Consider the following 71,522-nt stretch of genomic DNA (forward strand, 5'->3'; position numbering starts at 1 on the left):
TGCCCCGGTCCGGATCCTGCCAAGTTCTCGGCAGCCATCCTCCTGCGGGCCTCAGCTCTCGTCACGCGTGCGCTCATATTGACTCTCCTTTTCGAATTGGCCCCTCTTGCTGGCGGCTCTCCTGACGATGACTCGGTTCTTGGTCATTCCTTTTGACCCTCCCGTTATTTCCCTCGGGCATCCCTTCTTTGGCTGTTCTCTTGCTCTTGCTTGCGATCCCGTTGCTTCTCTCATGTCGCCCTTCCTCGTGTGAGTTCGTCGCCGCTTGGGTTTTACGGTTCAGCTTTGCTGTGCCGTCTCTCCCTCTACTTCGGTCGACGCTGCCTTTAGTCTTGTTTCTGCCGTATAGACTCTAACGACGCTACGGTATGAGCTCCTGTGCACCCGTACTAATCGTGCTGTTTCCCTCCCTCGATCAGTAGTAGTTTCAGTTTGTGTGCCGTATAGACTCTAACGACGCTACGGTCACCAACATGTGCATCACCTTATTCCATGCGGCGTCCTACTGATGACTCTGGCTTTATGCCCGACGCAGAATCAGTTTGCCTCGTGGTCTGGGTCACTGTACCTCCTTGTTTCCTGCGTTCTATATAGACTCTGGCCCATGCCCGACGCTATAGTCCGCACCTTTTGTTGTTGTTGGCTTCTTGTGAGTCATGCGTTCTATACAGACTCTGGTATTGCCCGACGCTATAGTCCGCATCCTTTTGTCCTCGTATGCTCGTGTTATCCCGCGTTCTATATAGACTCTGGCCTATGCCCGACGCTATAGTCCGCATCCTTTTGTCCTCGTATGCTCGTGTTATCCCGCGTTCTATATAGACTCTGGCCTATGCCCGACGCTATAGTCCGCGCTACTTGTTGCTGTTTGTGTTGCCACGCGTTCTATATAGACTCTGGCTTATGCCCGACGATATAGTCTGTACATTTGTCGTTGCATGCTCGTGTTATCCTGCGGTCTATATAGACTCTGGCTTATGTCCGACGCTATAGTCCGCACCACCTGATGTTGTTGCCTGCTTGTGTTGTCCTTGCTTGTCTTTACCGAGTTCTTGTGTTTGTTGTTTAAGCTCACTGACGTGGACTGTTCGTTCTTTTTGCGTATCCTTGTGGCGGAGTTTACAAATGACTGGTGAGACGAAGTCTATTACCGTGTACGGTCCGTCGTATCTCGGCGCTAGCTTCGCCGCGAAACCCTCGGCTGCCTTTGACAGATGGTGCTCCTTCGCCCAGACTGTGTCCCCTATCGTTGGATTCCATTGCCTCCTTCGTAGATTGTAATGCCTGGCTTGGTCCTGAGCAGCCTTCTCCATGTTCCGGCGCACAATTTCGAAGATCTCCTTCATCTTATTGGCCTTATCATCAGGCGTTTCCGTCTGCTTTCCCGTGCCGATGGTTTCCCTGTCGTATAGGGCGTTGGGCAGTCGAGGCTCTCGAGCCTGCGTGAGGAAACACGGGGAGTACCCTGTTGACTCCGACGTACTTGAATTTACCGCTAGCATAATCTCCGGCCACTTCTCGTCCCAACTCCTCTGGTTCTGTCCCGCAAACTGCGCTATCATGGTTTTAACTGTCCGGTTTGCTCTTTCCGTCGGATTCTCCTGCGGTGTGTATGGTGCCGTGAATTGTTGCTTGATGCCCATTTCGCTGAGGAATTTTTTGAATGCACGGCTGGCAAACTGAACTCCATTGTCCGTTATTACTACCTTGGGGATACCGAACCTAGCGATGACTCTTTCTCGGAACGCCTTTTGAAGTGATTCTGCCGTTGCTGCTCGCAGTGGCACCAATTCTGTCCACTTTGAGAACCTATCTATCAGAACTAGCAGCATCTGGTTGCCATGCTTCGACCTGGGCAATGGTCCGACAAAGTCTGCACATACCGTTGCCCATGGTTCTTCTGGTATTTGCGTCAGCATTTTCCCGGCTGCCTGCATCTGGTTGGGCTTGTACCTGAGGCATGTCTCGCATTTCCGCACGTGTGCTCGGGCGTCCCTATGCATTCCTGGCCAGTAATATCGAGCCGCCAGCCTTGCGATCGTTTTCCGACTTCCCACGTGTCCAGCAGCTGGTGAGTCGTGATTCTCCTTCAGGACTGTTTCCCTCAGCCCCCGTGGGACACAGAGCTTCCATGCTGCCACGTCTTCGCTTCCTGCTCTGTGCGGGATATGCCTGTACAATGCGCCTCCCTCCATGATGTAGTCCGGAAACTTCTGTGGCTGTTTGTTAATCTTCTCACACATATCCTTGATCCAACTGCATGTTCCCTGCGCGTCCTCCGGAGTTTCTTTAGTTAGCCTAAAGGCTTCTGGTAGAGGCTGTCTTGACAGTGCATCAGCGACCACGTTAAGCTGCCCCTTCCTGTATGATATTTCAAAATCATACTGCTGCAGCTCCAGGGCCCACCTCGCTATTCTTCCTGAGGGACTTTCGATGCTGTTTAACCATTTAAGCGCCATATGGTCCGTCACCACCTTGAAGTGGTATCCTTCCAAGTATGGTTTGAGCTTCCGGATTGCCCACACGATTGCCAGGCATTCCTTTTCGCTGGTTGAGTAGTTCTTTTCCGCGCCATTCAGGGTCCGGCTTGAATATGAAATGACCTTTTCGCCGCTTTCCGTTTCCTGCGTCAGGACTGCCCCTATACCATAATCGCTTGCGTCCGTCTGCAGTACGAATGGTTTATCGAAATCCGGGCATGCCAGCACAGGATCGGCCACTAGCCTTGCCTTCACCTCCTCGAATGCCTGCTGGTGCTCTGGAGTCCATGTCCACTTCGTGCCTTTCCGCAATAGATCGTTTAGTGGTTTTACTATTCGCGCAAAGTCGGGCACGAATCGCCTGTACCACGATGCTACGCCCAAGTATTGGCGCAACTCCCGGATGGTCGTGGGTGGTTCCAGCTCGGCTATGGCTGCTACTTTTTCGGGATCGGTGCCGATTCCTTGGTCCGTAACGCGGTGTCCCAGGTAAAGCAGTTCGCTTTTGAAGAAATTACATTTTTCGGGATTTATCCTCAGGTTGGCCTGTTTAAGGCGTCGGAACACTTCCCTCAGGTTCCTTCTGTGTTCTTCCAGTGTCCGTCCGATCACGATGATGTCGTCTTGGTATGCAAACGCGTGTGGTGACATCTCCGGTCCAATAACCTGATCCAGTGCTCTCTGGAAAGTCGCCGAGGCGGAGTGTAACCCAAATGGCATTACTTTCCACTGGAAAAGCCCCTTTCCTGGCACTGTGAACGCCGTGAATTGCCTGCTATTTTCTTCCAGAGGAATTTGCCAGTATCCGTCTTTCAAATCCAGACTGCTTATGTATCTTGCCTCCCTCAATTGGTCCAATATGTAATTTATCCTTGGCATCGGATAAGCATCTTTGATGGATTTGGCATTGATCTGTCTAAAGTCGACACAAAGCCTCCACTGACCTGTCTTTTTCTTCACCATGACTATCGGGGAGCTGTACGGGCTTCTCGAGTGTTCTATGCACCCCTTCTCCAGCAACTCGTCGACTTTCGCATTGATTTCCCCTTGAACCTTTGGATTTTTCGGGTAGTATCTTTGTTTGATTGGCTTGTCGTCCTTCATGGTGATTCGGTGTTCGGCTATGTTGGAAGTTCCACTCATTGTTCGAAACTCCGCGAGCTCCTGCTCTAGAAATTCTTCAACGTCGCATTCCTCCGAGTTGGTTTGCACCACTGCCACGGACAATTTTTCCTCTAACCACCCGTTGTGCCTTCTTCTTTCTGGGATCACCACTGTATGTCCGGCACACCTTATTTCGGCGCCGACTCCTGTGAGGAAATTCCATCCCAGCACCAGCGAGTCTACCACTCCTGGTAAGATCAACAGGCTCATGGGCAATCGCTTATTGCCGAATTCGATTTCCACCTCGAGCTGCGTGTTTATCCCGCTGCACCTGCCATCTGCCAACCTAACTTGCCTTCTCGTCCTTGTAATCTTTCCATAAGCAGCCAGTGTATCCGCCAGCTCCTCGCTTATAAAGCTCGCTGTTGCTCCGGTGTCGATTGTGGCTTTGTGTGAGGTTCTGCCAATCTGTACCGCTGCGGATAACTGCTGCTCTTCTTCGATTAAATCGCCAGTTAGTTTGGAGAGACAACACCTTGCGACCCCTGCTCGCCTCTCTGTGGCTGGGATCGCAGGCCATTTCCCGATCTTTGGCAGCACTCTACACTCCTCACCCCCACCTTGCCGCAAGTCCAACAGAAAAGCAGCCTCTGGTTTTGGCATCCTCTTGCCCAATGTCCGTGACCGCCACACCGTCTACAAGCTTCGTGTGGGTTCACGATGTGTGTCTGTGACCTGTGGGCTCTTGGAGCTGCGCTGGGTGGTCTCTGATTGGTATTGGGTGGCCTCCATAACGTGCTCTGGTGGTTGTAGGTGTTTGGCGTCCATTGTCTTGGACCGTCAATAGGTGCTTGGTGTCCGCCTTCTTCGTCGCACCTTCTACACGTGACCTGTGGTGTTGTTGTTTTGCTTCGCGAGAATTTGTTTTCTTGAATAAATGCTTCTCGCTCTTTCTCGAGTTCTTCATACTCGTCAGCCAGCACCATTAGAGACTCTAGATCGTCTATCTTATATGTCCTCAGGGAAATCCTCAGGTCAGGCGTGCAGTTTTCCTTTATCTGCTCGAGTGTTTCCTTTGGGGAGTAGCCAAGTGGTCTCATCATGGTTTGCATGTCAACCATATAGTCCTTGAACGACTCTCTAAAGCCCTGTTTCCTTTGTTTGACCTGATCTGCGAGCTTTGTGAAGAAACCCCTTGGCAGGAAATACGTTTGAAAACTGTCGCTGAACTCTCCCCATGTCCTCCAGTGTTTATTGTTTGATATGAACCATTTTAGGGCCTTGCCTTGCAGCAATTCAGGCATGGCTCGGGGAATGAGGTTCAGGTTCAAACCGTATGTGTTTGCTGACCATTCCACTTGTTCCAGAAACTCCAGTGGTTTCTCCGTGCCGTCAAACTTGAACGACCATTCCCTGACTTGCTTCGCGACTTTTGCATAGTCTGGTGCGCTGGGCCTTTGCTGTTCTGTTCTTCTTTCTTGGCTTGGGCCCCTGGATCTTCCTGCCTCCTTCATGCTCTCAACGCCCAGGCTGGCTATGAGCTGTTCGGCGTCTGGGACTTGTAACTTGCTGCTCGAGCTTGGCTTGTCGTATAACTCCTCCAGCTCAGCCCAAATTTCCGCCATTCCTGGGTCGTTTTGTGTCTTCGTAACATATTCTGAAAGGGCCTTTCGCATGTCGTCCGACTTGCCCTCCAGGATAATGCCAAGCTTGGCTGCTACCTTTGGGAAATCCTCTTTCTTGAGGAGATAGATCCAATTTTTCCCCATTTCTGTTTATTGCTGTATTTTCACTGTCAGGACAATCACGTTGGGCGCCAGATGTAACGAACTGATTTTCTTTATTATCTGCTCGCTACGAATGTCGTGCGGCTAGCTCAGAAGATGTAAGTGTTCGTCCCACCAAATTTATATATACGTGACCGCCCTTTGCGGTGAAAACACACAGAAAGATTGGGAGTATGCAGTGATCTTTTATTCGCCGACTTGACCCTCGACCGGGGTGGTGTACTGGTTATGTAGAATCACGTCCTGCCGTCGTCTCCTTCCCACGTTGAGCGCCTCTCTGGATCGTGCCGGCTGCGAAGTGGTGTCTTCCTCGCCGGTTTTGCTTGCGATGTCTTCTGCCACCCTTGGCTCGGCGGGTCTACAGGGACTAGGGATGCGTCACCGTTCCCAGACTAGGGTGAACAGGCACTGTGCTCTCAAGGCGTACGCCTTTCGCAGCCGCAGCCTCCTGTCCCTTGCTCTGTCCCGGCCGGTCGCACCGGACGTCGGCTCAGTTTCTACCTGACGGTTCAGGCGTACGCCGGAAGCCGCCAACGCAGTCCCTGGGTCAAACGCCAGGTTCTAGACGAACGCTTCCACCCTACCCTCTCTGCCGCAGGCTTAAGAATTCGACGTGTGGGCTGCTCGCTCGACGCTCGTTTTCGTCGTCCTGGGTCCTTGTTGTCCTTGTCCGCCTCCAGCTATCTCGACCAGCTCCGCTCCTTGTTGGCGACTCGGTAAGCTGCCGTTCTGGGACTCTAGCGGTGGACCGCTGTGCTCTCAACGCATACGCCTTTCGAGACACCAGCTGAACAAGCGCGCGTCCTTCCGGGCTAGTCGCACCAGGACCTTGTACAGTTCCTGCAGGACGATCAGGCATACGCCGGAGTTCGCCAATGCAGTCCTTGTAGGCAGGTAGCTAGTTCTGGACACTTTGCTTCTGAGCCCACGGTTCTTCGTCGAAGGACTCTATTTGTTCACTTTGTCGGACACGCCGGGTGGGATGCCAAGCTCAAATCGCGACAGAAGTTGTAACAAAGCGCCTGGACTTAGCCGTGTGATGCCGTAAGGACCTCAGCTACCTGTGTCTCAATTCGGAGACTTTAGCTCTAAGTCCCGAACGTCTCGACGTAGCGATCTTGTTCCCTTGATGACTCCGCACGGCTTTGTTTGCTCCTTCACAATGTTTCACTGGTTACTTGTTCACTTGGTGACTGTTACTTGTTGACTTGATAGAAATCGACTGATCCAGCTTCCTGTGCTCGGCCAGTTTATATAGGCCTCCATTTACCGCTAGTTATCGGCGTCTCCTTGCCTCCTGGTCCAAAGTCCACGGTTTTACCGTTCGACCTTTCGCCCTCTGCGCCCGGCACCCATATCAGGGTCCAAAGTCCGGTGCCGTCCCGTTACTTCCTTCTGCCCACGGCCCTTCGCCGCTCTTTCGTATTGCTGTCCCTCTCGGACTCTCCTTGGCTTTGTCTGGTGCTCAGTTCCCCACTCTCTCTCTCTCCGCACTACCGTTACTACGGGCGAATTCGCCGCGTAACTGGTAACTGGTAGGCCACTGCTTGCATGCGATTACTCTGCTTGCTTCTTAACTTGTGGGGAGTTATTCAACTCCTCACAATGAGTAACGTAAAGAAATGAATTGAATTTGAAACAAAATGAGATTACCATTAAAAATAATAAATTAAAATTAAAATAAGAATTAGATTGTGCCCTTTAAGTAGTTTATAAGTTCTTTTTTAAAGTGCGTTTCGTTTCTTATTGTTTGGGAGGTTATTCCAATAGCGAACAGCCTGTATGAAAAAGTGTTTTTCCGTTATCGCCAATTATTATCTTTTGCAAACAATTTTGTTTTCAATGTTAAATGTTTTGTTGCACATGTTCAATTAAGTACTGCGGGTTTTTTTTAGTCAGGAGTTTATGCAGAAATAAGAGGGTTTTTAACTTAATCCATGACTCAAAGCTTAGTTCAAAAATCTTATTTGAGTAGCATGTTATGTGCTCCCTTCGGTTTAAATTAAAAACATATCGCGCAATTGAGTTGAAGGAAACTTTTAGTCTTCACATGCTTATTGCGTCGCAGGATCCAAATACTTCAATACCGTAAAACAATGTTGGAATTATGCAGGTTTTCGTTACAAGCATCCTGATATTCTGTTTCTGGTTTCTGGATAAGGATAGCTGCCTGAGCATGCCATATGCTTTTCCTGTGGCTTTGTTCACATGCACATCCCAAGTTAAGTTGGACTTAAATTCTATTCCAAGATTTGTGGCTCGTTTAACAAATTCTATTTCAATTGGTTTTTTATGAATTAGTATGCATTTTGATTTGGATGGATTAAGTCTTAACCCGTTCGCATCAGCCCAATTATTTATTCGTTTAATTTCATTGTTGCTAATTTGACTCAGGGGACGGCTATCATATAACTGGACATCATCTGCATATAGGTGCACATAACATACAGAAATACATTTAGGGAGATCATTCACATATAACGAAAAAAGCAGTGGACCTAAAACTGGGCCTTGTGGGACTCCTTGTGTGAGAGGCAAAAATAATCTGTTTGTCAGATATGTTCGGGTAAGGTTTATTGCACTTAAAGAAAAATTGTACAGTGCGCGTATCTGTATTTCGTGGTTTACCGAGTCAAATGCTTTGCTAAATTCAAGAAGTGTTAGGAGGGTTACTTTGCTGTCATCGATTTTTTAGCGAATGTCTTCGGATATCTTTAAAATGACTGTTGTACAACTTCTGTGTTTTTTGAGACCTGATTGCTTGCAAATTAGAAGGTGAGTTTGGATATGCAGCGCAACTAATTGCTCAAAGGACTTTGTAAGGAAAGGCAAGATGGAAATTGACGGGAAATTCGGGACGGGGCAAAATTTTAATAATTTTCCAGCAATAAGGAAACATACCCTTGCAGCTATTGCAAAAACTAAATATTCTTGGAAAACTTAATATTCTTGAAAACATTAATATTATGATTTACTTGCATATATGGTTAAAAACATTGAAGCTTTGACGATTTGCAGCTTAATTATTCGATAGTTCCTGTGGCAGCTATATGATATCGTTTTCCAATTTTAATAGTAAAGTGTGATTCTGAACTGTCAAATTAATAATAAGACAAAAAGAATTAAAAAAGAAAAATTACAAAATAGAAAAGTTACATTTTAAAAAAAATGTTTATATATTTTTTTATTTTTTCCGTGGAAGCTATATGATATAGTCGTCCAATTTTAATGAAATTTAAACCGTAATTCTGAAATATTTAACCATTACTATTTGTCGAAGAACTAAAAAAAAAATTAAAAGACACCAAAGTTATTATTTTTTAAGCTATAGTCGTCCGATCCGTCTCGTTCCGACATATGTACTACCTGCAAGAGAAAGACAACTTTTGGAAAAGTTTCAGGCAGATAGCTTTAAAACTGAGAGACTAGCTTTCGTAGAAACGGACGGACAGACGGACAGACTGACATACTGACAGACTGACAGACTGACTTTACTAATCTACTAATTAGCGAATACAACAGAACAACACCTCCATATCGAATGATAATGGAATTACGTGAGACTAAATAAAAAAATAATTTAACGTAGATTTGTTGAAGAATTTGAAGAACAAACAAGTAGAATATGTTGGTTTATTTTCAAGAACTTTGAATGATACATTATCTGAAGTGATTTCCAAAAATTTGCCAGTACAAATATATATTACGTTGAGCAAATTTGATATATCAACTCCTCATAAATTAAATTAGCGGCCCAAGCTGTGGGATTGTTTGTAGATAAACCTTTAAATGCCCGCTCGTATACATGATGACGACGAATATCCATATTTTAGATCATCAAGAAACTTAAGCCCAAATAATCAGTCAGATAATAGTCAAGGAGAAAGAATCCAACATAATGACTACCAAAATCGATTTGCAAAAAAATTACAAAATTAAAAAGTTAAATTAAAAAAAAAAATATTTTTTATCTTATTATTGTTCCTATGGGAGCTATATGCTATAGTCCTCCGATTTTTATGAAATTTAAACCGTAATTCCGAAATATTTAACGCAAATTTATTTTTCCGATTTATATACTACCGACTTATAAGTTAACACCCAAAATAATACAATTTCTCAGACAGAGGAAATGAGTAAGCATTGATTGCACAACAAACAGCAAAGCAATACCCTCAATAATAGAATTAAGTTTGGCCAACGGCGACGGCGACCAAGAGCAGCAACCAATAATATGAAAGAACGTCAGCAGAAACATCAACAGCGGCAGAGACGGCGGCAGCGATGGAGCGACGCGTAGCTATAAAAACAATTTTCTAACCTAAGTAAGTTAGTTCTTAATCCAACTCAATAAAGAAAGATTTGATTTTTTTTATCAAAATCATAATCAATCTATTAACTGGCGCCCGAGCAGGGACCTGATTAAAACCGCGAAAGGATAACAAGTTCCGCGTCTCGCGAAGTTCAGAAAGTAAAAATTCTGACGTTTCGTTTCAAACCTCCGCCTAATCAGTGAGAAGTAAAAAAACAAAAATACCGAGATTCGGAAGTGCAAAAGTGCCGTTTAAAAAACGCCGCAAATTGTCACTCCTGAAAAAAAAAACAGGACTTGTACCCGGTGGAATAATCAGGCCAAATTTTATCGCCGTGATCCCTTTAGTATCCGTTTGAAGGGAACGTGAATTAAGGTACAGAGAAGGCCCCTTAGTAAACTCACACTCAGGAGAGATCGTTGCAGAGTGGAATAAAACGGAATCTGCCGAGCCTGTCATCACGAGAGCACGCCGAGATATGTTACTACTGTAAGAATAGTTTTAAGCAATTTATTAACAAAAACATAAAAAATATTTAATCGAAAAATATTCAAAGAAGAAAAAGTTTTACCCAAAATAAAGTGTAGAAGACATATTTTAGTAAGCTAAAAAGAAAAAAATCCAAAATATAAGGAAAATAAAAATTCCCACACAATAATTACAAAGGTAATAAAAAATCGCACACCCTAATTCTTAGAAGACAACTTCCGAACTCTGAATAACTAAAATTAAAAAATTAAATTAAACTTTTCGCTGCTCATATATCCATACCCAAAATGACCGAACAAGATTTGGCAGACAGACTCGCGAATCTTACCGGACCCTCATCAGCCAGTTCCACACAAATAAACACACGAATCATGACCGAGAGGAAAAAATAAAAACAATCTTAGAGACAAATCTCAGTAGCCTAGTAAAGGAAATACTTAATCCAAATAAAGATTTTTCCAAATATACAGACCAAACAATTAAAAGAGAATTAACGCACAATCTTAGTGAGTTAGATAAATTACCAGACATTGTTCGGACACTTAGAGACTTTTCAGGAAACAAAAGTGAATATTCATCATGGAGGAAAAGTGTCGAGAGGGTGTTAAAAATCTATGAAAACAGAATTGGTTCACCAAAATATTATGGAATTCTTTTAGCAATCCGTAACAAAATTACTGGTCAAGCGGACGCAGTATTAGAATCATATAATACCCCCTTAGATTGGACAGCTATTTCAAAATGCCTAACAGCGCATTTCGCCGACAAGCGCGACTTAAAGACCTTAGAATATCAACTATATGCTCTTAACCAAGGTAACAATACTATAGATGAATATTATCAGGCAGTTTATCAACAATTATCAATAATTCTGAACCAAATTGGCAGCTTAGATGCCTCACAAGAAACTATACAATCTCTGACAGCCATGTATAGGGAAAAAGCCTTAGACACTTTTGTCAGAGGACTTAATGGAAACCTGGCACAATTGCTGGCCATTAAAGAACCACATGACTTAGGACACGCTCTACATTTATGCAGTCTGCTAGAGAATCAAAATACTAGGAATAACCAGACACCAAAAGCTCCGTGTTTAGGGTGGGCACCCATGCTACCACCTAAGCCCCAACAACCATATCGGATGGTAGTCGTCAAACAAAATTTCCATCTGCATCTCTACCATAACCCAAACCAATCCGGAAAACCCCTAATTACTCAAACTAACCAATTCAAATCTTATAGTCAACCTTATACAAACCAATTCGGTGTAGTAGCGCCCTATAGCATACCAAAACCTCCGCCACGACCACAACCGAAACCGGTACCTATGGACGTAGATCAGTCAGTTCGATCACGTCATATAAATTATATGAACAAAACAGCAAATAATGATTATGCAGGGAAAAGACCTCTCAGCACCGCTAATGCCCCAAATAATAATAAGATGCCAAGACAGTTCCATATTCAACCAGAGACAGGAAGTAACGCGCAGCAAAATTCAGATGAAGCTTCATCAAGTTCAGAACAAGAGTATTATCAGTTGGCAGAAGAAAATAACGTTAACGAACTTCAGGAGGAATATGTATGGCAAAGCGATAACGAACAACAAGAATACATAGATATGTCAGAACTTTATTTTTTAGAATAAATCGTTCCTCACTACCTTACTTTAAAGTAACCACGGGGAACGGAAAAATTCTAAAATTCTTAATCGACACGGGCTCTAATCAAAATTATATTCGAAATCAATTAGTACCAAATCCAAAGCCAAATGAGAACACTTTTTCAGTTAGTTCAGTCGGTGGTAACAATAAAATAACACAACACGCCACACTTAAGCTCGCTAATATTTCGGATACACCCATGAAATTCTTTTTACTAGACACCCTGAAAACCTTTCATGGTATCTTGGGCAATGACACAATGAAAAGACTAGGAGCAATAATAGATGTAAAAAATGATATATTAATTCTCGGAAATAAACGCAAAATTAAAATTCATCAACTAGCGACACAAGCAGTAAATACAATTGGACCGCAAGTCAGCCATATGACCGAGTCACAAAAATCAATAATAGAACTCCTCGTACAAAGCCACAAAATGCTCTTCGCAGATCCCGATTCAAAGTTAGCATACACAACTAAAGTAGTAGGTGAGATCAAAACTTCATCAGATTCTCCAGTTTACGGAAAACATTACCCATTCCCAATATCACTCAAACAGGAGGTAGAAAAACAAATAACTGAGATGCTAAGAGATGGTATTATAAGACCTTCAAGATCACCATATAATGCACCAGTCTGGGTAGTTCCGAAAAAGTCCGGCCAGTCCGAAGAAAAAAGTACAGATTAGTAATTGATTATAGGAAACTTAATGAAGTTACTATCTTAGATCGGTATCCCATACCCGAAATTGGAGAAATTATTGCGCAACTCGGGGACAACAAATATTTTTCGGTATTAGATCTTAAGAGCGGTTTTCATCAAATACCACTGAAAGATACAGACATAGAAAAAACAGCATTCGCGGTAAATGGCGGAAAATATGAATTTACGAGACTCCCATTCGGTTTGAAAAATTCCCCTTCCATTTTTCAAAGAGCGTTAGACGACATATTGAGAGAATACATAGGGAAAATTTGCTATGTATACGTTGATGATATTATAGTCTTTAGCAAAAACGAAGTGGAGCACGGCAAAAACTTGGAAAGAGTATTTTCAACGCTACATAACGCAAATATGAGGGTTCAAATAGAGAAATGCCATTTTTTTAAAAACGAAGTAGACTTCTTGGGGTACACAATATCAGAAAATGGAGTAAAAACCAACATAGATAAAATAAAAGCGATTACAAAATTTCCAGTCCCAAAAACATTAAAAGATCTCCGTTCCTTTTTGGGCATAACAGGTTATTATAGGCGGTTCATAAAAGATTACGCCAAAATAGCAAAACCCCTAACCATTCTTCTAAGAGGCGAAGAAGGCCGGATATCTAAGACCAAGTCAAGCAGAACTGCTATCAACTTGAGCAAAGATGCGATTACAGCATTCGAGAAACTTAAAAATACTCTCGTCTCCAGGGAGGTTACCCTTGCCTATCCAGATTTCGGAAAAGAATTTCAATTGACTACTGACGCTTCAAGTTACGCAATAGGCGCAGTATTGGAACAAAATCATAGGCCAATAACGTTCATTTCACGCACCCTGTCAAAGACTGAAGAGAACTACGCAACTAACGAAAGAGAGATGCTCGCGATCGTTTGGGCGCTCCAAAGTTTAAGACATTATCTTTACGGGTATTCAAAAGTGGTAATATACACGGATCACCAACCCTTGAGTTTTTCGAATAGCGTAAATAACCATAACGCTAAGCTTAAACGCTGGAGAGACCTCATTGGCGAGTATAACCACGAGATCAGGTACAAGCCCGGAGTAGCTAATGTGGTAGCGGACGCGTTGTCCCGGGCCCCCGCAGAAATTAATTCAATCAGCTCCTCAGCATCAGCCAATAGCGACGAAAGCTCGTCACACAACCTCATATTTTCAGTAGAAGCTCCAATTAACGTATTTAAAAACCAATTATTATTACTGACTGCCGATACAGATTCCTATAGCTTCGAAATGCCATTCCCAACATACCACAGACACATAATTAAACAAAAATCTTACACGGAAGAAAAACTTATTGCAATTTTAACTAGTAAACTTGATCCTAAGCTTATAAACGCAATCATTACATCCGAAGAGGTAATGGGAAAAATTCAAAACATTTACCCTACCTATTTTAAATCATACAAGGTAAGGTTTACTCAAAACGAAATAGACGACGTAACTTCGGAGTCCCAACAAAACGAAATAATTACCCTCGAACATAAACGAGCCCATAGAGATGCAAAAGAGAACAAATTACAAATTTTGAAGAATTATTTCTTTCCACAACTTACCAAGAAAATCCAAAGAAATAGTTCAAGCCTGTCAAACTTGTAAAGAATCAAAATACGATAGACACCCCCCAAAAGGAGAAATCCAACCGACCCCTATTCCTAATTACCCAGGAGAAATAGTTCACATAGATATTTATATTACCGAAAAACATAGAGTCTTAACGGGAATTGACAAGTTTTCAAAATATGTTCAAGTAAAAATTTTAGAGTCAAGAGCATCTGAAGATATTAAAAATCCGTTGAGGGAAATGTTAATTGCTTTCGGTATGCCGAAATGGATAATAATGGACAACGAACGATCATTTGGCTCAGCAGCAATAAAGTTTATGTTAGAAGATGAACTCAAAATATCATTACACACCACCGCACCGTACGCATCGACAAGTAACGGACAAATAGAAAGGTTTCATTCAACCCTATCTGAAATCATGCGGTGTCTCAAAAAAGACAACGGGAGCATATCATTTGAAGATTTAATCTTTAAAGCAGTTCAAGAATATAATAAATCGATACATTCTGTAACAAAAGAAAGACCCATAGACATATTTTTCAGAAGCACAATCTCTAGTTCAACAGAAGACATAGAAAAGAAACGAGAAGAAATAAAAAAGAAAATTAAAAATAAACAAACAGCCGACCTCGAATACCACAATCAAGGAAAAATATTACCAAACCTTTTTAAGCCAGGCGAAACTGTACATGTAAAAATAGATAAAAGATTAGGAACTAAACTTACACCTAGATACAAAACCGAGAAAGTAGCGGAAAATAGAACGACCACCATTAAAACACAAACCGGAAAAATCATACATAAAAATAATATAAGAACATAATTTTTCAGATTATTTTTACCAACATGCTTGGGAATAACTACAGTCCTCGACTATTCCAATTCACAAATCATCTCACTCGAAACCGGATTAGCGGCTAAACAAGACGGAACATTAAAAATCATCCATATCTTTAACCTACAAAGCTATGAAGAAACTCTGGCGAAGTTAGAAGAATCATTTCATTCACTCACCCCATCTCATCCATTACACCCATATCTTTCCTATGAACTAAAACAGATCCAAACGGATTTACGCATACTCCAAACTCAAAAAAGACAAAAAAGGGCAATAGAAGCAATAGGTACTGCATGGAAATGGCTGGCGGGATCGCCAGATCACCACGACTATCAGATCTTAGAAGACAAGATAAATGAGCAGCTAGAAAACAACAATAGACAAGTAGTAATTAACAGATTAATTAATCAAAAAATAAACCAACTTACTAACGCTACTAATGCAATGTTGAAAATTACCCAGAGCTCGGAAGAAATCATAAATCAGAAAGCAAATATTTTAAAGTATAAAATTCAATTAATAAAAGAAGAAATAATTAACATAATATACGCAATTACATGGGCCAAATCTAACACAATAAATTCATTTGTACTTACAAACACAGAAACCAAAATAGTGGAAGAAATTTTTAAAAAGAAAATAACTTATTTTTTAACATAGAAGAATTATTGGAATTTGCTCGAATCAAGTTAGCCACAAATGGCAACGACCTTATTTACATTATTAGCCTACCAACCATTGAATCAGATAATTGTAGAACTTTAAAAATTATAGCAATAAAAAAAGCCCAAATAATCAATGATATTAAATATGAAAATTTTTTAGAATGTAAGAGACAATTATTGGCAATAATTAAACCTTGTGAATCCTATAATGATAAGACAATTTGTAATTCAGAAAATTTGTTAGATTTAAGCAATGATACTTGCGTAAACGCTCTATTAAACCTTCGAGAACCAGAATGTAAGATGATCAACAATCAACATATACCGGATTTCGAAGAAATACTACCAGGCACCATCCTGCTAAACAACTTCAATGGACCAGTCTCACTAGATGAAAAACTTCTACAACTGCAAGGCTCTTTCATAATACAATATCGTAATTCGACGGTAACAATTGGTGAAACCATCTTTAAGTCAAAGGAAATCAACGTAGTCGAACCAGAACCTCCGTTATTCCAACTATTGGGCGAAAAGACTAAGTTAGAGGAAGTTCTCTCACTACAAATGGTCAAGGAACTCAACATTAACAACACAAAAGCGCTGGAAAAATTAAGAAGCAAGGCAACCATAGAATCTTCCGTTAGCTACGGATCCGCCATCATCCTACTACTACTTATAATAGGATCACGGAACTCCTACGAAGACGTAGGTCAACGGAAAGTACACCAGTTTCCGTGCCAGAAACGCAAGAAAAGCCCACGCATTCCGGACCTGTACTCTACTACGTTGCGACCGAGGACAGTCGCGTTTAAGGAGGGAAGAGTTAACACCCAAAATAATACAATTTCTCAGACAGAGGAAATGAGTAAGCATTGATTGCACAACAAACAGCAAAGCAATACCCTTAATAATAGAATTTCCCAAACCGAAGAAGAGAGCATTAATTGCACAACTAAGAGCAAAGCAATGCTCTCAATAAAGTTCTAACGAACTTAGCTTGCACCTTTTGGTCAGCGATCGTGGGAATGCAGAACAGCCAATTTCCAAAGTTGATCGAACTCAACTTAGTGCATACAACAAAAACTATAATTAAAATGCACTGGCCAATTACAATTAAGTTTGGCCAACGGCGACGGCGACCAAGAGCAGCAACCAATAATATGAAAGAACGTCAGCAGAAACATCAACAGCGGCAGAGACGGCGGCAGCGATAGAGTGACGCGTAGCTATAAAAACAATTGTCTAACCTAAGTAAGTTAGTTCTTAATCCAACTCAATAAAGAAAGATTTGATTTTTTTATCAAAATCATAATCAATCTATTAACTTATATACTACCTGCAATAAAAAGATAACTTTTGGGAAAGTTTCATGCAGATAGCTTTAAAACTGAGGGACTAGTTTGCTTAGAAACGGACGGCCAGTCGGACGGACAAACGGACATGGCTAGATCGGCTCTCCTGTGATGCTGATCAAGAGTATATATACTTTATAGGGTCGGAAATGTCCCCTTCACTGCGTTGCAATCTACTGACTGAAATTGTAATACCCTCTGCAAGGGTATAATAAAACAAATTAGTTTTGGCACCAACATTTTTATAAATTTAGGGCTAAAATTATCTAGACCTTCTGCATTCGATTTTCCCTTAAGTATACATTCAAGGACATCACATAGACGTACATACATAAAGCTAAAAATAATATCACAGGATGTTGTTGAGTTCCGGTACAAATTATGTGTAGGAATGACGGAAGGAACCTCTGAAAATTTCTTATTAAGGGCGTCTTCATCAAGGTCCGATTTAGCCACTGCAATTCCTTCCAAACTTCAACAGGAGTCTCTGCATTGGCGAATTTATTAATTTAAAATTTAAGTTTGAAAGAAGAGATCAAGTTTGTGACTAAGTTTCTCAGTTGTTTAAAAATGATGTGCGCCTGCAGTTTTCAGTTTTATACCTTTTCCAGCGTTTGTAGGCATTATCCCGCAGGAAAATTTGTTTTTTAATTTCCAAACTAAACCATGGCTGTGCGGCAGGTTTTTGTGTTTTTGTTCTTAATGGAACACAGTGTTCAAATAACCGTCGAATGTTGGAGTTAAATAATAGAAGTTGTTCCTGTGGCGAAGTCAAGTCATAAATGTTTGTCCAGTCATAATTGTCAAATTCAGTTAGTAGGTGGTTGAAATTGATTGATTTATTGTCCCTATAGCTAAAAAATCGTGTTGAATTGTCAGAAATAAAATCATATGTCATAAATATCAAGTCATGTTTAGAGAACGCTGGCACATACAACTGGTCTCAGAGAAGGATTTTTGACGGTTCACTAACAAAGAAAACATCTAACAAAGAGCTACAGGTACTTGTGAAATGCGTAGGTAGTTGGCAGTTTACCAAGAAAGTTAAAGTCATTTTGTACAATTTGGTCTCTGATCATGTTGCTGTTAAGATCTCTAGCCAGGATTACGTTTTCGTACGCCACAGTTATGTCTGATACGGACTCTAAGAGATCAGTATATTCGGTCATTCGATGGGGTCTATAAATACAACAGATTAACAATTTTGACTCGATACTAGGATCTACGACTTCTACAAACAAATATTTAACTCTACCTTCGATCAGGTTTGATTTAATAAGCTTCGAAGTGTATTTGTTGCTTACAAAAATCGCTACACCAGCTGCGTGTTTTAATCTGTCGGACCTATGCAACACGTAGCCATCACATTCAAAAGGGACGTCACTGTAGCCACTTACAAATCATGTTTCTAAAACACACACTACATCAACATTTGATCCTGCAAATAGTTCCCTAAACTCATCCATTTTTCTGACCAAGCTTTAAGCATTTATGTGGACAACCTTCAGACCCACTTTCTGTTTACACAGAATTCTCAGCAGAGTGCTCGCTGTTGCATTATTTGTGTTGACCTGCATTAACAGTATGGTATAAGGTAAATTGGGAAACGCACATATGAATTGAGAAGGCACAAGCTAGATTTGAAAGAAAAGAGATTACCAATAGAAAACCTAAATTACTCTTAAAATCTATTAAAATAAAGAGGTCAGTTGCATAAGAGATGTTATTGACGAAAGCTATTTTGGGCTATATTCATTAACTTGTCATCAGCATCTGAGAGTGAATTTATGATTCCAAGTTTTTCGTTAATTGTTTTATGAACCCTTTCTATGACTAGTGATTTCAATATTGATTTTTTTTTTTGTAGCCAGTTTTGTAATGATTTAGATACTAGGCCAGGATTTTGATCCATTTTAATAGTTTTCGGTTTACCTATTATACTAAACATTTTGAGTATTAATTTTTACTTTCAATCCAGTCTGTGGTTTTTGTTTCAATAATAGAAATAAATTTTGAATGAATGTCAATACATGTCAAAAATTTACGTTGGTCAATAAAATAATAGTCAATAACATATTTATCACGAATATTTTGAGTTTCAGGAGTCTTTTTAAAAGGGAGTGCAACTTTTCTGTGCTTTGCTTTGCATTAATTACAAACCTCGCATTTATTTATAATGTTTTGAATTAGTTTTTGTGCGTCTGGGAAATAATAATATATAAATAATCGTCATACGTCTTTTTAATATGATGTCTTTTCATGTATTTCTAATATTTGTACGTGGAAGTCTGCATATGTGGGCAAGTTGGGAAGTATTACTGAAGTTTTCATTAATTTTGTACCAGTGCACTATGGGGCAAACGACTACTTTTTGTGACATTAATTAATAACTTAAAAACGAAGAAATTTTCTCGGGTTTTGTTTTTTAAATTAGGTCGATGATACAAAAAGCAAGGTTTTATTAAAAAAATGGGCACTTTTTTTTAGTTTTTTTTTTTGTTTTGCTAAATACTAAACAAAGAATTTTTTTTTTATTCAGAAGATTATGTTGAAAAAATACACCTTTTTATTAGGATTTAATGGAAGAAGTTATTTTCAGAGTAAACGCAGTAGTTGTATTGAAAAAAGTTTAAAAAACTTTGTAATAAAGAAATCTAGAATTTCGTTTTAATAAATAATTAAAATTTAAAAAATATAGGCAAGGTCGGGCTGAGCGCGCTTTCGAGCAGCTGCACTTGCAGCTTGAATAAGTTATTTAACATTGCCCGCCGCAGGGATGCTAGTTCTGTCGCTTTGCTTCCTTACGATATATTTTTATTCGATAGAAAGAACAGTAAAGACCGTCCAACCGCTCTTAATGTTTTATTAATTTTAACATTTGAATGCGAGCTTAGCCAAGACGAATGCCTTTGGCTGAAAAGATTTGAGTATCTTTTGCACTTTGCCCTCTTCTGTGTTACATTGTAGCAGAGGCATTGACTTTTTTTAAACAAATTTGTCTCATTTTGCTTGGAACAAGGACAACGTATTAACGTTTTCAAAAATTCGAAGATGGCAATCTCCTTTGCACTCTTTGCCGCCTCTGCTTTCCATATGTTAAAAAACTCGCAGTTTGCAAATTTAAGGTTAGAACCTTAAAAGTTTAATTTCAGAAAAAGTGCGCAAAAGTGCATTTTTATACCAACAGAATAGAAAAGTAATTGAATAATCTAAAACATGTAACAAGTTTTAGAGTTTGAAAGTGCATGAATCAGATTGTAGCTCTATTTAAAAATAACAAATCACTACAAGCTTTTATTTTTTTGGGGTTATTGTTTACACAAAATTACAGTAACAGCACAATCGATAACTACAGTTCACGTTTACAAATCTTATTACAAACCACTATTGTTTGACTGCATGCCAAAAAATTGCACTTTAATTGGTTTTTCTGCTTCTTTTCAGTGTATCTGCTTCAACTATATAATGCACTCATCAAAACATGCAACAAACTGGACTACATTTCACCAGGCAGTCCTACATACTGGCCAACAGATCCTAGAAAACTACCTGATTTAATTGATTTTGCTGTGACAAAAAATATTTCTCGCAATCTAATATCTGCAAAATCGCTTTTGGATCTATCATCGGACCACTCACCAGTGCTAATAACTCTTCTTCAAAGCTCGGAATTAATCGAGCACCCTTGCAAGCTGACGTCGCATCGAACCAACTGGCTGAAGTTCAAAAAGTACGCAATATCCGACGATTACACGATAGAGGCTGGAGTTCCTCAAGGTAGCGCCCTTGGTCCAACTCTATTTCTCCTTTACACCGCAGATATTCCCACGAACGAGCGGATAACTACTTCTACATTCGCAGACGATACCGCGATCTTAAGTCGGTCCAAATGCCCAATTCAGGCAACAGCACAACTAGCTGATCATCTCGTGGTAGTGGAGAGGTGGTTATCAGACTGGCGTATAAAAATAAATGCGCAAAAGTGTAAACACATAACGTTTACTCTTAACAGACAAACGTGTCCCCCGCTAACTCTGAATAACACGCCACTTCCACAAGCTGACGATGTAACGTACCTTGGCGTCCACCTTGACAGAAGACTTACATGGCGGAGACATATCGAAGCTAAGAAAATTCATCTAAAACTAAAACCCAATAACGTCCATTGGCTCATAAACGCTCGCTCCCCCCTCTGCCTGGACTTCAAGGTTCTGCTCTACAATTCAACGCTTAAGCCAGTCTGGACTTACGGCTCCCAATTGTGGGGAAACGCGAGCAGCAGTAAAATCGACATTATCCAGCGAGCACAATCAAAAATCCTGAGAACTATCACTGGGGCACCTTGGTATGTTCGGAACGACAACATCCACAGAGATCTTGGCATTCTACCCGTAAAAGATGAAATTTCAAAACAAAAGGCGTCCTACCACACCAAGCTAACTTCTCATCCAAACCAGCTCGCCAGGGGCCTAGCCAGGGTTTCCAGCCGGACCCGATTGCAACGAAATGACCTTCCAGCTCAGCAATAGTTATTAGAGCCCTTACATCCCGCGTCAGTCAACTTGACTGTCAGATATAGCTTTTTAATTTAAGATTTTATATACTTATTGTTAGTCTCAATTCAGAGAAGATTCAATAAATAAAATGCATATGTAGAAAAAAAAAAAAAAAAATTTGAAAGAAACATTTACGACTCAAATGCGCTCCCTTCAGTTGCACAACCAGCTGACTTTAACAGCTGATAGCTTAACAGTAATGCGCTCTGTTAAAATGTTGTGCTTGCAACATTTAAGATTAGGATTATTTAACGACTTTTAAAAAATGGGTTTTGGCCAAAAAATGTGGTCGTTGGCCCCATAGTGCAGTGTTTGGTTTAATTAAGTCCATATAAGCTCGTTGAAAGATAGCTAAGTCTTCGTCATTATTAATGAACATAACAAAATTGTGTCCACAAATGAATTTTATAATTATGTCTTTTGCTAAACGGTCAGTCATGTCACTGTAAATTATTTTGTTAATAGTTTTTTTAAAGTAGTGAGTAAGTTCGTTAGTTTCTTTAATTCCTTTTTCAAATATTAGTTGGTAACTAAAAACGTTAATAGGTCGTTCAGTGATCTGTATGCACTTGCCATAATCTTCTTGTTTCTAAATTATCATCATTTTGAAAAACTTCTTCAATTTTTTTTATTTTTAGTTTCCTCTTTTGTTATTCTTGATAATGTATTCCTTTAATGTATTTTATTTCATAATCAAATTCTCTATGTTTTATTTTCCAACGTTGTAACTTCATATTGTAGTAGGCACATACACACACTAACACACATATATTATTTTACCGATACTTACACAATACAAATAATTATACAACACCAATATACGATACTTATGTTAAAAGTTATGTTAAACCTATGTAAAATAACATGAACTGTAAGAGGATCTCTCGAGAGGTCATTCTAAAACTTGGAGTGTGAGCGAGTGGTAGCATCAAGACGTGTGAGAATAAAGGGTTGATAAACGCCTACCACAATATTAGGTTCTTTTATGTTATGTAACCAAACAAGTGGTTTATGGTCTGAGCATATTTTAAAACTTCTTCCAAAAAGATAAGGACGGAAATATTTGGTTGCTCATATTAGTAATTCTTTTTCAATAGCTGCATAATTTAACACATGTTCAATTAAAGTTCTACTGGCGACCTTCTTGTGATAAAAAAGCACCTAATGCATAATTGCTTGCATCTGCAGTTAAATCAAACTTTTTTTCGAAATCCGGATATGTGAGAATTGGGTCTTTACTTTCAAACGCATCGTTAACATTTATTTTTTAAACAAAGAGTCATTGGTTTTGCGATTTTTGCGAAGTCTTTAATAAATTTGCGATTAAATCGCCAAAGACCTAAAACGATTTAATTTGTTTCGGAGAGTTCGGAATTTTAGAATCTTGAATAGCTTGAATCTTATTTGGATTTGCGTTGATTCCTTCAGTAGTTATTTGTCCTAAAAATTCAGTTTCTCGTTTCATAAAGTCACATTTATCTAATTGCAGTTTAAGATTTGATCTGCGAAGACGTTCGAATACTTTTCTAAGAGATTGGATATGCTCTTGCAGGTTGAAAATATGACAATATCGTCCAAATACACAAGACAATAGGTACCTATTATGTTGTATAAAATATTATTCATGCAACGCTGAAATGTTGCGGGAGCATTTTTCAGACCAAATAGCATACTAGTATACTCATAGTGACCTTTCTTGGTGGAAAATTCAGTTTTTTGTATAGATCCTGGGTCCATTTCAATTTGATGGAATTCTTTAGCCAGGTCTAATGTTGTAAAGTATTGACATTTACCAAATTTATCTAATATTTCATCCATGTTTGGAATAGGAAATTTATCATATATAGTTATTTCATTGAGTCCTCTGTAATCAATGGCCATACGAAATTTGGGAATGCCCGATGCATCCTTTTTCTTTGGTACCATTACAATAGGACTACAATAAGGAGATTTTGATTTTCTGATAAATCTGTGTCATAAATGTAGGGATAACTATATGGTCTCCTATAAATTGGTTCTTCGTGTTTTGTTTTTATTACGTGTTTGATTTCGTTCGCGAAAGTCAAATTGACACCTTCGCATTACTGAATATCAAAATACTTGGACATTAAATAATGAAGATCAGTTTTTTCTTCATTATTAAGTGATCGTCTCTTAAATAATTATTCGTTAAGTCAGTTTTCATGGCATAAATATATTCGTCAACATTTATTATACTTGAAAAGGTTTGATTACTTTCCTCTGTTATATTTACCATTTGGGATTCGTAATTATTTAAAATAATAGTGTTTCTCATAATATCAATTGTGGCTGAGGTTTCATAATGATTTGAAAAGTTTTTTAAGATAAATGTTTATTTAGATGAAAATAATTTTGGAATACTAAATTCGATATATTTATCTAATGTTACTGATTCTCCTATCGCTTGGACTTTTGTCAAAATATTATTATCTGGATATTTTAAAAAGTTTTCGTTCATTAAATTTATGCTTGAGCCTGTAATAATAAGACAGAGGCATTGTTTGTTATCAATTTTAATTTTTATTGCGATGGTGTTTCTTCCGAGGCTGTTGTCTGAAAATTTTCAATTGTGTCCTTTGGCTCAGTTCTACGTTGTTGACCTGAATCTGAGGTTCGGGCACTTTTTGGGTTATATAAGTACTCTGAGTAGTCTGGGTATTTTGTACTTTATTATTTTGAAAGGATCTAGGATAATATTGATTACCAGAAAAATTATTTTTATAACTGCTATTATTACCCCAGTTCCTATTAGAGTCAAACTTGTTTTGTCTCTGTTAATTGTTGTTATACCGATTTTGGTAGTTATTGTTTGGATTCTTTCTCCTTGACTATTATCTGACTGATTATTTGGGCTTAAGTTTCTTGATGATCTAAAATATGTATATTCGTCGTCATCATGTATACGAGCGGGTATTTAAACGTATTTATATACAAACAATCACACAGCTTGGGCAGCTTGCTTTAATTTAACAGGAGTTGATATATCAAATTTGCTCAACGTAATATATGTTTGTACTGGCAATTTTTCGCTAATCACTTCAGCTAATGTATCTGTTTAGAGCAGACCGCCAGCACCTAGTCAAATGCTCATAGGTGTGCGCTGCAAACGCAGGGCTGTTATGCAGCTTTGTTCTTCGTTTTTCTTATCTCGCTACGTTTGTCGCGATATCTATTCAGCTGAGCTACAGCGAAAACATCCACACAAATTTGAAGTCAAGCTTTTGGTCAGTTATAAAACATCGCTGCAACTCCGAGCACAGCTAATAAAATCAAGAAATAATTTCAATTGAACCTATCATACGATTAATTTATATTTCTAAACTAAAGGGTGGCATTTTGGTTGTTTTCCCCATAAACAGTATCATTCAAAGTTCTTGAAACTAAAACCGTGTTTGATGGATTGTTATCTAAGTTGAGTTTACAACATATTCTACTTGTTTGTTCTTCTAATTCTTCCATAATCATTCGATGTGGAGGTGTTGCTCTGTTGTATTCGCTGATAATTAAAGTTCTTAATTCGTTCCAGTCCTGTGGTACATTTCTCATCAACAATGTTCTGGCTCGTCCTACTAGAAGGTTTCGGATGGCTGGTTGTATAATTTGGTGTTGGCTTCTGATGTTGTCGGATAATGGTAAACTAATTCGTCAACTTCCTTTATGATGAGAGCCAAGTAGAGTGGGTCTCCATTAAATTTGTTTATCTGTTTAAGTTGCAGAAGAAAATGGTTCATGGCCACGTCTGGAAGATTTTGTGTTGCTTTTGCGGCTGTGGCTCCGGCTGATGTTGATGGCAGTTCCATTTTTACACATTAACTTCTTTTTTATTTAAAAAAAATTTAAATATTTGCTTACACAAAATATATCAGTTATTAGATTATTATCGCTGAATTAGACACTAGAAGTCCTCGATTCGTGATTTGACTAATGTTGTTGTTTTTTTCACATTAATTTTGAGTAAGTTTGTTTTGCGGATACAAATGAATTTATTTTCACGAAGTGATTTTTTGAAGTCCTTTTTAGGTAGTCACTCGCGAGGATATTACTTGTATCCTTCCGGTTGCGCCAATTAGATTTTTCGCTTCAAGATATATTAAAAAAAAAGCGATTTTTATTTTAATATACAGTGGAGTTTTATTGGTTAAGGGTTTATAGTTAGATTCCCAAAATTGAACTGTCTTTACAATTGCATTATTCTTATAACTATGGTTTTTTTATCTAAAGTTTATTATTATTATTAGCTGGATATTTTAAAAAGTTTTCGTTTATTAAATTTATATTTGAGCCTGTATCAATAAGACAGAAGCATTGTTTGTTATCAATTTTAATTTTTATTGCGATAGTGTTTCTTCCGAGGCTGTTGTCTGAAAATTTTCAATTGTTTCCATTGGCTCAGTTCTACGTTGTTGACCTGAATCTGAGGTTCGGGCACGTTTTTGGGTTATATAAGTACTCTGAGTAGTCTGGGTATTTTGTACTTTATTATTTTGAAAGGATCTAGGATAATATTGATTACCAGAAAAATTATTATTATAACTGCTATTATTACCCCAGTTCCTATTAGAGTCAAACTTGTTTTGTCTCTGTTAATTGTTGTTATACCGATTTTGGTAGTTATTGTTTGGATTCTTTCTCCTTGACTATTATCTGACTGATTATTTGGGCTTAAGTTTCTTGATGATCTAAAATATGTATATTCGTCGTCATCATGTATACGAGCGGGTATTAAAACGTATTTATATACAAACAATCCCACAGCTTGGGCAGCTTGCTTTAATTTAACAGGAGTTGATATATCAAATTTGCTCAACGTAATATATGTTTGTACTGTAAATAGCATACTAGTATACTCATAGTGACCTTTCTTGGTGGAAAATTCAGTTTTTTGTATAGATCCTGGGTCCATTTCAATTTGATGGAATTCTTTAGCCAGGTCTAATGTTGTAAAGTATTGACATTTACCAAATTTATCTAATATTTCATCCATGTTTGGAATAGGAAATTTATCATATATAGTTATTTCATTGAGTCCTCTGTAATCAATGGCCATACGAAATTTGGGAATGCCCGATGCATCCTTTTTCTTTGGTACCATTACAATAGGACTACAATAAGGAGATTTTGATTTTCTGATAAATCTGTGTCATAAATGTAGGGATAACTATATGGTCTCCTATAAATTGGTTCTTCGTGTTTTGTTTTTATTACGTGTTTGATTTCGTTCGCGAAAGTCAAATTGACACCTTCGCATTACTGAATATCAAAATACTTGGACATTAAATAATGAAGTTCAGTTTTTTCTTCATTATTAAGTGATCGTCTCTTAAATAATTATTCGTTAAGTCAGTTTTCATGGCATAAATATATTCGTCAACATTTATTATACTTGAAAAGGTTTGATTACTTTCCTCTGTTATATTTACCATTTGGGATTCGTAATTATTTAAAATAATAGTGTTTCTCATAATATCAATTGTGGCTGAGGTTTCATAATGATTTGAAAAGTTTTTTAAGATAAATGTTTATTTAGATGAAAATAATTTTGGAATACTAAATTCGATATATTTATCTAAAGTTACTGATTCTCCTATCGCTTGGACTTTTGTCAAAATATTATTATCTGGATATTTTAAAAAGTTTTCGTTCATTAAATTTATGCTTGAGCCTGTAATAATAAGACAGAGGCATTGTTTGTTATCAATTTTAATTTTTATTGCGATGGTGTTTCTTCCGAGGCTGTTGTCTGAAAATTTTCAATTGTGTCCTTTGGCTCAGTTCTACGTTGTTGACCTGAATCTGAGGTTCGGGCACTTTTTGGGTTATATAAGTACTCTGAGTAGTCTGGGTATTTTGTACTTTATTATTTTGAAAGGATCTAGGATAATATTGATTACCAGAAAAATTATTTTATAACTGCTATTATTACCCCAGTTCCTATTAGAGTCAAACTTGTTTTGTCTCTGTTAATTGTTGTTATACCGATTTTGGTAGTTATTGTTTGGATTCTTTCTCCTTGACTATTATCTGACTGATTATTTGGGCTTAAGTTTCTTGATGATCTAAAATATGTATATTCGTCGTCATCATGTATACGAGCGGGTATTTAAACGTATTTATATACAAACAATCACACAGCTTGGGCAGCTTGCTTTAATTTAACAGGAGTTGATATATCAAATTTGCTCAACGTAATATATGTTTGTACTGGCAATTTTTCGCTAATCACTTCAGCTAATGTATCTGTTTAGAGCAGACCGCCAGCACCTAGTCAAATGCTCATAGGTGTGCGCTGCAAACGCAGGGCTGTTATGCAGCTTTGTTCTTCGTTTTTCTTATCTCGCTACGTTTGTCGCGATATCTATTCAGCTGAGCTACAGCGAAAACATCCACACAAATTTGAAGTCAAGCTTTTGGTCAGTTATAAAACATCGCTGCAACTCCGAGCACAGCTAATAAAATCAAGAAATAATTTCAATTGAACCTATCATACGATTAATTTATATTTCTAAACTAAAGGGTGGCATTTTGGTTGTTTTCCCCATAAACAGTATCATTCAAAGTTCTTGAAACTAAAACCGTGTTTGATGGATTGTTATCTAAGTTGAGTTTACAACATATTCTACTTGTTTGTTCTTCTAATTCTTCCATAATCATTCGATGTGGAGGTGTTGCTCTGTTGTATTCGCTGATAATTAAAGTTCTTAATTCGTTCCAGTCCTGTGGTACATTTCTCATCAACAATGTTCTGGCTCGTCCTACTAGAAGGTTTCGGATGGCTGGTTGTATAATTTGGTGTTGGCTTCTGATGTTGTCGGATAATGGTAAACTAATTCGTCAACTTCCTTTATGATGAGAGCCAAGTAGAGTGGGTCTCCATTAAATTTGTTTATCTGTTTAAGTTGCAGAAGAAAATGGTTCATGGCCACGTCTGGAAGATTTTGTGTTGCTTTTGCGGCTGTGGCTCCGGCTGATGTTGATGGCAGTTCCATTTTTACACATTAACTTCTTTTTTATTTAAAAAAAATTTAAATATTTGCTTACACAAAATATATCAGTTATTAGATTATTATCGCTGAATTAGACACTAGAAGTCCTCATTCGTGATTTGACTAATGTTGTTGTTTTTTTCACAATAATTTTGAGTAAGTTTTTTTTGCGGATACAAATGAATTTATTTTCACGAAGTGATTTTTTGAAGTCCTTTTTAGGTAGTCACTCGCGAGGATATTACTTGTATCCTTCCGGTTGCGCCAATTAGATTTTTCGCTTCAAGATATATTAAAAAAAAAGCGATTTTTATTTTAATATACAGTGGAGTTTTATTGGTTAAGGGTTTATAGTTAGATTCCCAAAATTGAACTGTCTTTACAATTGCATTATTCTTATAACTATGGTTTTTTTATCTAAAGTTTATTATTATTATTAGCTGGATATTTTAAAAAGTTTTCGTTTATTAAATTTATATTTGAGCCTGTATCAATAAGACAGAAGCATTGTTTGTTATCAATTTTAATTTTTATTGCGATAGTGTTTCTTCCGAGGCTGTTGTCTGAAAATTTTCAATTGTTTCCATTGGCTCAGTTCTACGTTGTTGACCTGAATCTGAGGTTCGGGCACGTTTTTGGGTAATATAAGTACTCTGAGTAGTCTGGGTATTTTGTACTTTATTATTTTGAAAGGATCTAGGATAATATTGATTACCAGAAAAATTATTATTATAACTGCTATTATTACCCCAGTTCCTATTAGAGTCAAACTTGTTTTGTCTCTGTTAATTGTTGTTATACCGATTTTGGTAGTTATTGTTTGGATTCTTTCTCCTTGACTATTATCTGACTGATTATTTGGGCTTAAGTTTCTTGATGATCTAAAATATGTATATTCGTCGTCATCATGTATACGAGCGGGTATTTAAACGTATTTATATACAAACAATCCCACAGCTTGGGCAGCTTGCTTTAATTTAACAGGAGTTGATATATCATATTTGCTCAACGTAATATATGTTTGTACTGTAAATTTTTCGCTAATCACTTCAGCTAATGTATCTGTTTAGAGCAGACCACCAGCACCTAGTCAAATGCTCATAGGTGCGCGCTGCAAACGCAGGGCTGTTATGCAGCTTCGTTCTTCGTTTTTCTTATCTCGCTACGTTTGTCGCGATATCTATTCAGCTGAGCTACAGCGAAAACATCCACACAAATTTGAAGTCAAGCTTTTGGTCAGTTATAAAACATCGCTGCAACTCCGAGCACAGCTAATAAAATCAAGAAATAATTTCAATTGAACCTATCATACGATTAATTTATATTTCTAAACTAAAGGGTGGCATTTTGGTTGTTTTCCCCATAAACAGTATCATTCAAAGTTCTTGAAACTAAAACCGTGTTTGATGGATTGTTATCTAAGTTGAGTTTACAACATATTCTACTTGTTTGTTCTTCTAATTCTTCCATAATCATTCGATGTGGAGGTGTTGCTCTGTTGTATTCGCTGATAATTAAAGTTCTTAATTCGTTCCAGTCCTGTGGTACATTTCTCATCAACAATGTTCTGGCTCGTCCTACTAGAAGGTTTCGGATGGCTGGTTGTATAATTTGGTGTTGGCTTCTGATGTTGTCGGATAATGGTAAACTAATTCGTCAACTTCCTTTATGATGAGAGCCAAGTAGAGTGGGTCTCCATTAAATTTGTTTATCTGTTTAAGTTGCAGAAGAAAATGGTTCATGGCCACGTCTGGAAGATTTTGTGTTGCTTTTGCGGCTGTGGCTCCGGCTGATGTTGATGGCAGTTCCATTTTTACACATTAACTTCTTTTTTATTTAAAAAAAATTTAAATATTTGCTTACACAAAATATATCAGTTATTAGATTATTATCGCTGAATTAGACACTAGAAGTCCTCATTCGTGATTTGACTAATGTTGTTGTTTTTTTCACAATAATTTTGAGTAAGTTTTTTTTGCGGATACAAATGAATTTATTTTCACGAAGTGATTTTTTGAAGTCCTTTTTAGGTAGTCACTCGCGAGGATATTACTTGTATCCTTCCGGTTGCGCCAATTAGATTTTTCGCTTCAAGATATATTAAAAAAAAAGCGATTTTTATTTTAATATACAGTGGAGTTTTATTGGTTAAGGGTTTATAGTTAGATTCCCAAAATTGAACTGTCTTTACAATTGCATTATTCTTATAACTATGGTTTTTTTATCTAAAGTTTATTATTATTATTAGCTGGATATTTTAAAAAGTTTTCGTTTATTAAATTTATATTTGAGCCTGTATCAATAAGACAGAAGCATTGTTTGTTATCAATTTTAATTTTTATTGCGATAGTGTTTCTTCCGAGGCTGTTGTCTGAAAATTTTCAATTGTTTCCATTGGCTCAGTTCTACGTTGTTGACCTGAATCTGAGGTTCGGGCACGTTTTTGGGTAATATAAGTACTCTGAGTAGTCTGGGTATTTTGTACTTTATTATTTTGAAAGGATCTAGGATAATATTGATTACCAGAAAAATTATTATTATAACTGCTATTATTACCCCAGTTCCTATTAGAGTCAAACTTGTTTTGTCTCTGTTAATTGTTGTTATACCGATTTTGGTAGTTATTGTTTGGATTCTTTCTCCTTGACTATTATCTGACTGATTATTTGGGCTTAAGTTTCTTGATGATCTAAAATATGTATATTCGTCGTCATCATGTATACGAGCGGGTATTTAAACGTATTTATATACAAACAATCCCACAGCTTGGGCAGCTTGCTTTAATTTAACAGGAGTTGATATATCATATTTGCTCAACGTAATATATGTTTGTACTGTAAATTTTTCGCTAATCACTTCAGCTAATGTATCTGTTTAGAGCAGACCACCAGCACCTAGTCAAATGCTCATAGGTGCGCGCTGCAAACGCAGGGCTGTTATGCAGCTTCGTTCTTCGGTTTTCTTATCTCGCCACATTTGTCGCGTTATCTATTCAGCTGAGCTACAGCGAAAACATGTACACAAATTTGAAGTCAAGCTTTTGGCAAGTCAGTTATACAAAATCGCTGCAACTCCGAGCACAACTAATAAAATCAAGAAATAATTTTAATTAAACCGTGCGTTTAATTTATGTATATATCTAAACTAAAGGGTGGCATTTTGGTTGTTTTCCCCATAAACATTTTGGTTACCCCGACGTGATATTCGTTTAATCGGAGTCTGCATGTCGGTTTTTAACATTGTTTAATATCGTGTAAGCAATAACTTATTTTCGCTGTCGTTTGCTGCTTCTCAGTCACAAACACACGAACACTTTATGTGCGCGCTGCCGGCCGGCCGTTTGTTTTTTTTTGAGCATTTTTGTGCTGTGAAAGAAGCAAAACTGTGTTGTGCTGCAAACATTAAACATAAAAGGAAACGCAATTAATTGTTGTTAAACGCGTATATTGCATACATATATGTGTAAATAGCCGTGTATGTGTATGGTCACATACATTACATTGACAAGTCAATGCGCTGTTGCTAGGCAAAAACTTCGGTAAAAAAAACAAAAACAAAGTCAAAGTTTCCGTTACGTTGTTGGTGACGCTCGGTGCATTAGCATTTGCGCGGCAATAGGCATAGGGTGTTTCCTGCCCTCTGAATCCGGTCAGACAATTAAAAAAAGAAAATGGTTAACCCAGGAGACGCGATTCAGCCTCAAAATGATGCTCCCAGTGACATCGAGTTTTACCGAGCCAAAGTGCGTTCCGTTTTGCGGCAGTTAAACGCAATGAAAGATTACTTAACTGCTGGAGCTACTGAGTAGTTTGATGAATCTGATGACCTCGCGCGGCTGGAATGGGTGAACTCTATGAACTTGGAATTCGATTCTGCACAGACTTCGCTGGAAAAACTGGACTTTTCGGAGATTAGTAAAGATACGCGGTTTGAATTTTCCGCAATCTTAATGGATTTAAGATGCGCAAACTGCATTTTCCAGGTTCCACAGCTGCCAATTCTACATCCTTTGATATTATAAACAATGCGGATCTTTCTTTTAGATTTAGGAAATCTCGATTGCCAAATCTAGAGATTGCTCGTTTTCAAGGATTGTACTCAGAATGGCCGGACTTTATTGCAACTTTTACCATTTTACCATTCATTGGAAATGATGACGAGCTAAGTGATATTGAAAAATTACAATATTTGAGGTCCTCTTAAGGCGGCGTGGCTTTGGAAACCATACGATCACTCGAGCCCTCAAATGAAAATTATAAAAAGGCTTTACATTTATTTATCAATCGATTTGATAATAAAGTTTTACACTTTCAGGCACACGTTTTGGCAAAATTTGGTTTAAAAGGTGTCGAGAAGGGATCAGCTAAGGGTCTTCGGGAGCTCAGCGATTGGATGAATTCGCATCTTCAAGCAATCCGTACCCTGGCCACTACACAACAAATTCTGGATGGATTTCTCATTCATATCGTGACACACAAGCTGGATCTAAGGACCCGTGAAAAATGGGAAGATGATTTGTCAATCTCTGAGCTATCTACCTGGGATGCTATGGAGTCGTTTTTGGAGAAGAGGTGCCGGATGATGAAAACTTGGACCAAACTGTGGTAATTAAAAATCACACCATCAGGTGGGAAAAAGCATGCATAGATATAACCCAAGTGTACTGATTACGTCTGCTACTAACTCATACCATCCAATTTCCCTATTTTGCGATGCAAGAGATCATTATTTGCCAAAATGCTCCCGATTTTTAAGCTTGAGTCCCAATCTTCGATATAGGGAAGCAAAGAAAATGCACCTTTGCCTCAACTGTTTACGCAAAGGTCATAGCTTGCAGCAATGTAAGTCAACTTACATTGTAAACATTGTCGCATGAAGCACCATTCATTACTGCACATTATCCCAGAGTCATCCATACCATCGACCCCAGTTTCAGACTACATCATCCGACCCATCTATAAGCTCTCAGCCATTACCATCGACTTCATCATCACTAGTGCCCTGCTCATCTCCATTATCACAACCTAATCACCATTTAACGCACTCTCCACCACAAACCTTAAATACAATGCCAATGAATTACGTGCTGCTTCCAACTGCTATAATCTACGTAAAAAATAGAGTTGGTGCATTTATGCCTTGCCGAGCAATATTAGATTCAGCTTCTCGGTTAAACTTTATTACTACGCGCCTAGCTAGCCAACTTAATTTGAAACTTAGACAATCGCACACACTAATTTCTGGAATAGGGGAATCTTTCATGAACTCTGATAAGGCAGTCGATATTCTGGCGCAATCACGGGATGCAAGCTATCGTGCGTCATTCGCAGCTGTTGTAACCCATAGTATCACTGATTACCAGCCAAATTTCAATATAAATACTGCAGGATGGAGGATGCCACAAAACATTTCGCTAGCTGACCCTCATTTCAACCAGTCACAACGAATTGATCTTTTAATTGGCGCTGGTTTGTTCTTCGAAATAATCGCTAAAGGGAAAATTAATTTGGATAGCACCTTGCCCACGCTTCATAACACCAAGCTTGGTTGGATAGTTTCTGGAGGGATGCCAAGTATGCTAAATCGCACATCTGTCTTGGCTGCCATAGTCAGGGATCCTGCTGATCATTCAGATGATGACACACTTGCTGCCGTAGTAAAGCGGTTTTGGGAGATTGAAGACATAAGTTCAGAAAAACCATCGATGCTGGCCGAGGACTTACGATGCGAGCAGCATTTCAAAAAAAATTGCATTAGGCTGGAGAATGGTCAATATTCGGTTCGCCTTTTATCCACTTAAGGACTCCAATCTTTAGGTGACTCCTACTGTCTGGCCCGTCGTCGTTTTAAAAGTTTGGAATCCAAACTAAATAAAAACCCCAATTTGAAAGCGCAGTATTCGGCATTTTTACAGGAATACCTCAACTTAGGCCACATGTCTCTCTCATTAAGGGTTTTAGCGGTGCCACAATTTTTCTTGCCTCACCATTCTGTTCAAAAGCTTGAAAGCACTACCACTAAACTTCGTGTCGTCTTTGATGGTTCTGCAAAAACTACATCTGGGATAGCTCTAAATGACTTGCTTCTAGCAGGACCCAACAATTCAGCAAAAAATCTTTAATATTTTGCTTCGGCTTAGATTTTTTAAAATAGCTCTTTGTGGAGACATCTGCAAGATGTACCGCCGTTCGTGTTTCGTACCCTGATGACTTTTTGCAATGTATCATTTGGCGAGAGAACTCCACAGATAAATTGAGTGTTTATAAACTAAACACAGTAATTTATGGAACCAAGTCGGCTGCCTTCTTGGCTATAAGAGCCATGCATCAGCTATCTTATGATGAAAAGGAATCATTTCCAGTTGGAGCTAAAATAGTTCGTAGAGATTTCTATGTAGACGATCTAATCTCTGGTGGCGATTCAGTTGAAGATGTGAAAGAAATTCGTCATCAGGTAAAGGAGCTACTGGCGCGCGGCCACTTTCCGATCCGAAAATGGTGTTCGAATGAAGCAAGCGCTCTCGAAGGAGAGTCTGATCGCGATAAAGAGCAATTGATTAAATTCCACGACGGATCAGCTATCGCCAAAGCTTTGGGGTTGGTCTGGGATCCATCTTCGGATAATCTTCTCTTTAACTTTGCACAAATTTTATCAAGTCAACGAGCAACAAAACGGATGGTGTTGTCAACAATTGCGCAATTTTATGATCCGCTTGGTTTAATAGCACCCATTGTGACAAAATCCAAAATTTTTTTGCAAAAGCTATGGAGCACTAGCATGGATTGGGACGACACACCGCCAGAGCCCCTTCTTTCGTCATGGGGGGAGTTGACTTTTCAGTTGTCGATCGTCCAAAACCTAAAGTTTCCACGATTCGTAATGCAATCGCAGGCTTCCGTCGAGATGCACGGATTCTGTGATGCTAGCACAGCAGCTTACGGCGCGTGCTTATATTTGCGGTCGGAGGCCAATGGCAACGCTGAAGCACATTTACTCTGCGCCAAGTCTAGAGTAGCTCCCTTAAAAGCTTTAACAATACCAAGATTAGAACTTTCAGCAGCGTGTTTATTGGCTAAGCTTATCGTAAACGTTAAGGAACCCAAAGGTTTTGATTGCAGCTTTCACTGCTGGTCGGACTCGTCTATTGTGTTGGCTTGGATTCGGCAGCCTCCGAGGGAGTTTAACGTATTTGTGTCTAATGGAATCGCGAAAATCCTGGAAATGACGAAAGGAATGGTTTGGCATCATGTTCCAACAGACTTGAATCCGGCGGTTGTGGTATCGCGCGGATGTACCCCCGAAGAATTGCTGGAGTACTCCCTTTGGGCAAATAGACCTCCATTTTTATGGAAAGGAGCGTCGAACTATTAGATGCAGTAAAGAACCTTCCGGAATGGCGTTCTACGGCGCTCTGAGGCCAATACTTAGCTCTGAGGGTTTACTTCGTGTTGGTGGAAGGCTTCAAAATGCGAGCTCGGACTTCGAGGCTAAGCATCCGATATTGTTACCCATGGATCATCCGGTCACCAGAGCGATTATCGTCTATTATCATGAAAAATACTTCCACGCAGGGCAACAGGCGTTGCTCGCTGCTTTACGGCAAAGGTATTGGCCACTTGGAGGCCGAAAGTTCGTGGCTAGCGTCATCAACAAATGCGTCAGATGCTTTTGGATGAAGCCTGTGGCTTGGGAACACGTGATCTGCCTGCCAGCAGATCGAGTTCAGCCGAACCCAGCTTTTCACACCACAGGAGTGGACTATTGTGGACCGTTATATCACAAGTCAGAGACCCGGAACAAAGCACCCCACAAGTGCTACATCGCCGTCTTTGTCTGCTTTTCGACGAAGGCTGCGCACTTGGAAGTCGTCCAGGATCTCACAACGGATTCTTTCATTGCAGCTTTGAGAAGATTCATTAGCCTCAGAGGCAGTCCACGTACTATTTGGAGTGATAATGCGCTAAACGAGAGCTAGCGGATCTGAAGGAGTTAGTTTTGAGCGAACCGCACACGGCTTTGATAACTTATTCCTGCTTAGCGAATGGGATTGATTGGAAGTTCATACCCCCGCGTGCCCCACATTTCGGTGGTCTATGGGAGGCGGCTGTAAAATCGGCAAAATTTCACTTCTACCGAGTTGTCGGTGCAGCCATCTTAGCCCTTGATGAATTAAGAACTCTTGCATATGAAATTTCTGTCATTTTTAACTCCCGTCCTCTTTGTCCAATTTCAGAGAACGCTGAAAATTTTGAGGTGCTAACGCCAGCGCATTTCCTCAAAGGTTCCAGCTACACAAGGTTTCCTGAGCCTGACGTTACTCATCTTCGCGAAGGCCGGTTAAGCAGTTGGCAAAGAATAACACAAATGCAGCAGCACTTCTGGAAAAGATGGAGCAGAGAGTATTTGTCCCTGTTGCAAGAACGAAGCAAATGGCGGATCAAAACATCCAACATCCAAATCGGTCGTGTTGTATTGCTTCAGGAGGACAACCATCCACCGATGAAATGGCAGCTTGGGTGCATCCATGAAGTCATTCCCGGAAAGGACGGCGTCGCCAGAGTTGCTGTGGTCCGGACAGCTACAGGTCTTACCAAAAGGGCCGTCACCAAACTAGCCGCTTTGTCCATCGAATCCCATTTGGTTGGAACCGTGCCTCTTCCAACGGGCGGAGTATGTTTAGAGCAGACCGCCAGCACCTAGTCAAATGCTCATAGGTGTGCGCTGCAAACGCAGGGCTGTTATGCAGCTTTGTTCTTCGTTTTTCTTATCTCGCTACATTTGTCGCGTTATCTATTCAGCTGAGCTACAGCGAAAACATGTACACAAATTTGAAGTCAAGCTTTTGGCAAGTCAGTTATACAAAATCGCTGCAACTCCGAGCACAGCTAATAAAATCAAGAAATAATTTCAATTGAACCTACCGTGCGTTTAATTTATATTTCTAAACTAAAGGGTGGCATTTTGGTTGTTTTCCCCATAAACACATATTAAGGAATGCTTGTGAAGGTTCAAGTCCAGAGAATGCAATAGTCATCTGGAATGAATTTGGCGCTATTTTTAAACCAAAAGGTAATCGCGTGAAGCGACACGAGCCATTGCCCGTTGAAAAGGAAGTTATATCTCTTGAGCTTTTTTCGAGTTCTATTTGGTGAAATCCTGGCATTAAATCAAGACATGAAAAGTATTTTGCTCGACCTAGTTGATCTAAAATATCATCAATTCTAGGGAGTGGAAATTTATCGGACAGTAATTTTTTATTAATCTGTCGATAGTCAATTACTAATCCCCACTTTTTTTCTTCGGAACCTGTAGCTGATTTTTTAGGGACAAGCAATAGTGGGCTTTTGTATACTGATACTGAGGGTTCGACTATCCCGTCGGTGATTAATTTTCCGACTTGCTTTTGAATTTCGTTCACCTGACTATGTGGGCTTATATAGTTTTTTATGTATACGGTTTCATCATCTCTCAAATTAGATAGTGTTTGTAGAAATTATTTGTGCTAATTGGTACGGATTCTAATCCGAATATGTCATTATACTTTTTACATCAATTTGAGAGTTGTGATTTGAATTGTGGTGGGAAATTTTTTATAATACTGACTTTTCTCTAGTTTCTTTGTTTCCTTCGACTACATCGTAGTTTAACAGTGATTCATATGCTAAATTATTCGCACTGACCACTTTATCTTCGTCTGTTTTATTCAGTAGTCTTATGAAGGCATTTTGTGTTGTAGCTATGGTACTTGCTATATAAATTCCGTGCCCAATTTCTTGAGTTGGAATTAATACACTGTCCTCTTTTGATTTTAATTTTATTTTTCTAATGACTTGTGATCTTGCTGGCAAAAGAATTGAGGTATTGCCAGAACTGTATTCTATTGGAACATAAATTGGAAATTTTAAATTGTTTCGGTTATTATAAGCCAATCTTCAGATGGCTGGAAGTCTAATTGGCAGTTGAATTTTTTAATGAAATCAATTCCTAAAATGCCATCACAAAGGACAGCTAAGTGTAAGTCTACGATATGAAAATCGTGTGGAATTATGTACTTGGTAGTCTGTATTTCAATTGATGTTAAGCCTTTTGCAATCTGTTAAAATTTTGTGCTTGCAACATTTAAGATTAGGATTATTTAACGACTTTTAAAAAATGGGTTTTGGCCAAAAAATGTGGTCGTTGGCCCCATAGTGCAGTGTTTGGTTTAATTAAGTCCATATAAGCTCGTTGAAAGATAGCTAAGTCTTCGTCATTATTAATGAACATAACAAAATTGTGTCCACAAATGCATTTTATAATTATGTCTTTTGCTAAACGGTCAGTCATGTCACTGTAAATTATTTTGTTAATAGTTTTTTTAAAGTAGTGAGTAAGTTCGTTAGTTTCTTTATTTCCTTTTTCAAATATTAGTTGGTAACTAAAAACGTTAATAGGTCGTTCAGTGATCTGTATGCAATTGCCATAATCTTCTAGTTTCTAAATTATCATAATTTTGAAAAACTTCTTCAATTTTTTTATCTTTAGTTTCCTTTTTTGTTATTCTTGATAATGTATTCCTCTAATGTATTTTATTTCATAATCAAATTCTCTATGTTTTATTTTCCATCGTTGTAACTTCATATTGTAGTAGGCTCATACACACACTAACACACATATATTATTTTACCGATACTTACACAATACAAATAATTATACAACACCAATATACGATACTTATGTTAAAAGTTATGTTAAAGCTATGTAAAATAACATGAACTGTAAGAGGATCTCTCGAGAGGTCATTCTAAAACTTGGAGTGTGAGCGAGTGGTAGCATCAAGACGTGTGAGAATAAAGAGTTGATAAACGCCTACCACAATATTAGGTTCTTTTATGTTATGTAACCAAACAAGCGGTTTATGGTCTGAGCATATTTTAAAACTTCTTCCAAAAAGATAAGGACGGAAATATTTGGTTGCTCATACTAGTAATTCTTTTTCAATAGCTGCATAATTTAACTCATGTTCATTTAAAGTTCTACTGGCGACCTTCTTGTGATAAACAGCACCTAATGCATAATTGCTTGCATCTGCAGTTAAATCAATCTTTTTTTCGAAATCCGGATATGTGAGAATTGGGTCTTTACTTTCAAACGCATCGTTAACATTTATTTTTTAAACAAAGAGTCATTGGTTTTGCGATTTTTGCGAAGTCTTTAATAAATTTGCGATTAAATCGGCAAAGACCTAAAACGATTTAATTTGTTTCGGAGAGTTCGGAATTTTAGAATCTTGAATATCTTGAATCTTATTTGGATTTGCGTTGATTCCTTCAGTAGTTATTTGTCCTAAAAATTCAGTTTCTCGTTTCATAAAGTCACATTTATCTAATTGCAGTTTAAGATTTGATCTGCGAAGACGTTCGAATACTTTTCTAAGAGATTGGATATGCTCTTGCAGGTTGAAAATATGACAATATCGTCCAAATACACAAGACAATAGGTACCTATTATGTTGTATAAAATATTATTCATGCAACGCTGAAATGTTGCGGGGGCATTTTTCAGACCAAATAGCATCCTAGTATACTCATAGTGACCTTTCTTGGTGAACAATGCAGTTTTTTGTATAGATCCTGGGTCCATTTCAATTTAATGGAATTCTTTAGCCAGGTCTAATGTTGTAAAGTATTGACATTTACCAAATTTATCTAATATTTCATCCATATAGTTATTTCATTGAGTCCTCTGTAATCAATGGCCATACGAAATTTGGGAATGCCCGATGCATCCTTTTTTCTTTGGTACCATTACAATAGGACTACAATAAGGAGATTTTGATTTTCTGATAAATCTGTGTCATAAATGTAGGGATAACTATATGGTCTCCTATAAATTGGTTCTTCGTGTTTTGTTTTTATTACGTGTTTGATTTCGTTCGTGAAAGTCAAATTGACACCTTCGCATTACTGAATATCAAAATACTTGGACATTAAATAATAAAGTTCGGTTTTTTCTTCATTATTAAGTGATCGTCTCTTAAATAATTATTCGTTAAGTCAGTTTGCATGGCATAAATATATTCGTCAATATTTATTATACTTGAAAAGGTTTGATTACTTTCCTCTGTTATATTTACCATTTGGGATTCGTAATTATTTAAAATAATAGTGTTTCTCATAATATCAATTTGGCTAAGGTTTCATAATGATTTGAAAAGTTTTTTAAGATAAATGTTATTTAGATGAAAATAATTTTGGAATACTAAATTCGATATATTTATCTAAAGTTACTGATTCTCCTATCGCTTGGACTTTTGTCAAAATATTATTATCTGGATATTTTAAAAAGTTTTCGTTCATTAAATTTATGCTTGAGCCTGTATTAATAAGACAGAGGCATTGTTTGTTATCAATTTTAATTTTTATTGCGATGGTGTTTCTTCCGAGGCTGTTGTCTGAAAATTTTCAATTGTGTCCTTTGGCTCAGTTCTACGTTGTTGACCTGAATCTGAGGTTCGGGCACTTTTTGGGTTATAAAAGTACTCTGAGTAGTCTGGGTATTTTGTACTTTATTATTTTGAAAGGATCTAGGATAATATTGATTACCAGAAAAATTATTTTTATAACTGCTATTATTACCCCAGTTCCTATTAGAGTCAAACTTGTTTTGTCTCTGTTAATTGTTGTTATACCGATTTTGGTAGTTATTGTTTGGATTCTTTCTCCTTGACTATTATCTGACTGATTATTTGGGCTTAAGTTTCTTGATGATCTAAAATATGTATATTCGTCGTCATCATGTATACGAGCGGGTATTTAAACGTATTTATATACAAACAATCACACAGCTTGGGCAGCTTGCTTTAATTTAACAGGAGTTGATATATCAAATTTGCTCAACGTAATATATGTTTGTACTGGCAATTTTTCGCTAATCACTTCAGCTAATGTATCCTGTTTAGAGCAGACCGCCAGCACCTAGTCAAATGCTCATAGGTGTGCGCTGCAAACGCAGGGCTGTTATGCAGCTTTGTTCTTCGTTTTTCTTATCTCGCTACGTTTGTCGCGATATCTATTCAGCTGAGCTACAGCGAAAACATCCACACAAATTTGAAGTCAAGCTTTTGGTCAGTTATAAAACATCGCTGCAACTCCGAGCACAGCTAATAAAATCAAGAAATAATTTCAATTGAACCTATCATGCGATTAATTTATATTTCTAAACTAAAGGGTGGCATTTTGGTTGTTTTCCCCATAAACAGTATCATTCAAAGTTCTTGAAACTAAAACCGTGTTTGATGAGATTGTTATCTAAGTTGAGTTTACAACATATTCTACTTGTTTGTTCTTCTAATTCTTCCATAATCATTCGATGTGGAGGTGTTGCGCTGTCGTATTCGCTGATAATTAAAGTTCTTAATTCGTTCCAGTCCTGTGGTACATTTCTCATCAACAATGTTCTGGCTCGTCCTACTAGAAGGTTTCGGATGGCTGGTTGTATAATTTGGTGTTGGCTTCTGATGTTGTCGGATAATGGTAAACTAATTCGTCAACTTCCTTTATGATGAGAGCCAAGTAGAGTGGGTCTCCATTAAATTTGTTTATCTGTTTAAGTTGCAGAAGAAAATGGTTCATGGCCACGTCTGGAAGATTTTGTGTTGCTTTTGCGGCTGTGGCTCCGGCTGATGTTGATGGCAGTTCCATTTTTACACATTACCTTCTTTTTATTTAAAAAAAATTTAAATATTTGCTTACACAAAATATATCAGTTATTAGATTATTATCGCTGAATTAGACACTAGAAGTCCTCATTCGTGATTTGACTAATGTTGTTGTTTTTTTCACAATAATTTTGAGTAAGTTTGTTTTGCGGATACAAATGAATTTATTTTCACGAAGTGATTTTTTGAAGTCCTTTTTAGGTAGGATATTACTTGTATCCTTCCGGTTGCGCCAATAAGATTTTTCGCTTCAAGATATATTAAAAAAAAAGCGATTTTTATTTAATATACAGTGGAGTTTTATTGGTTAAGAGTTTATAGTTAGATTCCCAAAATTGAACTGTCTTTACAATTGCATTATTCTTATAACTATGGTTTTTTTCGGTGACAGCGACGCTAGCAGCGAAAATGGACTTCGATCAGAAGATTTCGATTGGTTGAAATGGTGGCCTGATGAGTGGTTTGTCAGGCTGCATGTTTTGTTTATTAATTTGGATTGGTCAAAGCTTTTATGCTGATGAATGGGTTCTCATGCTGGACCCTTTGTTTAAAAGTTTATAATTTTTTATGTCTGTTGTAGTCGACAAAAGCGTATGAAATGTTTACAATAAGGGGACTGTTGATAACAGGCGTGGAAAATGTTTATGTCTAATGGGAAATGTTTATGTCTGATTAATTTGAATAACTCCTATAGTAGGCTCTGAAATGTTATGTTTGACAAATGAAGTAATGGGTATCTCGGGATATACAGGCTGGGTGTTAGGCTTGATGTCTAGAGTATTGGTAAGTTCAAGATTTGTTTCCTTTTGATAGGGGTGATTTAAGAGTAAGATCTAATGTGTGGAAAGGGTGTGTAGGTGTGTAGGCATATGTATATCTTGTGTGGGTGTGTGTATAGATGTCGATATAATTAAAAAAGTTATCATATTAAGCTGAATACTAAAACGGCCCGAAAAGTTTAAACAGGCAGGAAACACTGTAAAACTGTAAATCAAAAACAAAAAACGAAATTAAAAACCATACAAAAATTCTAGATCATAAATATTAAAGTTATATAAATAACTTAGAAAAAACCCCACAAAATTGGGAACCGAATTAGTAAATGGGTAGAAAATTTTGACTCACAAGAAAATACTTTTGTTTATAAAACGGCGCTATTTGTCACCAAAACAGTGGATTCTCATGCGAATGTAATAAATAAATAGAATCTTATAATATTGATATGCATCTTACATATATATTTTTCATAATAATTGTGGTTATTCTTCGTGGAATTCTTATCTGCAAGTTATATTTGTTCCACAATAGATCCCTGAGAAAAAGATTCGAAAGTAAGGCCAATCACTTGGAAAAAATCTAAAAAAAAAAAATAAAAATAAAAACAGCAATTATTATAATCAGTAAAAAAAATCTTCAAGTAAAATAAATTATATATTCACTCTTTCTTTAATGACAATGCCTCTTTTGCAGAAAGCAATTCAGCCGTGATAATGACATCCTTTAAATGCGCCCACAGATGTAACTATGCATTGGATGGGGCATAAAGATTAAAAGGTATAACAATCGACAAGTTTTCTCTCACCATATGAACACAATCTACTCGCTGCCCAGGCTACAAAAGCATACCTAACTAGCGTCCTCTGTGACCTCTCACAGTTGATGAAGACGATCTGGAAGTGATAACCCCGGCACACTTCTTGATCGGTGACTCATTGTTGGCGCCGCCGGAATATCATCCTCAGTCTACATCGTTTAAGGAACGGTTTTTAACCCAAGGGACATGATATGCCATCTACAGCAAAGACCAAAGTGGTGCCAAGCGTCAGACAGCTTCCAGTTTAACAACCTCGCACTTATCAAGGACGAAAGTCTTCTGCCGTCGCAATGCCTACTCGGCCGTGTTTTTGAGCTGCATCCAGGGACAGACGCATTAGTCCGCATAGACCAAAGACCAAACTAGGACAACTAAATCGGTCAGTCTCGAAACTCTGTCCACTACCAATTCATGCTTAAGCGCACTCCACTATGCACCCCAACTGTTATAGATATTGCTTGAGCACGCTTCATGCTCTTTTATTCTCGTCCTAGTCCAAGAACCTCTAAGCCAGTTAAGCTCAAACCACTAAGTCAGGGACAAGCAAGGATGTCTCATGCTAGGCTTAGCATTGGCGGTCGGCATATTGAGTTAACTGCTTGTCACACTGGAAATCGCACTCAGCAGATTGATCAACTATTCAGAAACTACTGAGGAATAGCGAAAAGAGCAACAGAGCGAAGAGAACAGTCTGCACTACGAATGATTGAGAACGCACGCCGCCGTTCCAATAAATTTACACATTTTTCTTTGTACAACCTAAAGATTTGAAAATTTACATTTTTCTTGAAACCTATTGTCTGCGTTTGCAATCGACCAGGAACCCTCTTACAATGACCTCCTGTTGAGAACGATACAGAAGGACACAACTTTACAGCTTGAGTAAGATCTATTGAAACAGAACCGGAATACTAAACATTCCCTTAGGAAGAAAAAGCCACACAAAGCAACTGTATAAAAACCTGTATTTAAATAAATGTTGAGATTATTTACAAAAAAATATCTATCACCCTTAAACCTTTCAATAGATACAGGAGCTGATTTAAGTATTTTAAAATAAATTCTGAGAACTATAATGACATAGAGAGAACAAACATAATAAAAAGAATAGGAGAATGTACTCTTATTCAAAAGGTTTAACATTATGGAAATACAAACAGGAAAATTTATAATATTATTCAGCGTTCAAATAGTTATTGACTACTTTTCAATACCCTGTGACGGCTTATAATAGGAATAGACTTTCTGAATACATTAAATTGTCAACTAGACCTGAAAACTTCGATCAAGACATCAATACTCCAATTATAAATTCAATAGACAATAATCTTATAATCCTGCTCGATCCGAAGTCGTAAGAAAAATCTATATAAATACGTCTCACATAGAATACTTATTAAAAACTAGTACACAGCCGAAGGTCTAATAATAGCATAGCACCATAAATAAAATTATAAATATTTATAAAGTCAATTATGAACCATTAGATAACTATCAAAAAGCACAAATAGAGAAACTAAATCAGAATAAACGAAGTCTTAAACAAATGAACAAAAAATTTTCTGAAATGTTTAAAAGTACCCTCACTAAATTATACAACGAATTTACTGATATATTCGGACTAGAAACAGAACCTATATCCTCAAAAAATTTGTATGAAAAAATTAAGATGAATGTTGACGTTCCAGTTTATATTAAAATTATAGATCACCCATAGCCGAAAAGAAGAAATAGATAAGCAAGTTGAAAAACTAATTAAAGATGTCTTAGTAGAACCATCTGTATCAGAATACAATAGCCATTACTTCTTGTGCCCAAGAAATACTTCCTGGAACAGAAGAAAAACGACGGTTATTAGTTATTGACTACCGACAAATAAATAAAAAATTATTTGCAGATAAATTCCATTACCCATTTTCGAATCGATGATATACCGATCAACCTGGCAAAGCAAAATTCTTTTCATGTCTGGATTGCATTAAATTACTTCAGGAAAAGACTCATACCGTTTCAAACGATTACCTTATGGCGTAAAAATAGCTTCTAATTCATTTCAAGAACTGATGACATTAGCTTTTTCGGGATTAAAACACTCTCCATCTTTCCTTTACATGAATAACCTGGTAGTAATAGGTCGTCTAAAAGTCATACAATCCAAAATTTTACTAACGTATTTAACCTATGTCGAAAGTAAGAACTCAAGCTAAACTCAGACAAATGTTTATTTTTTACGCACGAAGTCACATTTAGGTCATAGATGCACAAAAAAAATGTATTTTACCTGATGATAATAATGTGACGTAATAACTAAATACCCTGTCCCATCCGATGCAGATGAATCAAGAAGATTTGTAGCTTTTTGCAAACATTACAGACGCTTCAGACTAAATTTCTCTCGTTACTTAAGACACTTAACTCAAACTCAAAACCTTTGAATACCTTTAAAATGTATTAATTCAACTAACCCTCTTTCAATACCCAGATTTTAATAAAGAATTCAGTATAACAACAGATGCTAGAAGCAAGCTTGCGGAGCAGTTTAAACTCAATCAAATGATCGGATAGATTTCCTTACGCTTTAAGAACATTTACAAAAGGCGAAAGTAATATACTGGGCTGTAAATCATTTCAGACCATATGTATGTGGCAAGCCCTTCACTATTAAAAACAGACCACAAGCCTTTAACATACTTATTTTCAATGAAAAATCCAACTTCTAAACTAACAAGAATGATACTGGATTAAGATGAATTTTAATTTAAAGCGGTGTATCTTAAGGGAAAGAATATTTACGTGGCAGATGCATTATCAAAAATAAACATCGTAGAACTTAAAGACATTAACAAACAAATTTTAAAAGTCAGTACAAGATTACAAAGTAGACAGAAAAATTAAAATCTGTGCAGATTCAAAATCAAGCTCGTATTTGCACAAGCAACCGGCAGCTTCTTAGCCCAAAGTATTTGACGTCATTCGCAATGAAGATGTTAAAAAAGCAGTGACCTTGCATTTAACAGCATTCAATTGTTTCCTAAAAATAAGGAAAAACATATATGCTAGAACAAATGTTGATGATCTATATACCAAGGGAATATTAAATTTAAATCAGTTTTTACAAAGGCTGGAATAAATAGCCGGTATAAATAATATTAGCCAACTTAAGTTGGCACTTAGCGCGAAAATCTTTAAAATTATTTTAATAGATAGATAGAGTATTCAAAAATATGGGCAAAAAAATTAATTAATTTAAGAGTAGCTCTACTCAATCCGGTGACCACAATAAATAATAAAAAAGAAATAGAAGCTATACTGTCTAGACTACATAATAATCCAATACAAGGCGGACATATAGGATTTCAAAAACGCTAGCGAAATAAAAAGACATACCTACTGGAAAAATGAAGCGTGACGTTGCAAGCCACAACGAAAAACTATACTCAATGTAACAGGCCTAACAACAAAACATACAAAAACTACATTGACTATTGTAGCATAACGATCTATCAAGAAAAAGTGGTAGAAAATTAACGTGTTTGCGGAGTACGCGACATCCTCGGCGTTTCATATGTTTGGTCGGCATGGGGTGGGTTACGAAAGAAAGAAAACCGTCACATTATAACGCTCGTATGTATAAATCAATTAAAATTCGCGCACTATTCATTTGGGGACAGTGGGCAGCTAGAGAAAAAAAAAAGAAAAAAGGTTGAAGAAAGGAAAGAATACGAAAACAAACAAAACGTTAGAGATACACTTGCCAATCATCACTCCTTTTACTACGCCAAGAAGGCGAAGTGTCCACCCTACCATGATCCTAATGGTCCATCATTTCCTCTTCGATCGATTGAAGTGACTACCAAAAACCTTTTAAATGACACTCGACTTCAATGATCCCCGGATAAGTAGGAACTTAGTTAAAAATTCATTTCTTTTATTACAATTATAATTACAAGCTATCCCTTTCATATGGGCTGACATATGTTTGTTGTTGTTTCGTATACCCTTATTCTCTATTAAATTTGTTTATTTTTATATTATTTCAGCTTTAGAAAAATAAACGGTATTCATATTAAATTTCATTTTTCAATACTATAAAGAATTTTAAGTAATGTAGATTTTATTTCTAGCAAAAGCTCTCTATCATTTCGATTTCATTTATTTATTCTTTTTTTATTCTTCTATTTATTCTTGTGTGTTACAAAAAAATAATTTAAAATTAATGCTTCACACAATTTCAGTTTTATACAAAAACTGTCTAACTAATTAATTTCTTTTTTTTTCTTGTCAAAAATGGCAAAGAGTTCAAAGTAGCTGAAAGAGAACGGGATTAATATATATAATATATTACTATATATATAATAAATTAATATAAAAAAAGAAAGGAAGCAAACTTCGGCGTGCCGAAGTTCATATACCCTTGCAGCTATTTCAAAAACTAAATACTCTTGAAAACGTTAAAATTATGATTTACTTGCGTGTATGTTTAAAACATTGAAGCTATGATGGTTTTCAGCTTAGTTATTCGATAGTTCCTATGCCACTATACGATTGTTCCTATGGGAGCTAAATGGTATAGTCGTCTGATTTTGATGAAATTTAAACCGTAAATCTGAAATTTTAACCATTACTATATCTCGAAGCACTAAAAAAAATTTAAAAACCAAAGTTATAATTTTTTTTATTTATTTTTATGATTGTTCCTATGGGAGCTGTATGCTATAGTCGTCCGATTTTGATGAAATTTAAAACGTAGTTCTGAAATATTTAACATTACTATATCTCGAAGCACTAAAAAAAAATTAAAAAACACCAAAGTTATAATTTTTTTTATTTATTTTTATGATTCTTCCTATTGGAGCTGTATGCTATAGTCGACCGATTTTGATGAAATTTAAATCGTAATTCTGAAATAATTAACAATTACTATGTGTCGAAGAACTAAAAATAAAATTAAAAATAGAAAAGTTATAATTTTTTTAAATTTATTTTTCCGATTGTTCCTATGGGAGCTATATGCTATAGTCGTCCGATCCGACTCGTTCCGACTTATATACTACCTGCAAAAGACAACTTTTGGGAAAGTTTCATGCAGATAGCCTTAAAACTGAGAGACTAGTTTGCGTAGAAACGGACGGACAGACGGACGGACAGACGGACATGGCTAGGTCGACTCTCCTAGTGATGCTGATCAAGACTATATATACTTATAGGGTCGGAGATGTCTCCTTCACTGCGTTGCAAACTTCTGACTGAAATTATAATACCTCTGCAAGGGTATAAAATATGGGTAACAAGAAAGGAAACAACTTCGGCAAGCCGAAGTTCAAATACCCTTGCAGCTATTGCAAAACTTAATATTCTTGAAAACATTAATATTATGATTTACTTGCATATATGGTTAAAACATTGAAGCTATGACGATTTGCAGCTGAATTATTCGATAGTTCCTGTGGCAGCTATATGATATCATTTTCCGATTTTAATATAGTTAAAGCGAAATCTAAACTTTCAAATTATTAATAAGTCTAAAAGAATTAAAAAAAACAAGAAAGGAAGCAAACTTCGGCAAGCCGAAGTTCATATACCCTTGCAGCTATTGCAAAACTTAATATTCTTGAAAACATTAATATTATGATTTACTTGCGTATATGGTTAAAAACATTGAAGCTATGACGATTTGCAGCTTAATTATTCGATAGTTCCTGTGGCAGCTATATGATCGTTTTCCAATTTTAATAAAATTAAAAGCGTGATTTTGAACTGTCAATTAATAATAAGACAAAAAGAATTAAAAAGAAAAATTACAAAATAAAAAGTTACATTTAAAAAAAAATGTTTATATATTTTTTATTTTTTCCGTGGGAGCTATATGATATAGTCGTCCAATTTTAATGAAATTTAAACCGTAATTCTGAAATATTTAACCATTACTATTTGTCGAAGAACTAAAAAAAAATTAAAAGACACCAAAGTTATTATTTTTTATGCTATAGTCGTCCGATCCGTCTCGTTCCGACATATGTACTACCTGCAAGAGAAAGACAACTTTTGGAAAAGTTTCAGGCAGATAGCTTTAAAACTGAGAGACTAGCTTTCGTAGAAACGGACGGACAGACGGACAGACTGACATACTGACAGACTGACTTTACTAATCTACTAATTAGCGAATACAACAGAACAACACCTCCATATCGAATGATAATGGAATTACGTGAGACTAAATAAAAAAAATTTAACGTAGATTGTGTTGAAGAATTTGAAGAACAAACAAGTAGAATATGTTGGTTTATTTTCAAGAACTTTGAATGATACATTAGCTGAAGTGATTCGCAAAAATTTGCCAGTACATATATATTACGTTGAGCAAATTTGATATATCAACTCCTCTTAAATTAAATTAGCGGCCCAAGCTGGGATTGTTTGTAGATAAACCTTTAAATGCCCGCTTGTATACATGATGACGACGAATATCCATATTTTAGATCATCAAGAAACTTAAGCCCAAATAATCAGTCAGATAATAGTCAAGGAGAAAGAATCCAACATAATGACTACCAAATCGTTTTAATAACAATCAACAGAGTCAAAACCAGTTCGATTCTAATAGGAACTGGGGTACTTATAGAAATATAATAATTCTTTTTGTAATCAATACTACCCTAGATCCTTCCAAAATAATTAAGTACAAAATACTCAGAGTAATCAGAGTACTAATATTCCCCAAAACGTGCCCGAACCTCATATTCAGGTCAACAACGTAAGACTAAGCCAATGGACACAATTGACAATTTTCAGACAACAGCCTCGGAAGAAGCCAATGGTAAGTATTACACAGGAACTTAATCAAACTTTTTCAAACTTTGACTTGCGTGTATTTATACATTGAAGCTATTTGAAACTTATTTGATAGTTCCTATGACAGCTAAATGATATCGTTTTCCGATTTTAATTAAATTAAAGGAGTAATTCTGAACTGTCAAATTATTAATTAATCATTAAGGATTTGCAAAAAAATTACAAAATTTAAAAGTTAAATTAAAAAAAAAATTTTTTTTATATTATTATGTTCCTATGGGAGCTATATGCTATAGTCCTCCGATTTTGATGAAATTTAAACCGTAATTCCGAATATTTAACTATTACTATATGTCGAAGAACTAAAAAAAATTAAAAAACAGAAAAGTTATAATTTTTTCAAATTTATTTTCCGATTTATACTACCGACTTATACTACCTGCAACAAAAAGATAACTTTTGGGAAAGTTTCATGCAGATAGCTTTAAAACTGAGGGACTAGTTTGCTTAGAAACGGACGGCCAGACGGACGGACAGACGGACAAACGGACATGGCTAGATCGGCTCTCCTAGTGATGCTGATCAAGAATAATATACTTTATAGGGTCGGAAATGTCCCCTTCACTGCGTTGCAAACTTCTGACTGAAATTGTAATACCCTCTGCAAGGGTATAATAAAACAAATTAGTTTTGGCACCAACATTTTATAAATTTAGGGCTAAAATTATCTAGACCTTCTGCATTTGATTTTCCTTTAAGTATACATTTAAGGACATCACATAGACGTACATACATAAAGCTAAAAATATCACAGGATGTTGTTGAGTTCCGGTACAAATTATGTGTAGGAATGACGGAAGGAACCTCTGAAAATTTCTTATTAAGGGCGTCTTCATTAAGGTCCGATTTAGCCACTGCATTTCCTTCCAAACTTCAACAGGAGTCTCTGCATTGGCGAATTTATTATTATAAAATTTAAGTTTGAAAGAAGAGATCGAGTTTGTGACTAAGTTTCTCAGTTGTTTAAAAATGATGTGCGCCTGCAGTTTTTCAGTTTTATACCTTTTCCAGGGTTTGTAGGCATTATCCCGCAGGAAAATTTGTTTTTTAATTTCCAAACTAAACCATGGCTGTGCGCAGGTTTTTGTGTTTTTGTTCTTAATGGAACACAGTGTTCAAATAACCGTCGAATGTTGGAGTTAAATAATAGAAGTTGTTCCTGTGGCGAAGTCAAGTCATAAATGTTTGTCCAGTCATAATTGTCAAATTCAGTTAGTAGGTGGTTGAAATTGATTGATTTATCCCTATAGCTAAAAAATCGTGTTGAATTGTCAGAAATAAAATCATATGTCATAAATATCAAGTCATGTTTAGAGAACGCTGGCACATACAACTGGTCTCAGAGAAGGATTTTTGACGGTTCACTAACAAAGAAAACATCTAACAAAGAGCTACAGGTACTTGTGAAATGCGTAGGTAGTTGGCAGTTTACCAAGAGAGTTAAAGTCATTTTGTACACTTTGGTCTCTGATCATGTTGCTGTTAAGATCTCTAGCCAGGATTACGTTTTCGTACGCCACAGTTATGTCTGATACGGACTCTAAGAGATCAGTATATTCGGTCATTCGATGGGGTCTATAAATACAACAGATTAACATTTTTGACTCGATACTAGGATCTACGACAAATATTTAACTCTACCTTCGATCAGGTTTGATTTAATAAGCTTCGAAGTGTATTTGTTGCTTACAAAAATCGCTACACCAGCTGCGTGTTTTACTGTCGGACCTATGCACACGTAGCCATCACATTCAAAAGGGACGTCACTGTAGCCACTTACAAATCATGTTTCTAAAACACACTACATCAACATTTGATCCTGCAAATAGTTCCCTAACTCATCCATTTTTCTGACCAAGCTTTAAGCATTTATGTGGACAACCTTCAGACCCACTTTCTGTTTACACAGAATTCTCAGCAGAGTGCTCGCTGTTGCATTATTTGTGTTGACCTGCATTAACAGTATGGTATAAGGTAAATTGGGAAACGCACATATGAATTGAGAAGGCACAAGCTAGATTTGAAAGAAAAGAGATTACCAATAGAAAACCTAAATTACTCTTAAAATCTATTAAAATAAAGAGGTCAGTTGCATAAGAGATGTTATTGACGAAAGCTATTTTGGGCTATATTCATTAACTTGTCATCAGCATCTGAGAGTGAATTTATGATTCCAAGTTTTTCGTTAATTGTTTTATGTACCCTTTCTATGTCAGCTATTCCAATTTTACTACTAGTGATTTCAATATTGATTTTTTTTTGTAGCCAGTTTTGTAATGATTTAGATACTAGGCCAGGATTTTGATCCATTTTAATAGTTTTCGGTTTACCTATTATACTAAACATTTTGAGTAATGCTTTTTTACTTTCAATCCAGTCTGTGGTTTTTGTTTCTATAATAGAAATAAATTTTGAATGAATGTCAATACATGTCAAAAATTTACGTTGGTCAATAAAATAATAGTCAATAACATATTTATCACGAATATTTTGAGTTTCAGGAGTCTTTTTAAAAGGGAGTGCAACTTTTCTGTGCTTTGCTTTGCATTATTACAAACCTCGCATTTATTTATAATGTTTTGAATTAGTTTTTGTGCGTCTGGGAAATAATAATATATAAATAATCGTCATACGTCTTTTTAATATGATGTCTTTTCATGTATTTCTAATATTTGTACGTGGAAGTCTGCATATGTGGGCAAGTTGGGAAGTATTACTGAAGTTTTCATTAATTTTGTACCAGTGCACTATGGGGCAAACGACTACTTTTTGTGACATTAATTAATAACTTTAAAACGAAGAAATTTTCTCGGGTTTTGTTTTTAAATAAGATCGATGATACAAAAAATGGGCGGGGTTACGCACTTTTTTTTAGTTTTTTTTTTTTTTGCTAAATACTAAACAAATAATTTTTTTTTCAGAAGATTATGTTGAAAAAATACCCTTTTTTATTAGGATTTAATGGAAGAAGTTATTTTCAGAGTAAACGCAGTAGTTGTATTGAAAAAAGTTTAAAAAACTTTGTAATAAAGAAATCTAGAATTTCGTTTTAATAAATAATTAAAATTTAAAAAATATAGGCAAGGTCGGGCTGAGCGCGCTTTCGAGCAGCTGCACTTGCAGCTTGAATAAGTTATTTAACATTGCCCGCCGCAGGGATGCTAGTTCTGTCGCTTTGCTTCCTTACGTTATATATTTATTCGATAGAAAGAACAGTATAGGCCGTCCAACCACTCTTAATGTTTTATTAATTTTAACATTTGAATGCGAGCTTAGCCAAGACGAATGCCTTTGGCTGAAAAGATTTGAGTTTCTTTTGCACTTTGCCCTCTTCTGTGTTACATTGTAGCAGAGGCATTGACTTTTTTTAAACAAATTTGCCTCATTTTGCTTGGAACAAGGACAACGTATTACCGTTTTCAAAATTCGAAGATGGCAATCTCCCGTGCACTCTTTGCCGCCTCTGCTTTCCATATGTTAAAAAACTCGCAGTTTGCAAATTTAAGGTTAGAACCTTAAAAGTTTAATTTCAGAAAAAGTGCGCAAAAGTGAATTTTTATACCAACAGAATAGAAAAGTAATTGAATAATCTAAAACATGTAACAAGTTTTAGAGTTTGAAAGTGCATGAATCAGTTTGCAGCTTTATTAAAAATAACAAATCACTACAAGCTTTTATTTTTTTGGGGTTATTGTTTACACAAAATTACAGTAACACCACAATCGATAACTACAGTTCACGCTTACAAATCTTATTTCAAACCACTATTGTTTGACTGCATGCCAAAAATTGCACTTAAATTGGTTTTTCTGCTTCTTTTCAGTGTTAAATTTGGAAGAAACATTTACTACTCAAATGCGCTCGCTTCAAGTTGCACAATCAGCTGACTTTGACAGTTGATAGCTTAACAGTAATGCAATCTGTTAAAATTTTGTGCTTGCAACATTTAAGATTAGGATTATTTAACGACTTTTAAAAAATGGGTTTTGGCCAAAAATGTGGTCGTTGGCCCCATAGTGCAGTGTTTGGTTTAATTAAGTCCATATAAGCTCGTTGAAAGATAGCTAAGTCTTCGTCATTATTAATGAACATAACAAAATTGTGTCCACAAATGAATTTTATAATTATGTCTTTTGCTAAACGGTCAGTCATGTCACTGTAAATTATTTTGTTAATAGTTTTTTAAAGTAGTGAGTAAGTTCGTTAGTTTCTTTATTTCCTTTTTCAAATATTAGTTGGTAACTAAAAACGTTAATAGGTCGTTCAGTGATCTGTATGCAATTGCCATAATCTTCTAGTTTCTAAATTATCATAATTTTGAAAAACTTCTTCAATTTTTTTATCTTTAGTTTCCTTTTTTGTTATTCTTGATAATGTATTCCTCTAATGTATTTTATTTCATAATCAAATTCTCTATGTTTTATTTTCCATCGTTGTAACTTCATATTGTAGTAGGCTCATACACACACTAACACACATATATTATTTTACCGATACTTACACAATACAAATAATTATACACACCAATATACGATACTTATGTTAAAAGTTATGTTAAAGCTATGTAAAATAACATGAACTGTAAGAGGATCTCTCGAGAGGTCATTCTAAAACTTGGAGTGTGAGCGAGTGGTAGCATCAAGACGTGTGAGAATAAAGAGTTGATAAACGCCTACCACAAATTAGGTTCTTTTATGTTATGTAACCAAACAAGCGGTTTATGGTCTGAGCATATTTTAAAACTTCTTCCAAAAAGATAAGGACGGAAATATTTGGTTGCTCATACTAGTAATTCTTTTTCAATAGCTGCATAATTTAACTCATGTTCATTAAAGTTCTACTGGCGACCTTCTTGTGATAAAACAGCACCTAATGCATAATTGCTTGCATCTGCAGTTAAATCAATCTTTTTTTCGAAATCCGGATATGTGAGAATTGGGTCTTTACTTTCAAACGCATCGTTAACATTTATTTTTTAAACAAAGAGTCATTGGTTTTGCGATTTTTGCGAAGTCTTTAATAAATTTGCGATTAAATCGGCAAAGACCTAAAACGATTTAATTTGTTTCGGAGAGTTCGGAATTTTAGAATCTTGAATATCTTGAATCTTATTTGGATTTGCGTTGATTCCTTCAGTAGTTATTTGTCCTAAAAATTCAGTTTCTCGTTTCATAAAGTCACATTTATCTAATTGCAGTTTAAGATTTGATCTGCGAAGACGTTCGAATACTTTTCTAAGAGATTGGATATGCTCTTGCAGGTTGAAAATATGACAATATCGTCCAAATACACAAGACAATAGGTACCTATTATGTTGTATAAAATATTTCATGCAACGCTGAAATGTTGCGGGGGCATTTTTCAGACCAAATAGCATCCTAGTATACTCATAGTGACCTTTCTTGGTGAACAATGCAGTTTTTTGTATAGATCCTGGGTCCATTTCAATTTAATGGAATTCTTTAGCCAGGTCTAATGTTGTAAAGTATTGACATTTACCAAATTTATCTAATATTTCATCCATATAGTTATTTCATTGAGTCCTCTGTAATCAATGGCCATACGAAATTTGGGAATGCCCGATGCATCCTTTTTCTTTGGTACCATTACAATAGGACTACAATAAGGAGATTTTGATTTTCTGATAAATCTGTGTCATAAATGTAGGGATAACTATATGGTCTCCTATAAATTGGTTCTTCGTGTTTTGTTTTTATTACGTGTTTGATTTCGTTCGTGAAAGTCAAATTGACACCTTCGCATTACTGAATATCAAAATACTTGGACATTAAATAATAAAGTTCGGTTTTTTCTTCATTATTAAGTGATCGTCTCTTAAATAATTATTCGTTAAGTCAGTTTGCATGGCATAAATATATTCGTCAACATTTATTATACTTGAAAAGGTTTGATTACTTTCCTCTGTTATATTTACCATTTGGGATTCGTAATTATTTAAAATAATAGTGTTTCTCATAATATCAATTTTGGCTAAGGTTTCATAATGATTTGAAAAGTTTTTTAAGATAAATGTTTATTTAGATGAAAATAATTTTGGAATACTAAATTCGATATATTTATCTAAAGTTACTGATTCTCCTATCGCTTGGACTTTTGTCAAAATATTATTATCTGGATATTTTAAAAAGTTTTCGTTCATTAAATTTATGCTTGAGCCTGTATTAATAAGACAGAGGCATTGTTTGTTATCAATTTTAATTTTTATTGCGATGGTGTTTCTTCCGAGGCTGTTGTCTGAAAATTTTCAATTGTGTCCTTTGGCTCAGTTCTACGTTGTTGACCTGAATCTGAGGTTCGGGCACTTTTTGGGTTATAAAGTACTCTGAGTAGTCTGGGTATTTTGTACTTTATTATTTTGAAAGGATCTAGGATATATTGATTACCAGAAAAATTATTTTTATAACTGCTATTACCCCAGTTCCTATTAGAGTCAAACTTGTTTTGTCTCTGTTAATTGTTGTTATACCGATTTTGGTAGTTATTGTTTGGATTCTTTCTCCTTGACTATTATCTGACTGATTATTTGGGCTTAAGTTTCTTGATGATCTAAAATATGTATATTCGTCGTCATCATGTATACGAGCGGGTATTTAAACGTATTTATATACAAACAATCACACAGCTTGGGCAGCTTGCTTTAATTTAACAGGAGTTGATATATCAAATTTGCTCAACGTAATATATGTTTGTACTGGCAATTTTTCGCTAATCACTTCAGCTAATGTATCTGTTTAGAGCAGACCGCCAGCACCTAGTCAAATGCTCATAGGTGTGCGCTGCAAACGCAGGGCTGTTATGCAGCTTTGTTCTTCGTTTTTCTTATCTCGCTACGTTTGTCGCGATATCTATTCAGCTGAGCTACAGCGAAAACATCCACACAAATTTGAAGTCAAGCTTTTGGTCAGTTATAAACATCGCTGCAACTCCGAGCACAGCTAATAAAATCAAGAAATAATTTCAATTGAACCTATCATGCGATTAATTTATATTTCTAAACTAAAGGGTGGCATTTTGGTTGTTTTCCCCATAAACAGTATCATTCAAAGTTCTTGAAACTAAAACCGTGTTTGATGGATTGTTATCTAAGTTGAGTTTACAACATATTCTACTTGTTTGTTCTCTAATTCTTCCATAATCATTCGATGTGGAGGTGTTGCGCTGTTGTATTCGCTGATAATTAAAGTTCTTAATTCGTTCCAGTCCTGTGGTACATTTCTCATCAACAATGTTCTGGCTCGTCCTACTAGAAGGTTTCGGATGGCTGGTTGTATAATTTGGTGTTGGCTTCTGATGTTGTCGGATAATGGTAAACTAATTCGTCAACTTCCTTTATGATGAGAGCCAAGTAGAGTGGGTCTCCATTAAATTTGTTTATCTGTTTAAGTTGCAGAAGAAAATGGTTCATGGCCACGTCTGGAAGATTTTGTGTTGCTTTTGCGGCTGTGGCTCCGGCTGATGTTGATGGCAGTTCCATTTTTACACATTAACTTCTTTTTTATTTAAAAAAAATTTAAATATTTGCTTACACAAAATATCAGTTATTAGATTATTATCGCTGAATTAGACACTAGAAGTCCTCATTCGTGATTTGACTAATGTTGTTGTTTTTTTCACAATAATTTTGAGTAAGTTTGTTTTGCGGATACAAATGAATTTATTTTCACGAAGTGATTTTTTGAAGTCCTTTTTAGGTAGGATATTACTTGTATCCTTCCGGTTGCGCCAATAAGATTTTTCGCTTCAAGATATATTAAAAAAAAGCGATTTTTATTTAATATACAGTGGAGTTTTTTTTAAGAGTTTATAGTTAGATTCCCAAAATTGAACTGTCTTTACAATTGCATTATTCTTATAACTATGGTTTTTTTCGGTGACAGCGACGCTAGCAGCGAAAATGGACTTCGATCAGAAGATTTCGATTGGTTGAAATGGTGGCCTGATGAGTGGTTTGTCAGGCTGCATGTTTTGTTTATTAAATTTGGATTGGTCAAAGCTTTTATGCTGATGAATGGGTTCTCATGCTGGACCCTTTGTTTAAAAGTTTATAATTTTTTTATGTCTGTTGTAGTCGACAAAAGCGTATGAAATGTTTACAATAAGGGGACTGTTGATAACAGGCGTGGAAAATGTTTATGTCTAATGGGAAATGTTTATGTCTGATTAATTTGAATAACTCCTATAGTAGGCTCTGAAATGTTATGTTTGACAAATGAAGTAATGGCTTGATGTCTAGAGTATTTGGTAAGTTCAAGATTTGTTTCCTTTTGATAGGGTGATTTAAGAGTAAGATCTAATGTGTGGAAAGGGTGTGTAGGTGTGTAGGCATATGTATATCTTGTGTGGTGTGTGTATAGATGTCGATATAATTAAAAAAAGTTATCATATTAAGCTGAATACTAAAACGGCCCGAAAAGTTTAAACAGGCAGGAAAAACTGTAAAACTGTAAATCAAAAACAAAAAACGAAATTAAAAAACCATACAAAAATTTAGATCATAAATATTAAAGTTATATAAATAACTTAGAAAAAACCCCACAAAATTTGGGAACCGAATTAGTAAATGGGTAGAAAATTTTGACTCACAAGAAAATACTTTTGTTTATAAAACGGCGCTATTTGTCACCAAAACAGTGGATTCTCATGCGAATGTAATAAATAAATAGAATCTTATAATATTGATATGCATCTTACATATATATTTTTCATAATAATTGTGGTTATTCTTCGTGGAATTCTTATCTGCAAGTTATATTTGTTCCACAATAGATCCCTGAGAAAAAGATTCGAAAGTAAGGCCAATCACTTGGAAAAAATCTAAAAAAAAAAAAATAAAAATAAAAACAGCAATTATTATAATCAGTAAAAAAATCTTCAAGTAAAATAAATTATATTCACTCTTTCTTTAATGACAATGCCTCTTTTGCAGAAAGCAATTCAGCCGTGATAATGACATCCTTTAAATGCGCCCAGATGTGAACTATGCATTGGATTGGGGCATAAAGATTAAAAGGTATAACAATCGACAAGTTTTCTCTCACCATATGAACACAATCTACTCGCTGCCCAGGCTACAAAAGCATACCTTAACTAGCGTCCTCTGTGACCTCTCACAGTTGATGAAGACGATCTGGAAGTGATAACCCCGGCACACTTCTTGATCGGTGACTCATTGTTGGCGCCGCCGGAATATCATCCTCAGTCTACATCGTTTAAGGAACGGTTTTTAACCCAAGGGACATGATATGCCATCTACAGCAAAGACCAAAGTGGTGCCAAGCGTCAGACAGCTTCCAGTTTAACAACCTCGCACTTATCAAGGACGAAAGTCTTCTGCCGTCGCAATGCCTACTCGGCCGTGTTTTTGAGCTGCATCCAGGGACAGACGCATTAGTCCGCATAGACCAAAGACCAAACTAGGACAACTAAATCGGTCAGTCTCGAAACTCTGTCCACTACCAATTCATGCTTAAGCGCACTCCACTATGCACCCCAACTGTTATAGATATTGCTTGAGCACGCTTCATGCTCTTTTATTCTCGTCCTAGTCCAAGAACCTATAAGCCAGTTAAGCTCAAACCACTAAGTCAGGGACAAGCAAGGATGTCTCATGCTAGGCTTAGCATTGGCGGTCGGCATATTGAGTTAACTGCTTGTCACACTGGAATCGCAATCAGCAGATTGATCAACTATTCCAGAAACTACTGAGGAATAGCGAAAAGAGCAACAGAGCGAAAGAGAACAGTCTGCAATAACGAATGATTGAGAACGCACGCCGCCGTTCCAAATAAATTTACACATTTTTCTTTGTACAACCTAAAGATTTGAAAATTTACATTTTTCTTGAAACCTATTGTCTGCGTTTGCAATCGACCAGGAACCCCTCTTACAATGACCTCCTGTTGAGAACGATACAGAAGGACACAACTTTACAGCTTGAGTAAGATCTATTGAAACAGAACCGGAATACTAACATTCCCTTAGGAAGAAAAAGCCACACAAAGCAACTGTATAAAAAACTGTATTTAAATAAATGTTGAGATTATTTACAAAAAAATATCTATCACCCTTAAACCTTTCAATAGATACAGGAGCTGATTTAAGTATTTTAAAAATAAATTCTGAGAACTATAATGACATAGAGAGAACAAACATAATAAAAAGAATAGGAGAATGTACTCTTTATTCAAAAGGTTTAACATTTATGGAAATACAAACAGGAAAATTTATAATATTATTCAGCGTTCAAATAGTTATTGACTACTTTTCAATACCCTGTGACGGTATAATAGGAATAGACTTTCTGAATACATTAAATTGTCAACTAGACCTGAAAACTTCGATCAAGACATCAATACTCCAATTATAAATTCAATAGACAATAATCTTATAATTCCTGCTCGATCCGAAGTCGTAAGAAAAATCTATATAAATACGTCTCACATAGAAATACTTATTAAAAACTAGTACACAGCCGAAGGTCTAATAATAGCAAGCACCATAAATAAAATTATAAATATTTATAAAGTCAATTATGAACCATTAGATAACTATCAAAAACACAAAATAGAGAAACTAAAATCAGAATAAACGAAGTCTTAAACAAATGAACAAAAAATTTTCTGAAATGTTTAAAAGTACCCTCACTAAATTATACAACGAATTTACTGATATATTCGGACTAGAAACAGAACCTATATCCTCAAAAAATTTGTATGAAAAAATTAAGATTGAATGTTGACGTTCCAGTTTATATTAAAAATTTAGATCACCCCATAGCCGAAAAGAAGAAATAGATAAGCAAGTTGAAAAACTAATTAAAGATGTCTTAGTAGAACCATCTGTATCAGAATACAATAGCCCATTACTTCTTGTGCCCAAGAAATCACTTCCTGGAACAGAAGAAAAAACGGTTATTAGTTATTGACTACCGACAAATAAATAAAAAATTATTTGCAGATAAATTCCCATTACCCATTTTCGAATCGATGATATACTCGATCAACCTGGCAAAGCAAAATTCTTTTCATGTCTGGATTGCATTAAATTACTTCAGGAAAAGACTCATACCGTTTCAAACGATTACCTTATGGCGTAAAAATAGCTTCTAATTCATTTCAAAGAATGATGACATTAGCTTTTTCGGGATTAAAACCATCTCCATCTTTCCTTTACATGAATAACCTGGTAGTAATAGGTCGTCTAAAAGTCATACAATCCAAAATTTTACTAACGTATTTAACCTATGTCGAAAGTAAGAACTCAAGCTAAACTCAGACAAATGTTTATTTTTTACGCACGAAGTCACATTCTTAGGTCATAGATGCACAAAAAAAATGTATTTTACCTGATGATAAATAATGTGACGTAATAACTAAATACCCTGTCCCATCCGATGCAGATGAATCAAGAAGATTTGTAGCTTTTTGCAAACATTACAGACGCTTCAGACTAAATTTCTCTCGTTACTTAAGACACTTAACTCAAACTCAAAACCTTTGAATACCTTAAAAATGTATTAATTCAACTAACCCTCTTTCAATACCCAGATTTTAATAAAGAATTCAGTATAACAACAGATGCTAGAAGCAAGCTTGCGGAGCAGTTTAAACTCAATCAAATGATCGGATAGATTTCCTTACGCTTTAAGAACATTTACAAAAGGCGAAAGTAATATACTGGGCTGTAAATCATTTCAGACCATATGTATGTGGCAAGCCCTTCACTATTAAAAACAGACCACAAGCCTTTAACATACTTATTTCAATGAAAAATCCAACTTCTAAACTAACAAGAATGATATGGATTAAGATGAATTTTAATTTAAAGCGGTGTATCTTAAGGGAAAGAATATTTACGTGGCAGATGCATTATCAAAAATAAACATCGTAGAACTTAAAGACATTAACAAACAAATTTTAAAAGTCAGTACAAGATTACAAAGTAGACAGAAAAATTAAAATCTGTGCAGATTCAAAATCAAGCTCGTATTTGCACAAGCAACCGGCAGCTTCTTAGCCCAAAGTATTTGACGTCATTCGCAATGAAGATGTTAAAAAAGCAGTGACCTTGCATTTAACAGCATTCAATTGTTTCCTAAAAATAAGGAAAAACATATATGCTAGAACAAATGTTGATGATCTATATACCAAGGGAATATTAAATTTAAATCAGTTTTTACAAAGGCTGGAATAAATAGCCGGTATAAATAATATTAGCCAACTTAAGTTGGCACTTAGCGAGAAAATCTTTAAAATTATTTTAATAGATAGATAGAGTATTCAAAAATATGGGCAAAAAATATTAATTAATTTAAGAGTAGCTCTACTCAATCCGGTGACCACAATAAATAATAAAAAGAAATAGAAGCTATACTGTCTAGACTACATAATAATCCAATACAAGGCGGACATATAGGATTTACAAAAACGCTAGCGAAAATAAAAAGACATACCTACTGGAAAAATATGAAGCGTGACGTTGCAAGCCACAACGAAAAACTATACTCAATGTAAACAGGCCTAAACAACAAAACATACAAAAACTACATTGACTATTGTAGCATATAACGATCTATCAAGAAAAAGTGGTAGAAAAATTAACGTGTTTGCGGAGTACGCGACATCCTCGGCGTTTCATATGTTTGGTCGGCATGGGGTGGGTTAACGAAAGAAAAGAAAACCGTCACATTATAACGCTCGTATGCTAGTATAAATCAATTAAAATTCGCGCACTATTCATTTGGGGACAGTGGGCAGCTAGAGAAAAAAAAGAAAAAAAGTTGAAGAAAGGAAAGAATACGAAAACAAACAAAACGTTAGAGATACACTTGCCAAATCATCACTCCTTTTACTACCCAAGAAGGCGAAGTGTCCACCCTACCATGATCCTAATGGTCCATCATTTCCTCTTCGATCGATTGAAGTGACTACCAAAAACCTTTTTAAATGACACTCGACTTCAATGATCCCCGGATAAGTAGGAACTTAGTTAAAAATTCATTTCTTTTATTACAAATTATAATTACAAGCTATCCCTTTCATATGGGCTGACATATGTTTGTTGTGTTTCGTATACCCTTATTCTCTATTAAATTTGTTTATTTTTATATTATTTCAGCTTTAGAAAAAAACGGTATTCATATTAAATTTCATTTTCAATACTATAAAGAATTTTTAAGTGTATGTAGATTTTATTTCTAGCAAAAGCTCTCTATCATTTCGATTTCATTTATTTATTCTTTTTTTATTCTTCTATTTATTCTTGTGTGTTACAAAAAAAAATAATTTGAAAATTAATGCTTCACACAATTTCAGTTTTATACAAAAACTGTCTAACTAATTAATTTCTTTTTTTTTTCTTGTCAAAAATGGCAAAGAGTTCAAAGTAGCTGAAAGAGAACGGGATTAATATATATATAAATAGTGATTACTATATATAAATAAATTAATATAAAAACAAGAAAGGAAGCAAACTTCGGCGTGCCGAAGTTCATATACCCTTGCAGCTATTTCAAAAACTAAATACTCTTGAAAACGTTAAAATTATGATTTACTTGCGTGTATGTTTAAAAACATTGAAGCTATGATGGTTTTCAGCTTAGTTATTCGATAGTTCCTATGCCAGCTATACGATTGTTCCTATGGGAGCTAAATGGTATAGTCGTCTGATTTTGATGAAATTTAAACCGTAAATCTGAAATATTTAACCATTACTATATCTCGAAGCACTAAAAAAAAATTTAAAAACACCAAAGTTATAATTTTTTTTATTTATTTTTATGATTGTTCCTATGGGAGCTGTATGCTATAGTCGTCCGATTTTGATGAAATTTAAAACGTAGTTCTGAAATATTAACCATTACTATATCTCGAAGCACTAAAAAAAAATTAAAAAACACCAAAGTTATAATTTTTTTTATTTATTTTTATGATTCTTCCTATTGGAGCTGTATGCTATAGTCGACCGATTTTGATGAAATTTAAATCGTAATTCTGAAATAACAATTACTATGTGTCGAAGAACTAAAAATAAAATTAAAAAATAGAAAAGTTATAATTTTTTTAAATTTATTTTTCCGATTGTTCCTATGGGAGCTATATGCTATAGTCGTCCGATCCGACTCGTTCCGACTTATATACTACCTGCAAAAGACAACTTTTGGGAAAGTTTCATGCAGATAGCCTTAAAACTGAGAGACTAGTTTGCGTAGAAACGGACGGACAGACGGACGGACAGACGGACATGGCTAGGTCGACTCTCCTAGTGATGCTGATCAAGACTATATATACTTTATAGGGTCGGAGATGTCTCCTTCACTGCGTTGCAAACTTCTGACTGAAATTATAATACCCTCTGCAAGGGTATAAAAATATGGGTAACAAGAAAGGAAACAAACTTCGGCAAGCCGAAGTTCAAATACCCTTGCAGCTATTGCAAAAACTTAATATTCTTGAAAACATTAATATTATGATTTACTTGCATATATGGTTAAAAACATTGAAGCTATGACGATTTGCAGCTGAATTATTCGATAGTTCCTGTGGCAGCTATATGATATCATTTTCCGATTTTAATATAGTTAAAAGCGAAAATCTAAACTTTCAAATTATTAATAAGTCTAAAAGAATTAAAAAAAAACAAGAAAGGAAGCAAACTTCGGCAAGCCGAAGTTCATATACCCTTGCAGCTATTGCAAAAACTTAATATTCTTGAAAACATTAATATTATGATTTACTTGCGTATATGGTTAAAAACATTGAAGCTATGACGATTTGCAGCTTAATTATTCGATAGTTCCTGTGGCAGCTATATGATGTCGTTTTCCAATTTTAATAAAATTAAAAGCGTGATTTTGAACTGTCAAATTAATAATAAGACAAAAATTAAAAAAGAAAAATTACAAAATAGAAAAGTTACATTTAAAAAAAAATGTTTATATATTTTTTATTTTTTCCGTGGGAGCTATATGATAGTCGTCCAATTTTAATGAAATTTAAACCGTAATTCTGAAATATTTAACCATTACTATTTGTCGAAGAACTAAAAAAAAAATTAAAAGACACCAAAGTTATTATTTTTGCTATAGTCGTCCGATCCGTCTCGTTCCGACATATGTACTACCTGCAAGAGAAAGACAACTTTTGGAAAAGTTTCAGGCAGATAGCTTTAAAACTGAGAGACTAGCTTTCGTAGAAACGGACGGACAGACGGACAGACGACAGACTGACATACTGACAGACTGACAGACTGACTTTACTAATCTACTAATTAGCGAATACAACAGAACAACACCTCCATATCGAATGATAATGGAATTACGTGAGACTAAATAAAAAAATAATTTAACGTAGATTTGTTGAAGAATTTGAAGAACAAACAAGTAGAATATGTTGGTTTATTTTCAAGAACTTTGAATGATACATTAGCTGAAGTGATTCGCAAAAATTTGCCAGTACAAATATATATTACGTTGAGCAAATTTGATATATCAACTCCTCTTAAATTAAATTAGCGGCCCAAGCTGTGGGATTGTTTGTAGATAAACCTTTAAATGCCCGCTTGTATACATGATGACGACGAATATCCATATTTTAGATCATCAAGAAACTTAAGCCCAAATAATCAGTCAGATAATAGTCAAGGAGAAAGAATCCAACATAATGACTACCAAAATCGTTTTAATAACAATCAACAGAGTCAAAACCAGTTCGATTCTAATAGGAACTGGGGTACTTATAGAAATAATAATAATTCTTTTTGTAATCAATACTACCCTAGATCCTTCCAAAATAATTAAGTACAAAATACTCAGAGTAATCAGAGTACTAATATTCCCCAAAAACGTGCCCGAACCTCATATTCAGGTCAACAACGTAAGACTAAGCCAATGGACACAATTGACAATTTTCAGACAACAGCCTCGGAAGAAGCCAATGGTAAGTATTACACAGGAACTTAATCAAACTTTTTCAAACTTTGACTTGCGTGTATTTATACATTGAAGCTATTTGAAACTTATTTGATAGTTCCTATGACAGCTAAATGATATCGTTTTCCGATTTTAATAATTAAAGGAGTAATTCTGAACTGTCAAATTATTAATTAATCATTAAGGATTTGCAAAAAAATTACAAAATTTAAAAGTTAAATTAAAAAAAAAATTTTTTTATATTATTATTGTTCCTATGGGAGCTATATGCTATAGTCCTCCGATTTTGATGAAATTTAAACCGTAATTCCGAAATATTTAACTATTACTATATGTCGAAGAACTAAAAAAAAATTAAAAAAAAAAGTTATAATTTTTTCAAATTTATTTTTCCGATTTATATACTACCGACTTATATACTACCTGCAACAAAAAGATAACTTTTGGGAAAGTTTCATGCAGATAGCTTTAAAACTGAGGGACTAGTTTGCTTAGAAACGGACGGCCAGACGGACGGACAGACGGACAAACGGACATGGCTAGATCGGCTCTAGTGATGCTGATCAAGAATATATATACTTTATAGGGTCGGAAATGTCCCCTTCACTGCGTTGCAAACTTCTGACTGAAATTGTAATACCCTCTGCAAGGGTATAATAAAACAAATTAGTTTTGGCACCAACATTTTTATAAATTTAGGGCTAAAATTATCTAGACCTTCTGCATTTGATTTCCTTAAGTATACATTTAAGGACATCACATAGACGTACATACATAAAGCTAAAAATAATATCACAGGATGTTGTTGAGTTCCGGTACAAATTATGTGTAGGAATGACGGAAGGAACCTCTGAAAATTTCTTATTAAGGGCGTCTTCATTAAGGTCCGATTTAGCCACTGCATTCCTTCCAAACTTCAACAGGAGTCTCTGCATTGGCGAATTTATTATTATAAAATTTAAGTTTGAAAGAAGAGATCGAGTTTGTGACTAAGTTTCAGTTGTTTAAAAATGATGTGCGCCTGCAGTTTTTCAGTTTTATACCTTTTCCAGGGTTTGTAGGCATTATCCCGCAGGAAAATTTGTTTTTTAATTTCCAAACTAAACCATGGCTGTGCGCAGGTTTTTGTGTTTTTGTTCTTAATGGAACACAGTGTTCAAATAACCGTCGAATGTTGGAGTTAAATAATAGAAGTTGTTCCTGTGGCGAAGTCAAGTCATAAATGTTTGTCCAGTCATAATTGTCAAATTCAGTTAGTAGGTGGTTGAAATTGATTGATTTATTGTCCCTATAGCTAAAAAATCGTGTTGAATTGTCAGAAATAAAATCATATGTCATAAATATCAAGTCATGTTTAGAGAACGCTGGCACATACAACTGGTCTCAGAGAAGGATTTTTGACGGTTCACTAACAAAGAAAACATCTAACAAAGAGCTACAGGTACTTGTGAAATGCGTAGGTAGTTGGCAGTTTACCAAGAGAGTTAAAGTCATTTTGTACACTTTGGTCTCTGATCATGTTGCTGTTAAGATCTCTAGCCAGGATTACGTTTTCGTACGCCACAGTTATGTCTGATACGGACTCTAAGAGATCAGTATATTCGGTCATTCGATGGGGTCTATAAATACAACAGATTAACATTTTGACTCGATACTAGGATCTACGACAAATATTTAACTCTACCTTCGATCAGGTTTGATTTAATAAGCTTCGAAGTGTATTTGTTGCTTACAAAAATCGCTACACCAGCTGCGTGTTTTAATCTGTCGGACCTATGCAACACGTAGCCATCACATTCAAAAGGGACGTCACTGTAGCCACTTACAAATCATGTTTCTAAAACACACTACATCAACATTTGATCCTGCAAATAGTTCCCTAAACTCATCCATTTTTCTGACCAAGCTTTAAGCATTTATGTGGACAACCTTCAGACCCACTTTCTGTTTACACAGAATTCTCAGCAGAGTGCTCGCTGTTGCATTATTTGTGTTGACCTGCATTAACAGTATGGTATAAGGTAAATTGGGAAACGCACATATGAATTGAGAAGGCACAAGCTAGATTTGAAAGAAAAGAGATTACCAATAGAAAACCTAAATTACTCTTAAAATCTATTAAAATAAAGAGGTCAGTTGCATAAGAGATGTTATTGACGAAAGCTATTTTGGGCTATATTCATTAACTTGTCATCAGCATCTGAGAGTGAATTTATGATTCCAAGTTTTTCGTTAATTGTTTTATGTACCCTTTCTATGTCAGCTATTCCAATTTTACTACTAGTGATTTCAATATTGATTTTTTTTTGTAGCCAGTTTTGTAATGATTTAGATACTAGGCCAGGATTTTGATCCATTTTAATAGTTTTCGGTTTACCTATTATACTAAACATTTTGAGTAATGCTTTTTTACTTTCAATCCAGTCTGTGGTTTTTGTTTCTATAATAGAAATAAATTTTGAATGAATGTCAATACATGTCAAAAATTTACGTTGGTCAATAAATAATAGTCAATAACATATTTATCACGAATATTTTGAGTTTCAGGAGTCTTTTAAAAGGGAGTGCAACTTTTCTGTGCTTTGCTTTGCATTAATTACAAACCTCGCATTTATTTATAATGTTTTGAATTAGTTTTTGCGTCTGGGAAATAATAATATATAAATAATCGTCATACGTCTTTTTAATATGATGTCTTTTCATGTATTTCTAATATTGTACGTGGAAGTCTGCATATGTGGGCAAGTTGGGAAGTATTACTGAAGTTTTCATTAATTTTGTACCAGTGCACTATGGGGCAAACGACTACTTTTTGTGACATTAATTAATAACTTTAAAACGAAGAAATTTTCTCGGGTTTTGTTTTTAAATAAGATCGATGATACAAAAAATGGGCGGGGTTACGCACTTTTTTTTAGTTTTTTTTTGTTTTGCTAAATACTAAACAAATAATTTTTTTTTATTCAGAAGATTATGTTGAAAAAATACCCTTTTTATTAGGATTTAATGGAAGAAGTTATTTTCAGAGTAAACGCAGTAGTGTATTGAAAAAAGTTTAAAAAACTTTGTAATAAAGAAATCTAGAATTTCGTTTTAATAAATAATTAAAATTTAAAAAATATAGGCAAGGTCGGGCTGAGCGCGCTTTCGAGCAGCTGCACTTGCAGCTTGAATAAGTTATTTAACATTGCCCGCCGCAGGGATGCTAGTTCTGTCGCTTTGCTTCCTTACGTTATATATTTATTCGATAGAAAGAACAGTATAGGCCGTCCAACCACTCTTAATGTTTTATTAATTTTAACATTTGAATGCGAGCTTAGCCAAGACGAATGCCTTTGGCTGAAAAGATTTGAGTTTCTTTTGCACTTTGCCCTCTTCTGTGTTACATTGTAGCAGAGGCATTGACTTTTTTAAACAAATTTGCTCATTTTGCTTGGAACAAGGACAACGTATTACCGTTTTCAAAAATTCGAAGATGGCAATCTCCCTTGCACTCTTTGCCGCCTCTGCTTTCCATATGTTAAAAAACTCGCAGTTTGCAAATTTAAGGTTAGAACCTTAAAAGTTTAATTTCAGAAAAAGTGCGCAAAAGTGAATTTTTATACCAACAGAATAGAAAAGTAATTGAATAATCTAAAACATGTAACAAGTTTTAGAGTTTGAAAGTGCATGAATCAGTTTGCAGCTTTATTAAAAAATAACAAATCACTACAAGCTTTTATTTTTTGGGGTTATTGTTTACACAAAATTACAGTAACACCACAATCGATAACTACAGTTCACGCTTACAAATCTTATTTCAAACCACTATTGTTTGACTGCATGCCAAAAATTGCACTTAAATTGGTTTTCTGCTTCTTTTCAGTGTTAAATTTGGAAGAAACATTTACTACTCAAATGCGCTCGCTTCAAGTTGCACAATCAGCTGACTTTGACAGTTGATAGCTTAACAGTAATGCAATCTGTTAAAATTTTGTGCTTGCAACATTTAAGATTAGGATTATTTAACGACTTTTAAAAATGGGTTTTGGCCAAAAAATGTGGTCGTTGGCCCCATAGTGCAGTGTTTGGTTTAATTAAGTCCATATAAGCTCGTTGAAAGATAGCTAATCTTCGTCATTATTAATGAACATAACAAAATTGTGTCCACAAATGAATTTTATAATTATGTCTTTTGCTAAACGGTCAGTCATGTCACTGTAAATTATTTGTTAATAGTTTTTTTAAAGTAGTGAGTAAGTTCGTTAGTTTCTTTATTTCCTTTTTCAAATTAGTTGGTAACTAAAAACGTTAATAGGTCGTTCAGTGATCTGTATGCAATTGCCATAATCTTCTAGTTTCTAAATTATCATAATTTTGAAAAACTTCTTCAATTTTTTTTCTTAGTTTCCTTTTTGTTATTCTTGATAATGTATCCTCTAATGTATTTTATTTCATAATCAAATTCTCTATGTTTATTTTCCATCGTTGTAACTTCATTGTAGTAGGCTCATACACACACTACACACATATATTATTTTACCGATACTACACAATACAAATAATTATACAACACCAATATACGATACTTATGTTAAAAGTTATGTTAAAGCTATGTAAAATAACATGAACTGTAAGAGGATCTCTCGAGAGGTCATTCTAAAACTTGGAGTGTGAGCGAGTGGTAGCATCAAGACGTGTGAGAAGAAAGATTGATAACGCCTACCACAATATTAGGTTTCTTTTATGTTATGTAACCAAACAAGCGGTTATGGTCTGAGATATTTTAAAACTCTTCCAAAAAGATAAGACGGAAATATTTGGTTGCTCATACTGAATTCTTTTTCAATAGCTGCATAATTTAACTCATGTTCATTTAAAGTTCTACTGGCGACCTCTTGTGATAAA

General features: G+C 35.9%; 1 long non-coding RNA gene across 1 annotated transcript; it reads left to right on the forward strand.

Moving 5' to 3' along the window:
• Positions 1-31,623: 31,623 nt before the first annotated feature.
• On the forward strand, positions 31,624-37,431 carry LOC128263816 (uncharacterized). The gene is made up of 3 exons (XR_008268529.1): positions 31,624-32,523; positions 32,585-33,145; positions 36,775-37,431. It is a non-coding gene; the product is annotated as an uncharacterized LOC128263816 (long non-coding RNA).
• The last annotated feature ends 34,091 nt before the right edge of the window (positions 37,432-71,522 follow it).

This window comes from Drosophila gunungcola, unplaced genomic scaffold (assembly GCF_025200985.1).
Source record: "Drosophila gunungcola strain Sukarami unplaced genomic scaffold, Dgunungcola_SK_2 000019F, whole genome shotgun sequence".
Taxonomy (NCBI): domain Eukaryota; kingdom Metazoa; phylum Arthropoda; class Insecta; order Diptera; family Drosophilidae; genus Drosophila; species Drosophila gunungcola.